Here is a 68,481-nt window from a genome sequence, read left to right as displayed (position 1 = left end):
GGGCATCTGTGCCGTGCGCTGAAGGCTGTGCTAGGACTCCTGGGTTCTGCGCCAGCACCCGATACTCCTGGCGCGGGCGTTAATGCCATGTTATGCCTCTGTTTTGTGCCTGTCACCTGGAGCCAATCCTGCCAGAGGCCTAGGGTGGTGCCCTGTTGCCCCAAAGCGGTAACAGCTCTGCCCAGGGCTAGACCCAAGGCTGCTCAATGCCCTGGTCCATGTGCTGGAAGCAATGGGAAGCCACAGCAGGCACCACCCATGGTGGCACAAGGCAGGGTCAGGCCTGGGGGCCAGGACTGGGCCCACAGGGACTCAGATGTGGGGCTGGCGCTCCAGCAAGGAGGCGCAGATTGTTAACAGGGAGGAATCAGATCTGGGATTGTGGGGATTTGGGCTTCTCCTGATGTCTCCAGGCAAGCCTGGGCCCTGCCTGGAGATCACCCTGTAACCTGCACAGGCCAGGGCTAGGGCTAGGACTAGGGCTGGGGCACAGCCAACAAAGTTTCCTGCCCGGGTTGTGGAGCAGGACAGACGCTGTGATTCATGGTGGGTCCTTCCCTGACACTCTCCTAACCCCGGCTCCATGACTCAGGATTGGAGCTTAGGCCCAGGAAGCCCGCTGTCCTGGCTTGCTCATGGCAGCCCCCTGCTCCCAGCAAGGGGAGAGAGCAGGAGATCCTGGCCTGTTGGAAAGGAGCCTGATGAACTTTTGGCAAAGGAATTTTTGGATCAAAAACCCAGCCAGAGCAAAGGTCCTGAAGTGCCTGGGAGCTCTGGGGCTGCAGCCTGGGGTCAGAGTGCCTCTGCTCCAGGGCCGGCGGGGGCAAGCCACTATGCCCACCCACCTTGCTGCAGCAAAACCACTCACTGCCTTGGTCAGGCGCAGACCTGCAGAGAGAGCCCGGTGCATGGGAGTGACACCCTGGTCTCCAACCTTAGAGCATGGTTACCAGCCCTCCCGCACCCCCACGTTCCCGGGGTGAAGCAATTACCCCACATTCCCAGAGAATCCCTTGCCCATTCTCAGACAGGCTGTCAGCCCCAGGCCCTGCCCTCAGCCCTGCCCAGAGCTGGCTCCCTTCCCCTGCTCTCCAGCCCACAACAGAGTCCTGCTGGGCCCTGCACTGTGGCTTCTGCAGCCCTGGAGCTCCCTGCACCAGGTACCATGCACTGCAGCCGCAGCCCAGCCCCTGCCTCGGACACAGCAGCCACCTCCACCACTTGGCCCCAGCCCTGCCTGAGTCATGGAGTTGACAGGGACAAGACTCTGCAACATGGAAGGGACAGCAGCATCGGGTGCTGAGAACCGCTGCACTCAGCGCCAGATCTGCCGGAAACTCCAGCAGCCAGGGATTGCAGAAGCTGTTGAGTCAGTTGGGACAGCACAACAGGCAATGGGTTGTTGCAAGACTTCTGGCCGAAATGTGCCCATGTTACAATAATGTTACATGCCTCCATTTCCTTGGGTAGCTTGGACATGGGGAAAGAAGGGGTTAATTTTTTTTGGAACCAGGGCTTGGAGAATGGGCTAGCGCTCACCTAGGGGGTATAGAGCCATCAGGTCACCAAGAGCTGCTCAGTGCACACGGCTGCAAATACCTCAGAGCCTGGGGCCCAAAGATGGGACAGCGGGGGAGGTTGTGAGAAGGGAGGTGCTGGAGACAAAAGGGGGCACATATTCAGGCAGATGCAGCCCAGGAGCAGCCCAAGGGGAATGTGTTCATTACCCAGCAGGTCCAGGGCCCCCTGGGTAGGGCCAGCATTGTTGACCACAGCAAGGAGGAGCAGCTGGAGACCCAGAGGAGCACCCTCCAAGAGTCCAGGCAGGTCCTGCTGCCCTGGCCAAAATGCAGCCACCTCTGACAGCTGCTGCCTCCCAGGCCCACCTGCAGCACAATGCTGTGAAGGAGGTGGGGAGCAAGGCCACGTCCAGTGGAAACTGCAAAGCCAGGCAGGGGTGGCACCATGGTCAGCATGGCAGGGTCACATCAGGGAGGGGTCGCCAGCACTGAGTGGGTTCCTACAGCATTGCCCGTCCAAGCCCTGAGCGTCTGCTGGGCTGGACAGCAGGGTCAGGGAGACCTTTCCAAAGGGGATCAAGGGGGGCACAGGAGCTCTGTCCAGCTGAAGGGGCCTGAGCTGGAAGGGGGTGTCCCAGGGGCCCCTTGGCAAAATGAGGCAGGTGCCAGATGCTGCTGGGAAGTGCAGCCGTGTCTGGGATCTCACGAGCATGCCTGGGACACAGGAGGGCGAGTCAGCACTGGGTCATTGAGCTGGGACCCTGGGAAGATGTGTGTCAACACGGGATGAGTGGTCATGTATGTCCCGGCTCAGTCAGCCTTTCCCCACACCAGGACAGGGAAGGGAACTCCGCTCTGAAATCTTCCGAGAACTCCATGTGTTCTCCAGGTGTGACGTCAGCGCCTCTCGGGCCGCCTGGACTGGCCCGTGCCCAGGGCTCTGCAGCCAGAGGATGTGGGAAAAGCGGAGATATCCGTCGTAAATTAGGAAAGCAGCTGCTCCCTGGGAGAACACGCAATCCAGGAGGGGTCAGCTCTGTGCACCTCCAGCTGGGGAGAGCAGCTCACCAGGACTGTGTGCTCTGGGTCACCCGCAGCCCCCAGACCTCCAGCCCAGAGCAGGAAGGAGCAGCTTATCCATCCCTCCTCCCCCCCGGCTCCCTATCCCACAAGGAAGGGCAGCGTGCGCAGTGATGGGCCAAGGACGGGCAGGGGCTGCCTGGGTCGGGGCCGCTGGGGAGATGGCTCATGCTTCGCGCTGCTGCAGAGGAGGTGCAAGCCTAAACCTGCAGTGCTGCACCCTCTGGACCAAGCTCTGCCAGGCGTGAGCCCTTCACACCATGTCCTCAGCCCCTGCTCAGGCAGGACAGCACCAGGGCAGGACAGTTGGGCAGTGCCTGTGCTATCCTGGCCCTGTTGCCTGCCAGGCAGGAGTTAGCAAGGTGTGGGGCAGGGGCCCAAACTGAACAAGGGCTCCCAAAATCCCCCTCCCCAGGTCAGGGCTTCGACACTGTGGGATCAGCCTGAGAGGGGAGCACTAACAGCATGGCACTGACTGCCCAGCCTGGCCCTGCCAGGTCCCCTGGGAACAGGACAGCTGGAAGCTTCCAGGCAATTGCCATGGCAGGGACATGGGGATAGAGGGCAGGAAGGAGCCTCCTGGGGCAGCAAGTCCAGCCCCCACCCCACAGAAACCCCTCAGTCACCACTTCACACACACACACACACACACACACAAGACACAGGGTCTGGGACCCCAGGAAGACCCCATCCCACGTCCTAGGTGACAGCAGGGGAACAAGGGCCCTGCTAGTGCCTGTCCCAGGGATGACTGGGAGGGCTAGTTCAGAGATGCCCAGGACATCCCAGGACAAGCCCTGCCCAGGCTGCAGAGGAAGATGAAGCCCCACAGCTGGTGCCTCTCTGACCTGGGGGGAGGACTCCTTCCTGACCCCACACTGGGCGATCGGTCTGACCCTGAACAGAAGAGCAGGCACCTCCGATCAGGAGCCTCTGCGTGTCCTGTACCAGTAAGAGCATCAGGGAGCCCCAGCCAGAGTGTCCTAGAGTCTCAGAGGCAGCTACACTTCCCCCAGTAGCATGAGAAAAAAATCCTTCCCTGCCCCAGCTGGCAACCAGCGGGAACCTTGAGCATGGGATGCCCCGGTGCCTCCCACGCCACACGAGTTCCCTCTGTACCTACTCACAACTCCCAGGTCCTCACGCATCCCAGTGCCAGGACATGCCAGCATGGTGAGAGGGGTGGGGGTATCCCAAGAGTCACCCACACCACACGTGGAAGCCCAGCTCTGCAGTGAGGGCACTGCGGGCAGGCTGGGGAGGTGCCCAGGCAGCACTGGGAGCAGAGCTCCCATCTGAACCACTTATGGGCCCTCCCCTCCCCTCCCCAGTGCTGTGGGCTGCGTTCAGCCATATACGGGGTGCCCTGGCACTGCAGCATGGGAGCTCCCTGAGAGCAGCTGCTGGGCCTAGGTCACTGATGCAGGCACACAGAGTAAGGACCGGACATGCAGGCAGAGCTCCCACATTGCAGCCTGAAGTCAGTGCTAGGATGGAGCTGAGCTGTTAGGTGCGGGGAAAGCTGGTTTGCGTGGAATACGTGGCTTCCCCTGGCACAGCTGATGGGTGAGGAAACACGGCACCAACCCTGGAGTAACTTTCTCCAGAGAAAAGCAGTGCCCTCCTCCCACAATGGACAGCACCTCTGGGAGTAAGCGCCCTGCACTACTGTCCACTCCCCTTCTCTTTCCCCAAGTGAGTGATGGGCCAGCCTCTGCCTGCCTGGCGGGTCCATTCAGATCAGTGCCAGGCGGTTGCAAACTGGCAGAGATGTCTCCTGAGCAGCCCTCGTGACATGTGGAGGGGCAGAGACGCTGCAAGCTGAATCCTGTCTCTGCCACAGGCCCTGCCAATGGACTCAGCTCTCCTGGGTGCGGAGGCTGCAGAGCCAGAGTCCGGCTGAGACCGGCTGAGGCTGCCAGGAGTGGGGCTGGACTCGCCCTATACTAGACAGCCTATACAGAGCAGAGCAGAGCTGGGAGCTGGCCCAGACCCATTTCTCCAATGCCACTGCCAAATGCATTTAGGGTCCCTGAAGCCAGTCTGGGTTGGAGTCCGAGCAGAAAGTCTGAGTCAGTACTTTCCTCCTCCACACTGCCCCTGCCTCCGCCACGCTGCTCTCACAGGCGCTGCACAGAAGCCGTGTCAGCATCATGTCAGGGATCTCATCCCAGCCCCTGGCCAGATGGGAATTTCCAAAACAAGCCCCAGACTCAGCCACAGGCCTGGCACCAGGCTTTGTTCCCTGTCTGAAAGGCACAGCTGTCTCTGCACCCCTGGCAGTGCAAGGCCCTGCTGCAAAGAGAAGTCCCAGCTTGCATCAGTGGTGGGGAAAGTGTTAAGAGTCTGGAGCCAAGCAGTCAGATCTCTTGCTGCTGCAGGCCAGGCCTGGCCAGGCGGGAAGCACCAAGTCCAAGCTGCCGGCCTCTGAAGCACAGGGCCCCAGCACACGCCAGCTTTCCTCCGCGTTACACCCTTGGGTGTCTGGTAGGGGATGAGAGTGGCTCTGTGGCAGGCAGTGAGTCAGCACCGTGGCTGTCATGAGCTGGCGCTGCGGGCACTGCTGCATCAGCCTGGGGTAATTCAGTCCCGCCTTGCACCAGGATGTGGGGGAGAGTCAGCACCCTCCCCAGCCCTGTGGCATTCCCTGGGTCCCCTGGGGTTGAAGGCCAGAGGGAAACCGGCCGATCAAACCTGAGCACCGGGGATGGGGCAGACTCTCTGCAGGGAGGCACCTCTCTCCCAGTGCTGAGCACTGGTGCACCCAGCCAGGCCAGTCCCCCCTGGGCCACGCTCAAAGGAAGCAGAGTAACCCTCACCGGTTGCTGCGTGCTGGGAGGCACTTCAGGCCAGCGCCAAGCCAGTCAGGCAGTTTTCTTCCTCCTGCCCACTTTTTCCCAATGCAAAAGCAAGACATATGCCCCCTTGCCAGTGTCACCACCCCCTGGGCAAGCTGCCCGTGGCTCTGTCCCACTCCCTGCAGCTGCACGTTCCTGCCCTGGCCCAAGCCCCCAGCCCCCATGCACTGCCCCAGCTGGGCAGTGCCCCCAGCCCCAGCTGCCAACCATGCCCCACTCTCTTTACTGTGGAGACCTCAATCTACGCCCTCCTGTCCCTCCCCATCATAGGCTTACCTGCAGGCAGCTGGGGGAGCTGCTCTCCGCTGTGGCCTGGGGCTGTATTCCTGGCCGTGTGCATGTTTGTGCACGCATACCCATGCACATGGTGCCCCCTGTGTCCTTCTTCCCCCAACCCCAAACAGCCCCTTGCAGGCTGGACCTCTGCCAGCCTGCAAAGGGAAATCCGTGGTTGCCTGCAGCTTTCTGTGGCAAACGGAAAACCTAGATCCCTGCACATGATACTGGAAAGATAGTTGCTATGGTTTCACTGTGTCGAGGGGAATCGGGGACAAATGCTGTCCCAGAGTCATTCAGCCTGGGACTGGGACTTGATGTTCACATTTTGGGACTGTCCCACCCAATTAGGGACAGGTGCTCACCCTAGCCCTGGGCACGGCCAGCCCCAGGAGCTCCAGTGGGGGACACGGGCTGGTGTCAGGGTAACAAGGGAGGGAGTTCTGGTGTCATATCACATGCATCCCCAGGGGCCACGGCTGCACCCTGCAAAGGGGAACTCGCCTGCCCCAAGCCGCCCTCCACCCAGCACTGCCAGGGCAGAGGCTGGGAGCAGGGCAGCTGCTGGCCCACCCGGAGCAGGTGGGAGCCCTCTTGCCGGGCTGAGCACAAACTGCTGGGGGTCCGGCCCAAAGGAGCCCTGGTGCTGCCCTGCCCTCCCTGCCCCATTTTGTTCTTCTCTTCTTCCTTTCCTCCCTCCGCCGCTGCCTCTTGGTTGTGCTCCACGTTCCCAGCCTCGGGCCTGGACAGCAGCCACGGCCGGCGGGTTGACGCGGGCTCTGTGTACGCTGCTCCTTCCAGCGTTCAGCTTGTTCTTTCGGCCACGGCAACATGCCTCATGCTCTTACTCAGCACGGGCCGTGTGCGTCAGCGTGGCGAAACCCACGCAAGCATGGCACGGTGCCCGCTGGCTGCCACTCGGAGACAGTGGGGCCACGTGCCTCGCTCTGTGTCCCATGGACGATCCCCAGCCTGTCGGACTCCCACCCCCACACCCTTGGGCCAAAATACTGCGGCGGGAGCAGGACCTGCGCCGCATCAAGCTCACGCTGCGTCAGGCTCAGCCGCTCCAGCTGGAGGCGCATCCAGAAGCTCATGGCTCTGAGGGTTACAAACCTTCTAATTTCCAGCCTAAATTTACCCCTGGGCAACTCGTGCCCACTTGTTCCCGAGCCAGCGCTGCCTCCTCACATCACAAGGCCTTTCTCTTTGCTGGCATTTGCCCAGCTGGTGTATGTATGGAGAGCTATTACATCCTCACCCAGCCCGCGCTCTGCCAGAGACAGGCTCTGCCCCCCACCCCTAACTGTCCCACTGCCTAGCCCCTGTGCTGCTCCAGCCAGGGTTCATCTGTGAACCCAGGTGACTAATGATAGATCCCCTTGCCTCCTGCACTGAAGCCAGGATGCTGTGCATCTCCAGGCTGGGCTGGGGACCCGGGACCCCTCTGTGACTGGGTTCATTGAGTGCTGGAGCTCTGGACCCCCACAAGACAGAGGGAGACCCCAGCCCCAAACCCCACAGACACCAGGTGCCCAAGGAGACTCTGCAGTCCAGCACCCCAGGGCTTCCTCTCCTTTCTCTTCCTGGCTAGATGGCTCCACTCATGCTGTGTGCCAAAGCCGTGACCTCCTCTGCCCTGGACAGCTCTTGTGAGAGGTGGGGGGTGAAGCGACGGCAATGGCTCTGCTCAGCTTGGGTCACTGCTGCTTGTCTGGAGATTCCTCCCTGGCCCCAGGCAGCTGCTGCACTCAGTGGGCATCACTGCCCTGGTGCCGGCTCGCCCTTCTCTCTTTCAGCAGCTCCACAGGGGCCAGTGGACTCTTGGCTCTGTTGTGGAGCCTATGTTGAACTTTCAGCTCCTTGGCGCACACCTACTTTGTATAAGTGTGCAAGACCAGGCTACCACTGCTCTCCTTCCTCCCTCTCTCGCAGCACGCTCTGGCCAAGGCTGAGATTGCCTCCAGGGCACCCCTGAGAGTCTTCCTGGGGATCCCTGCAGGTGGTGCTGCCTCTTGCTCTGCAGGCCAGACCCTTCAGCAGCTAGCATTTGCCCACCAGCCTCAGGACAGTTTTGTGGTGCGTCACTCTTCCTGCAGTCTTGCACTGCGGCAGTGCTGGGGTTGCATCGCAGCCTCCCTGCGGCCCAGCTGGGACCCTGCCAGGCGCTGCTCTGATGTCAGGGCTCCAAGTACATGGGCAAAGTGGCCAGCAGCCGCCTTCTGCAGTTAAATACGTGGAGATGCTCTGCCAGCCCTGCCCTGGGACTGGGGTGCCCCAGCCTGTGTGAGCACTAACCCTGTCTGTAGTTGGGGTGTGAGTGCCCGTGTCTTGGGTGTGGGGCATCTGTGGGGGTGGGTGTGTCAGTGCCTGTCTCTGGAGGGGCGCAGGGGAGTAGGTGCATTTATTGTAATGGGAACGCGGGCTTCTGAATGTGGTTTACGATGTGTGATGGAAAGTTTGTGATAGAGGATGTATATATATAATTCTCTCTCTATATATAGAAATATATTTTGTTTTAAAAAAAAGCACCCATGGTTTATCACCCTTGCATACTTTCTCTTCCTCTCTTTCTTGTTACAAAAGCTCTGGGAGGTGGTGACGGACCCCTCTCCCCCCTGCCCTCCCCCACCAGCAGCCTCCCGTTCACAGAGCAACCCCACAGAGAACTGGGCCAGCCCCACAAGGAGCAGGGCACCATATGCCCTGGGTTCATGGGGCACGGGGCCAGGCTCCCAGACCACAAAACGTCAGCATTTACTGCAATTCCATTTTGCAAGCTGGGATTCTCCCCTCCTTTCACATACGGAAACCGAAAGGAGCCAGGATCCAACAGTGGGAATGGGCGTTGTGGAAATGCCAAGCATGCAGCAGCACAGCTCCCACAGTGCCGGTCCAGCCATGCTGGGCAGATTGGCAAAGATGCCATGTGTTGCCCACACAAGCCTGGAGCCCTGCCATGGACCCGGCTCAATCACGGAGCCAGGGAACTTGGGATCACCCCTCAGCCTCTCCTTCACACAGCATGTCCCAGGCATGGCTGGTGCCAGCAGCCTCTGGGATCTAGGTGGCAGGGGTCCCAGCTGCTGTCATCGAGCAGATGGGACTGGGCTCCACCAGCTGCCGGGCAGGCCACATCAATCCCGGCCAGACCCAGCAGTGCGTGCACTGTGTGGGGCTGGCGTCATTGGCTTTCCCGCTCCCACAGCCGATGGGGATTCCTCATTGCACTGGGTCCCTTACGTGGGAAGAGAGGAAAGCCCTAACTTGCAGAACTCAGGTGCAGTAAACTCTGATCCAGTGTCTCCCCCCTCAACCCCCCAGGACCCAGCCCAGCCCCCAAAACGGAAGCTGGGGTCCTTGTGCCAGGTACCAGATATCTCCCCAGGCTGGAGATATCTTGTGCCTTGATCCCATGTGAGTGTCAGACAGTATCTGTGCACATGGGGCTGCCTTTTGCCTTGGACCAGATTCCCCAGGGGCAGGATGAAGTGGACAGGGAAAGGCTGGATGATGGTGTGAAGGGGAGAGGCAGGCACAGAGTGGGAGGGGGACAACCAAACCCAGCTAGGAGGTGCCTGGGCCAGGCTGAGGGGGGCCCACAGCACTGCTTTGCGAGGGTCTTACCTGAGGGATAGAGGGAAAGACAAAGAAGCATGGGCAGTGGGAGCCCAGGGCAGCAGAGCCTGCCAGGGTAGGGCTGGGCACCATGGGCACCTCCTGGCAGGAGGCTGCTGCATTCTGGTCTTCTTCATCATTTCTCCAGTCCAACCTTTCTATGTGGTTTGCTCCCAATATTTTGCACAGGCCACTGCTTCTGGTGTTTGTGTTGCCAAATCTCATGGGGTGCACTGTGGTGCTACAGGGCATCTCAGGAGATGATCCATGGTTTGCTTCTCCTGATAAACACATTGGTCAGTTGTGTAGAGGCCCCATCATTTCATAAGAAAGTTGCATCTGCTAAGACTAACTCTCGGTCTGTTCAGGCTCCACCACGTGTGCCATTTGCAGTTGGAGCCAGATGCTAACTCCTCACTGGGGGTAATTCCTCACCAGCTCCATTCAACAGCTTTGCTGCCTAGTTTCTCCTATTTTGTGCATCCTGACATCACCCAGCAGCGCTGGCTGAGGGCTGTGCGCTGAAAGCACGCGTCTGCAGCAAGACCCAGCGGAGTCAGCTCTGGCCCTGCCCACTGCAGCTGAGTCATGTCTGTGGACTTGGCTCACTGCAGCCTTGCTGGCATCATGTAGGGTGCAAGTTTCCAAACACTTCACACCTCTGCTTTGGCACTTGCATATGCTCTTGCTGAGCACTGTGTACCAGTATGGGTCCGGAGCATGCACACCAGTGCTAGTGGATTCCAGCCTTAACAGCATCACAAGGACCATTACTGGATGCCTTATGCCAACCCCAATTGACTGCTTACCAGTCTTCTCAGGCATTCTCTGCCCTTGCATCCAGAGACAAAGCTGCTACCCTGGCCCTAGGCCTCAAAGCCCAAGATCCAGACCATTCTTTGCGCTCCAGCCTAGCAGCCGCAAACCAGAAAACCGACAACTTCAGTCTCAGGACCCGTCCTCTACTCAGACCAATAAGCTCATCATATCTGCAGATGGCATGTCACCTATAGCATGGGCCTCCCGCCAGCGGAGCAGGAAATATGCTGGATAAGAAGTGCAGCTGAAGAATTCCCTCCCCAATACCAGCTTCCGTCTCTCAGGATGGCAGCTGCCTTTGACGGCCTGGACTGCTCTTAACCACCTCAAAACAGGTGTTGGATGGTGTAAGGCAAGCATGCACTCTTGGGCCTCTCTAATGACACTGGCTGCAGCTGTGGTGCTCAAGCTCAGCTGGCCGACCACATCCTCTACCAATGTCCTCCTTCCGGCACCCCAGGTCTTATTGACATTGATCTTTCTACCTATTGCTGGCTTTCTGGCCTATCTGCTTCCAACATATGAGTGTGGCAACACTCACTTCATCATCATCACAGCAGCCTGCACCATGCACCCTGCTCCCCAGCTGTGGGGCAACAAGATTGCACCACACGGCAGTGACAGCAGTCGTGTGGCAACTCGGCATCTGCGGGCAGGCTAGCAGAAAACAACATGTCACAACCCACACCCGTCTGCAGACGTTCAGGAAACCCCGGATGAGGAGCAGGAAGCTGAGGACAGTGCTGCCTGCCTTGGGGCCTGGGAGGGTCTGGGATGGTGATCTGAGCTGGATGGTCTGAGCGCCTGGTCTGGCCTTGCACCCAATCTACAGTCCCATGCCTGAAGTTTTTCAACCAAACTCTTCTCCTTGGAAAATATGCCTCCTTCAGCCAGCCCCATGAGCCAGCACCCTGGTCCCAGCCTGCATCTGGGCTTGTGCACATGGCCACCAGAGCCGCATCTGCTGTGTCTAGCTCTGCTCACAGCCACAGCAGACCAGCCTGTCTTGTAGAAATGAGTCCCTACATGCATACATGCAGTGCTCCCTCCTTCCTGCCCAGCACATGTGACTTGCAGGGACCCAGCACAGCCCCCAGCAAAGAAGGTCAGAGGAGTTTCTGTAAAGTGCTGCAAAGCACAGCCTGCAATGTATGACCATATATTCACAACAAGCTGTACTGGCTCCTGCAGCAAGTCTCAGTGTTTTGGGGGGAGCTGCCCCAGGGAGACTCTAGGCAGAGGGTACAAAGTGCTGAGGACCTGTTGTCTGGAGGGGAAGCTCCCACCCTCTCTCTTGGTTTGAACAGAGCCTGGGCAGGAGCTCTGGTGACATCTGCTCGGAGCTGGTGCAGTCCCAGAAGAACAGGGATCAGGGTCCCTTTCTGCTGACACTGAACAAGGAGCTTGGCTGCAATCAAGGGAAGGAGGGCCACCCGTGGGCTCGAGCAGTTGGCCACCATCATTTGGGTGGTCCCTCCCTGCAGTCCGGATCAGCGAGTCCTGTCCGCCTGGACACGGGAGACACAAGCAGAAGCAAGCAGGGTCCTCGCTTGCAGAGACCAAGTCAGGGCCAAGGCCCTCTGAGCCAGGGCTCTGCTCCCTTTCAGGTCCAGACCCTGGGCTGCTCCTCTCCAGCTTCTTGTTCTCACATAGCCAGCCTGCCCTTTGTTCTCAGGCATCAGCCATTGCCTTGAGCAGTGACTCCTGGGCTTCCAGCTCTCCTGTTCAGCAAAGACTCCTTTCAGTGAGCCGGAAAGCAGGAATGGCAACCAGCCCAACCCAACGTGCCCCATGGCAGCAGCCCCTGGCTCCCTTCATGGGAAAGTTCCCCTATATCTGCCCTCCTGGCAGCACCTTCCCTTTCTGGTAAGACCAGTCAGGAGAGCCAGCTCCTTCCCGGGTGAAGCTTCCCCGAAAATCCCCTTTCAAAACTGTTGTTTTGCACAGGGTCTTTCCACACTTTCATTTGGACTCATCTCATAGGGCCAAATGAAACATAGAATCATAGACAGCGAGGGCTGGAAGGGAACTCAGGAAGTCACATCTACTCCAACCCCCCGCTCCAAGCAGGACCAGCCCCAACTAGATCATCTCAGCCAAGGCTTTGTCTAGCCAGGTCTTAAAAACCTCCAAGGATGGAGACTCCACCACCTGTTCCAGTGCTTCACCACCCTCCCCATGAGAAGGTTTTTCTAAGATCTAACCTCAACTTCCCTTCCTGTGACTGGAGCCCATTGCTCCTTGTTCTCTCATCTGCCCCCACTGAGAACAGTCCAGCTCCACCCTGTTTGCAGCCACCCTTCAGGGAGTTGAAGGATGCTATTAAATCTCCTCTCAGCCTTCTTTTTTCTAAACTAAATAAGCCCAGTGCCCTCAGCCTCTCCTCAGAGGTCATGTGCCCCATCACTCAAACTATCTTCATTGCCCTCCACTGGACTCTTTCCACCTTGTCCACATCCTTTCTGTAGTGGGGGGCCAAAACTGGACACAGGACTCCGGATGTGGCCTCACCAGTGCTGAATAGAGGGGAAGAATCACTTCCCTTGATCTGTGGGCAACACTTCTGCCAATGCAGCCCAGGATGCCATTGGCCTTCTTGGCAACACGGGCACACTGCTAGCTCATATTCATCTTCTTATCCACTGTACCTCCCAGGTCCTTTTCTGCAGAGCTGCTGCCCAGCCCGTCAGCCCCCAGCCTGCACCGGTGCATGGGATAGTTCTGTCCTAAGTGCAGGACTTTGCACTTGTCCTTGTTGAACCTCATAAGATTCCTTTTGGCCCAATCCTCCAAATTGTTGGGGTCTCTCTGCATCCTAGCCCTACCCACCAGCGTATCTACTACTCCCCCCAGCTTGGTGTCATCTGCAAACTTGCTGAGGGTGCGCTCTGTGCCATCTTCCAGGTCATTGATGGAGATATTAAGCAAAACTAGCCCCAAGACAAACCCCTGGAGCACTCCACTTGATACTGGCTGCCAACTAGACACCAACCTATGGGCTACTACCCTCTGAGTCCAATGATCCGGACAGTTTTCTGTCCACTTTACAATCCATTCATCCAGCCTGTACTTCCTTATCTTGCTTGTGAGAATTTTGTGGGTGACCTTATCAAAAGTCTTGCTATAGTCAAGCTATATCATGTCCACTGTTCTTCCTGCACCACAGAGCCAGGCATCTTATCATAGGAGGCAATCAGACTAGTCAGGCATGATTTGCCCATGGTGAATCCATGCCAACTGTTCCTAATCACCTTCTTCTTCTCCAAGGTCTAAGAAATGGATTTCTTGAGGATCTGCCCCATAATTTTTCCAGCAACTGAGGTGAGGCTGCCTGGTCTGTAGTTCCCTGGATCCTCCTTTTTCCCTTTCTTAAAGATAGGATACTATCTATAGGGCACTATATTTGCCTTTTTCCAAACATCCAGGACCTCTCCCAAACACCACGAGTTTTTAAAGATTGTGGCTCTGCAATCACATCAGCCAACTTCCTTGGCACCCTTGGGTGCCTCCCATCTGGACCCATGGACTTGTACATGTCCAGCTTTTCTAAATAGTCCCTAACCGAGAATCCAGCTGGAAAATACTAAGGACAGGGGGAAACAGCAGAGCAGCCCTACCCCTCCCCAGCCCCTCCTCTGCCACACGATCAACTCCGTTCTTCAGGGAGAAGTGGTTGAGGCTAAACTCAATGGCCTAACACTGACAAGGGAACTGTGAAGCCTGTTTCAAAAGCCAGAGGTGGGAGGATGCTCCGGGCAGAGTGAGCATCTCCCTTTGGCACTGAAATGTATTCTAAATTCTCCGGGCAGAGTCAAGGGCCTTGGGCACCTGCTGGGAGTGGGGACCCGGCCAGGCTGTGCGAGGCTTCCCAAGCACCCACCACCCCCAGGCAGGGGTGGGAAACAGGACTGGGCCCCTGGTGCTGTGAACAGTGGGACAGCCATATACTGCAACCAGCCCTTGTGCCTGCCTGTCTTCTGGCAGCTCAGCCCAGCATCAGCAGCCAGAGACTGGCCTGATGGGAGCAATTTGCTGATGGAGCTGTCTGGGAGCTGTCTGAATGGGAAGGACTCTGAGAGGAGAGTCTGGGCCAGGTCCTGCACCAGCCAGGTGCTGAGGCCAGACAGGACAGAGCCAAGCAGTGGTGTGGAGGAGAGGAACCAACACCTCCTCACCTCACCCCTGGCGGAGGTGCTGGAGAGGAAAGTCGAGGCACGAGGGACAACAGGGCGCCTGCCACAGGTCACCCTCGACCTCAGCTGGCTCCTTCCACGCCCTCCACGTTCCTACATGCCCTGTCCTGACCCTCCTGCAGCCAGGCCTGACCCCCACTTTGCACAGAGTAAGGGACACAAAGGCACTGAGGGATGGAGGCTGGACCCTGGCACCACTCAGACATGCCACAGGGCACAGCAGCTTCTCTGCAAAGGGATGCAGGGCCAGGAAATGCATGGGGAGCAGGATGCAGTTTGGGGGGGATGGGGCATGGGGCAGTGCAGAGGTGACAAGCTGGGGGCATTGGGTGCAACCACCAGAAGGTCTTGGCCTATTGCTGGAGCTCAGTGAATTGGCCCAGGCTGTGGGCCCCTCTCAGCTGGGGTTTGGGGCTGGTTGGCCTGAACTGGGGCTCTGGGAAGGAGGGAACATGGGTGCTCCTTGCAGCCCCCAGCCCCTGAGCTGTGCTGCGAGCTGCATGTGAGTGCAGGGCCCACGGTGCCAGGGCACTGGGGCCCTTTGTGACGCGGGCAACGCGGTGGCTCACTGAGCCCTTTGTTGAGGGTGCACATCACCCCCTTTTGTTCTCATCCTGTGACTCGGGAGCTTGTTTTTCATTTCCCAGGGAGGGAGACGTCTCCCCCAGACACGGCCTCCAGGCCCTTCCCACGCCTGCTGCTGCCACCGCACCCCAGGCTCCTCGGCGCTGCCTGCCCAAGACACCCAGCCAGCGCAACCCTGCCAGCCCCTAGCCCCCAATCAGGCCAGTGTGAGCCCCTTGCTGCTGGGTGGCCACTGGCAGGGCAGGCCTCTCACTACAGGGATCCCCACCAGAAACACTGCCAGAGCCCCCTGCATGTCCCGGCAGGGAGAGGGGAGCCCAGAGGGATGGGGAGCTGGGAGGAGGCAGCAGGGGAATCTGGTGTTAACTCTAGCAGTGACCAGACCCTCCTCCCGAGGCCAACAGGACCCAGCCCTGCAGCCGCCACGGCTGCCCAGGATGGGGGCTGCGCCTGGGAGAGTCGGCCCACGTGTCCCTTGCTTGTAGTTGCAAAGCGCATCCCTGAGCTGGTGCTGGGCAGGTGCAGAGCACACAGGGAGCAGGGGCTGGGCCCTGAAACAGGCACTCCTCGGACCGCCAGCCCGCCCCTGTCCGGCTGTTACCGAAAGGGAAGAAGCAGAATTCCTCGGGCGGATATCCCCAGCCTGGGTTTCCTCCTGTCAATGCCGGGCAGCCGTGGATTCTCCGGCCAGTGGGGACAAGGGCAGGAAGGGAGCAGCAGGGCAGAGCCCCAGGGCAGGGCTGGGAGAGGATACGCCAGGACAGGGTGGCAGCAGCGATTGGCCTGATACACCGGACATGACACAGTGTGCCAGAAACGGTGGTGTATGGATGTGGGCCAGTGTGGGGAGGGGCAGGAATGGCCTGTCATGTCCTGGAGGCAGCTCCTCTCACCCATGCAGTAAGTGTGTATGGACTCAGCCCAGTTCTGGCTGGCTGCTTGGGCAGGCTGAGCCCAGCACGCAGCCATGCAGGTCGGGTCACAGCAAAGGTGTCTGGTGGAGCCATCCGGGGAGGTGCAGGGGGCTGAGGAGCATCTGCTGGGCTGTGCAGGGACCTGAGCTCAGCCACGGGTCCACCCAGATGTGGCCCTGGGCTCTGAAGGGGGTGGCTCCTGCCCTCTGACCTGCTCCGGGTGTGAGTCCGGTTGCTCTTTATGATAATTCTGCTGCTGCTGGTCACGGCGATGGTGATGGCAGTGATTGCCATGGCAGTGCCATGGGGTCCTCGTGGAGGGTGCGACCCTGTCATGGCAGGCACAGGTCACACACAGGACACGGAGGTCATTGTCCATGAAGGACAGGACACGACAGCTGGATCCAGGCAGTGGAAAGCAGGGAGCACGGAAGCAGGGAGGCAGTCTGAGTCAGCTCTCCGGCCGGAGGTTGCAGCTGTCAGCTGCCCGGCTACCGTCATGCTTCTGTTTGGCCTCGTGTCAGAGGGGAGCTTAGGGGAGTTGGAGGGGATGGTGTGGTTATGGGGAGCACCCCTGAGAGCGGGGAAGCACACAGGGATCTGGAAATCTTGGGGGCAGTGATAGAGGCTGGTCCTCCCAGGCAGGAGTTGCCATGCTGGATGTGGCAGGACAAGATGGGGAAAGGAGGTGGTGACAGTGACAGGGCAAGGAAGGAACCCAGCCTGGGGCAGTGACCTGAGGGGATGTGAGAGGTGGACATGGCAGCGAGGGGCCGGGAGCCTGCCTGGGAGCATTGGCTGCATGAGAGGCCACGGGCATGGGTGGTGCCTGACCCAGTGCCTGGCACAAGAGCCAATTCCTTTTGATTTCATCAGAGCCAGATTTCAGGACTCATACTCAGGGCCACTCATGGAGCTATCCATCGTCCTGGCACTGTGCAGCCCACTGTGCAGACTCAGCAGCCACGTGGGCACTTGGGCATCCACCTTGCACGAGCAGCAGTGTCACCCACTGCATGCAAGTACCAAGAACGGCAGCACTGCAGCTGGGGACCACCAGCCAGGTGCAGGACATGGGCGAGGGCCCTGCTGGCATCTCCGGAGAACACATGCAGCAACGGGCTTGGCAGGTCATGTACCTGGGAGGAGCTCTGGCTCATGCTGTGCAGGGTTCTTGTCCGCCAGGCTAACAACCCGGCTGCAAGAGCAGGAGAGAGCAGCAGCACTGGTAGAGCACAGGTCTCACGGCACCCAGCATTCAAACTCTGCCTTTCTGCTGCATAGCTCACTGCTCACCAGCCCCCAGAGTTGGAAACCCCCCGCCCAGGCCCTGCTGGTGACCATCTGAGACCCTGGCCACAGGCAGGGCAGGGTGGAGCAGGGCTGCGGACAGGGGGGCACTGGAATCCAGGCTGCACCAGCACTGCATTGTATCCTGAGAGCCTGCCAACGCCTCCCCAACCCCTACGAGGAACAGCTCCTACACTGGGCACTGCCCTGGGCCCTGCAGGCAGGGCCCTGGCGAGCTGCACATCGCATAGATGCCAGCAGAGGCAAGGGTAGCACCCCATCTCCTTGATCCCAGGCCAGTGCCCTCCCCACCGTGCCCCAAGCAGCTGCTTGTACCCAGGAGGGAGCTGCAGGGCCCATACACGATGGCAGGTCCCAGCCAGCTGTGCAGCGGGGCAGCTGCAACACTTGGCCTGGTGAGGCCAAGGGTACTTCTCCTCTCTGGCCAGCAGCTTCCTGCCTGTCACCAGGGTCCACCAGCACTGAGAGCTGTTTCCTGCGGATCAATCGCTTGATGCTTCCCGGTGTGCTGCTGCGCGCCTTCCCATGCCGGCCTTGGAAGATGTGGCTGAGCCACCCAGGCCTCCTGGAGTGGAGGGGGCTCTTCTCTAGGAGGCAGGAGGGGCTGAGCCTGGGTGGGAGGCAGCTGCTGCCTGGCCTGCGGGGGGGAGATGCCCCTGTGCAGCTCCCCAGCACCCTGGGCCATGCCATCCCTGCTGCTGTCCTTGCCACTGGCCCTATGTGTGGACACTCCCAGCATGTGCAGGGGGCACCAGCTTCACTGTGTGAACAACAGCCCCCCACAGCAGCCCCACAGCTTTTACCATCCGTGAATCACCCAGCCCTGCCCCACGGCGGCAGGAATCCTCACCCACTGACAGGAGGGAAAACTGAGCCACGGGCAGGTAAATGACCAGCAGGGCTCTGACTCCCAGCCCTTATGGGGAAGCCAGGAGCTGAGCAAGGCGAGTCTCCTGCCTCAGTCCAGGACGGTGGGCTCAGCCCCGCAGCCTCCTCCCCCCGGCATACCCTGGCTCTAGCCACCCCCAGCATCCCCCACAGCAGGACCCCCACACCACAGCCTGCAAGACTTATGTTTCCACTGGTCCCAGGACCATACACCCAGGACCCAGACAACACCCATCTCCTGCTGCCTCCCCCCCTCCAGGGGCTAAGCAGGTTGGGACAGCCTGCCCTGCACTTCCAGGGGTCGTTGCATGCCCCACTGCCCCCCTCATGTCTCAGCTGCAGCCTGGCTCCGCTCACAGGCTCTGTTGTTCTTGGCCTGAGCGGGACATTACTGGAGGTAATTAAAAAAGCATGCAGCAGCTGGATGGAGAGGCGCTGTGCACATGGCCTCCCCTAGCACGTGAGGTGTCTCTGCCATCGTGTATGGGCCCTGCAGCTCCCTCCATGGGCAGAGGCAGGACAGAGGTCTGCAGTGCCAGCACCCTCTGCCCTTGGCACCACAGGCCACGAGTACAGCTGAGCACAGTGAGGAAGGGGAACCTGCAGCCAACACCCCCAGCCCTGCCTGGGTGGCTGAATCTGCAGGAGCATCCAGAGCCCAGAGCAGGAGCCTGAGAGCTGAACGGAGGCCGGGCAGCAGGGGCCTGTGTCCCCTTCCACCACCCTGGCTGCGCACAGCCCCCAACAGGAGCCAGGCACCAGGACACAGATGGTCAGCCCAGACCTTAGCAGCCTCAGCACACACGTGCATTGCACACACACCACAATAGACTCATGCTCACATTGTGCATGCATACTACAGAAACACACAGCGATGGCCAGCACAGCCCACACAGCCTCTGCATGCACATACACTGCACACACTGTATGCATGCGCTATAGGCAGATACTGTCCATGTACACGGATGTCCGGCCCAATCTTTGGTGCTGCTTGCATGTATATACAGTGCACGCATGCACATCTTGGTATGCAAGCACTATAACACAAGTGACGTACATGGCACATACACCAGCTACTCACTCTACATTGTTCACACACACAGCATGCATGCACATGCTCACACAGAGATACAAAAACCCATTTACCTATGGCTGCAGGCACACGTCCAGGCTACATGTGTGCTCTTACCAGCACACACTGACTTGTATCATACACAAATGCAAGCAGGCACACACACATGCACATGTGCACACACGTCAGACCAGAGGCAGGGGTATTTGCAAAGCTCTGGCCTTCATTGCAAACCTTCACCTTGACTCGAGGCCTCGCACTCCGTCACTGCTGCTCAGTGCAGAGCACGTCACGGTGGGGTGCCCTGTCACTGCCAGTCCCAGGATCACACCACCCCTCTGCATACACCAACCTCTGTCTGGCCAGCTGTCCCCACACCCAGTGCTCCAATGAGCTGGGAACATGTCTTAAGGCAGAGGGATAGGCCAAAGGAACAGCTACAGGGCGGGTGTCGTGGGACTGGTTCAGCCTCCTGATGGTCCCTTGTTCCACAGGGACCCACCTGGCCTGATGGCAGCAGGGCTTGGCAGGACCAGGCCTACACTCAGAGGCTGGAATGGGCCATGAAGAGGGTCCCAGCAAAGCACAGCACAGCGCAGGCCAGCCCACCCGCTCACCTGCCCGCCCACCTACATAAGAGTTGCAGCCCCTTTTCTTCAAGTGAGCTGGAGCCAGGGACAGAGCTGACAGGCATCTGGAAGGGCCCAGGAAGAGCTGAGGCCAAAGCACCATCCTCATGGGAGCAGCTGGGGTAGCCCAGGGCAATGGGAACAGTCAGGAGTGGGGCAGGGAGGGGATGGGAGAGGGCAGCGGGTAACCCCCCGGGAGTGCTCACTCTGCCTGGCAGCCTGTTCAGGCCAAGGTCTCCGGGTGCCTGTGCCCCTGCAGCTTGCCCCAGATCCCAGGTGTGAGTCCTCTGTCAGGGAAACGGTTCTTGGCTGTGGCTTTACATTTTGTGCTTGCTTTAGTGCCAGGATGGACCCCCTGGAAGTGCAGGCTGCAGAGGGGCAGGGATGAGGAGGAGGCAGCCCAGGCCTGAGCCACAGCCTGCCTGCAGTCTGGCCCTCCCTGCTCTGCCAGAGCCTCTGACTGATAACAAATTGCTGCCCTGCCTCTTCTTACAAGCCCAAATTCCAGCGTGTCTCCCAGGCCATGGACATGGGCCGAGCTGCCAGAGCTGCGTGTAGATCCCCAGCTCCACCCACATCTCCATCGTGCACATGGACAGCCATGTGGAGGGGTGGGAGCAGGGGCGCAGGATGCCTGACAAGGGGAAGACTGCTTGGAGCCCCCCAGGCCAGGCCCAGAGGCCCTCAGAGGTCTCCATGTCAACACAGAGATGTCCAGAGAAGCCCCTGGGCAAGACCAGCACTTGCTGGGGTTTCTCCTTGGGTTGCAGGGTCACATCAGGCCCAGGCAGGTCACAGCACCCTCAGGGGGCATTTCTGCAAGCCATGGCTGTGACCCAGTCTCTGGGATAGTAAAACCAGGCTGGACTAATCACTGGGCAGGAGAGACTGGGCCCACCAGCCCCAGCACCTCAGACTCCAGGGTACATCTACCCTGCTCCCATGGCACTCTGGAGAGCACAGCCAGGATGCCAGCCTGCCCTCCCACTCCTGCTCACACACACCTGCTGCCAGGACCAGGCAGCAAAGCTGCTCCGGTGACAGGGCTGTCTGGCTTGGATGCGCCGAGTGCCAGTGGCTGGGGTGTCTGACTTTGGGAGTGCTCCTGAGCACCGCCAAAGTGGCATGGACGTCCCGCAGTGCACATATGTGGGGCAATGAGCTTGGCAGTGCGGCCCAGTGGGGCCCCATGCCCTGCAGTCGGTGCAGAAATCACACCTCTGCCACCACCCCCACTGCTGCCGGGCCCTGGCTCCAGCTGGGTTGCAGCCCCATGCCCCATCATTGGCACAGAAATCTGGGGGGCGTGTACCACCCCCCATGCCACTCTGACACATCGCCAGTGGAAGGGGGCATCTGAAAACATGGATCGCAGAGCAGACCACACTGCAGTGCTCCAAGCCGGCTGCAGCCAGAAGCAGGGATGAGCAGACAGACAGACAGGCCCGGTTCCTCCAAGAGCACAAGGGGCTTAGGCACAGAGCCAGGTCTGGTCTGTAGCAAGGCAGTCCCATGCACCAAGCACACGGCCAGCCTCCCAGTCATTGACAGCTCTCATGGGAAGCAAGTCCCCTCTGCCTGTGAAGGGCCAGCTCGGGCCCAGGGCTCTCCAACTCTGCTGCTGACTCTGAGAGTGAGCCTAGTGGTTACAGCAAGGGTGCATAAGTCAGAGTTCCCAGGTCCTAACAGGGCCAGCCCCTCCATGCCTATGAAACCTGTGGTCAAGGGGCCCTGTGCAGACAGCATCCTCCCCAGCAGGGAAGTGAAAGCCGCAGTTTAAACTCAGGTATCCAGGATGAATATCAGGTACCCATTTTCAGCATCAAGTTTAAAACCGAGGCTTTCACATTGTGATATCACGTGTGATATCATTTATTAGACTAACTAAATAGTTCGAAACATTTTTCTTAGCAAGCTTTTGGGCTTAAAAGCCCTTGGGCAGGCTGGGGAAGCATCTGCAGTTGGTGTGTGTGTGTGTGTGCTCTTCCTGGATGGATTGGAGAGTAAAGAAGCCAGAGGCTGGGCTGCAGCAAGAAGGGCAGTCAGTGGAGATGTAAATTGAGGAGCCAGTGGGTGAGAGGCAGGCTGGGAGGGGCGGGGAAGGGGCAGGAAAGGGGATGAATGTATCAGGGAAAAGTGGAGAGGTACCTGGGGAGTCAGATGTCAGGCAGCTTATAGTGTGTCATAAATCCAAGGTCTATGTTTAGTCCAGGGGTGTACTTAGTAGCTGTGTCTTTGAGAGTTGTGCTGAGCTGCTCTTTGATATGTAGACTAAGTAAAATTCCTTCCCTGGAGGTGTCAGATGGCAGACGGGGAGGTAAAAAATCTTCCTTGTTGTTCTGAAATGAAGTTTAAAATCCAGAATCAGCCAAAATTCAGCATCTTCCGTGTTTCAGGGATGTACTTGGTAGCTGTGTTGGTCCGAGATGAGAAAAAACACAAAAATGTAGAACTCTTGGTTCCAAAATGATACCTTTTATTAGACCAACTGGGAAATCACAAGAAAAAAACTGGACCCAGAGGGACAGCTTTCCATCTCCAGCTCACTCTGTGCAAAAATGAAGTTTATTTCCTACTTATGGGGACTTTTTACCATCTATACTTTTCTCAGAGCCTGATGAAGGGCCTTTAAGCCCGAAAGCTTGCAGAAAAGGACAAATTTCTTATGATTCATAGATTCATAGATTCATAGATGTTAGGGTCGGAAGGGACCTCAATAGCTCATCGAGTCCAACACACTGCATAGGCAGGAAAGAGTGCTGGGTCTAGATGACCCCAGCTAGATGCTTATCCAACCTCCTCTTGATTTCCCAGTTGGTCTAATAAAAGGTATCATTTTGGAACCAAGAGTTCTACATTTTTGTATTTCTTCTGTTTAGTCCATGATTTGTTGTATCCAGGAAGTTGATGAAATGAAGTTTGTAGGCTTGTCTGTGAAAAGTGTTTTGTGAATTCCCTTTGAGGATTAATACTGAGAGACTGGATGGAGGGGTGATGATTGCTGAATTTCTGATGGAACTCAATCAGAGATTGCAGCCAAAAGATGAAGATGTCATCAATATATCTTAAGTATAGCAAGGGTTTGATGGTGCAGTCTTTGAGGAATCTTTTTCCAGGTGGCTCATAAAAAGGTTGGCATACTGTGGGTCCATTTTGTGCCTATAGCTATGCCCATGGTCTGGAGAAAGTGGTGGTTATAAAAGTGAAAATGTTGTGAGGATGAAGCATATAATTTCAGTAATATCTTTGGGTCTGTAGTCAGAGTTGTCATCTTGCTCTTGGATGCCGTCCTGGTGTGGGATGTTGGTATATAAACCGGTAACATCCATGGTGGCTAGGAGGGTGATGCCAGGAAGGTGGTCTTTGTTTTTAAGTTTTCATTGAAAATCTGTTGTGTCTTGGACAAAACTCGCTCTTTGTGTAACAAGTGGTTTAAAGATTGATTCCACGAAACCCACCAACTCTCACCCACTGATTCTTTCACCCGCTGACTCCTCAATTTACATTTTCACTGACTGGCTTGCATGCAACCCAGCCTCTGGCTTCTTTACTATTTGTTCCATCCAGGAAGAGCACACACCAACTGCAGATACTTCCTCAGCCTGACCAAGCATTTTTAAACTCGAAAGCTTGCTAGAAAAAGGTTTCCAACTATTTAGTTGGTCTAATAAAAGACATCAGATTTACCCAAAGAACCTTGTCTGCCATGGTTGTGTGTACATGTGGCTGTAGCAGGGGCAGGGAGAAGAGACGGGCATGTGCCCCCCAGCCTGTCAGGGTCCACCCAGCCTCCACTGCCAGCACTAGGAGGGGAATGCCCCCCTTCCAAAGCCCAGCTCCCATGTGGGGAGGCTTCCAATTTGGTCCTTGCCCAGGGCCCCAGTGCACCTTAATCTGCCTCTGCGCTCACCACTCCCCCGCTGCCGATGCCTTCTTCGCATCAGGGGACCCTAAAGCTATGCCTTGCAGGGGTCCCCAAAAGTTGTGGGCTGGCCCTGGTCCCTGAGATGGCACAGCCTTGCCCTGTAATACAGGACATGTCATTTTCTCCACAGCTGACGGGGCCAGTGACACTGACCCGCTTTCCCAAGCCAGGGCCATGTTACTCAGCACTACGCTGGCCCAGGTGGATGGGCTGGGCCCTTCCGCGGGGCTCATTGCACTTTCCCGTACAGCCTTTTATGGAGCAAGAGGTAAGAGCAGGGGAGGGGCCGGACGTGGTGCAGGGGCTGCAGACGGGAGCGTTTCCTCTCTGACTGCGGAAGCCATCAGCGATGAGTGCATGAGGAAATGAGCCTTCCTGCCCAACACAGGGAGGGAGAGGGGAGGGGAGGGTGACCACCAGCCCTGAATTGAAAGGGACAGTCCCAGCATGGAAACATCCAGTCCCGGTCCCAGACTGCATGACTGTGGGACAGCATTTGTCTCAGATCCGCAGGGTTGTGCAGGATCCAGGTTTTCCGTTCCCCATGGAAAACTGTGGAAATGGCAGGTTTCCCCTTGCAGACTGGCAGCGGTCCAGCCTGCTAGGGGCTGCTTGGGGCTGGGGGGAGTGCACCCTGCAAGTCAGTCTGGAGGGGGGGGGGGGGGGCGTGTGCAGGTGGATTGAGGTCCCCCAGGTGAGGGAGGGAGTGGGGCAGGGTTGGCAGCTGGGGCTGAGGGTGCTGCTCAGTCCAGACCGTGGACCTGGGGTGGGAATGCATGGCCGCCTGGCCCAGCTGGGGAGCAGGATGGAGTCACGTGCAGCTCATGCAAGCAGTAGTGGTCTGGGGCTGGCTTCCGGGGGAGGGAGAGGAGAGGGGGATGTGGGGCATGTGCACGCCCCAGACTTGTGCATGGAGCAGAGGAGGATACAGGCTGCCTGCTGCGGGCTCAGGGCCCTCCACCCTGCTGCCCTCTCCCTGGGGCCTCCACAGCCCAGCGGGTGAGCCCCAGCATGGGAAAGTGGAGAAGCTTGGTGCCGCTGCCACAGGGAGCCCCGAGCTGGCTGCGCCACCATGGCAAGGTGTCCCCTGCTGATGCGGCAGCAACCAGGACGCTGGTGCAGATTTGTGCTCCCCGCTGCAGCTGGGCAGGTAGGGGGCCCTTTGCCATGGCGGTGCCAGGAGAGCAGCAACGGGCAGCCCATGTGCACCCCTGTCCCCCATGGGCTTAGCTCAGCTCTGCTCTGCTTCAGCTGTGCTGCAAGAGGTGGGGGGAGAAGCAGGCATGTGCCCCACCTTTCCATTTTTAAAAGTGGACACCCAAGAGGAGGGCCCCAGCCTGGTATGGGGCAGGCAACTGGGCATCAGGGACACCCTGCCTGGGGCTGGGGGAAGCAGCAGCTGCCCCTGAGCTGCCCCTCGCCTGATGGGACTTCGGGGGCCCAGCTTAGGCAGAGCATCCCTGAACTGCCCTGGGAGGGGATCACCAAGACACCAACCCCACACCACAGACCTCTCCAGACCCAGGACTGCACACAAACTGCAACACCAGAGCTCCTCCCACGCCTGCCACATACACAACCCATCACAGCTGTCCCGACACAACACATGCAAACCCCACCACACTACACCACCCTGCACACCACATCTTCCCCCACACCATATGGTCCCCCCATCACACACATAACCCCACACATCACCCCCACACCACAGACAGCCCCACAAACACGCCACACAGAAACCCCCACGCACCCCAAAACACTTTTCCAACGCACACGCACAACTTCAGACCCATACCACAGATGCACCCCTTTGTATCCATCCACATCATTCCCAACAACCTCTTGTACATGTAACCCAACCCATGAATAACGTTTGGGGGGGGTACGGCAGCAGGGAGCTCCTGCAGATGCCGCCAGCGGTGTCGGTGGCAGGGGGGTGGCAAATGGTGACCGCCCGCAGGCGTCACCTTTTTGTAGGAGGTGCACTGCCACGCTCAGGACGTACACATGCACCCACGTGCACCCCCTACACATCGCCAGTGACCCAACCCCATATGGGTCACATCCTCCCACACCAGACGCCTGCACCAGGGCCTGCCCTGCCCAGGGCCTGCTGCTGAGCTGATGCAGTTCCCCTGTTCCCTGCTGGGAAGAGCCAGTGAGCCACGGGTGCCAAGCGAGGGGGGGCCAGCAGGTGAGCTCAGCCCCTCCAAAAGCAGCAGCCCCCACCTGCTCTGTGGCATGTGTGGACCCATGCCTGGAGCAGCTGTGATATCAGGGGCCACCTGGAGACACACAGCAGGGCACAGGGTTCCTCATCAGTTAATGGTGCCATGCACGCCCCACCTTGCACCCAGCATACCCCATAGCTCACACACCCACACCACAACCACACAGGCCTGGCATACATACCCTACTTTACATCCCATACTCTTGCAACAGCCCTCTCTGTTCAGGCAGCCCAGCCCCACCACACAGCCCTCTCCTCCCCCAATGCCCCCATGAGCTTCTGGGGAGTGGGCTCTGCCCCAGCTCCCTGCAGCTGCCCCTGTACCGTGAGCCTCTGCCCTGCCCTGCCCTGTGCCTTGGCTCACTGTTTGCCCTGGGAGAGTGCCCCCTGTTGGCACCACTGCCCCGGGGTGGGGGGGGGGGGTGTAGGTGGTGTCAGCAGGTGTAGGGTCCAGGGGAGGTGGCCCCTGAGGGGCTCCTTGGTTGGGGGATGGCAGGGAAACACTGCAGTCCTCCAGCTGGGCCTTTCTACCCCACCACCCCCACCCCCATCCCCTGTCCTGGGCTCCCCTCCAGCTGGGGGGGGGGGGGTGTCTTAGCAGCCTGATCTCTTCCAGCTGTACAAGCAGAATCAAAAAATGTGAAACAAAAAGCCAGCATTCACAAAACCATGGCCGTCCCAGCCAGCATCTGGACCCGACCCAGAGTGCTGGGCCTGCACGGAGCACAGAGCCCAGTGCTGCAGCCTGCATGGAGCACAACACTGCAGCCTGTGCAGTGCACAGAGTCCAACATTGCACCCTGCGTAGTGCAATGCATGGAGCCCAACATTGCAGCCTTCATGAAGTACAGAGCCCAGCACTACAGCCTGTGCAGTGTACAGAGCCCAGCACTATAGCCTGCGCAGTGTACAGAGCCCAACACTGAAGCCTGTGCAGTGTACAGAGCCCAGCACTGAAGTCTACGCAGTGTACAGAGCCCAGAACTACAGCCTGCGCAGTGGACAGAGCCCAACTTTCCAGCCAGTGCAGTGTACAGATCCCAACATTGCAGCCTGCTTGGTGCACAGAGTCCAGCACTGTTGCCTGCACAGTGCACAGAGCCCAGCACTACAGCCTGAGCGGTGCACAGAGCCCAGCACTACGGCCTGAGCAGTGCACAGAGCCAAGGACTGCAGCCTGCACCAAGCACAGAGCCCAGCACTGCACCCTGCTTGGTGCACAGACTCCTCAGTGCCAAGGCCTGTAAGATCACAGACCTCTGAGCACTGAGGCTGGAGGCAACACCCTGTACAACACTCTGGGCCTAGTTCTGCTCACAGGCAGAGAGGCCAGTCAGCCCTTGGCATCCCTGCTAGAAGCACCAAGTACAGGGAGGTGGCAATGGAGATACCTGTCCCATTGGGAACAGACCCGGCCTCCCCCGGCTGTCAGTTCCCACAGCAGCGCCGCCATGGTCAGCAAACTTCTGCCCCTGGCCAGAACGGAGCCCTGTTGCGCTTTGTGCTGCATAGACCCCAACTGAATCAGCCCCTCCATGCGCTGGCGTTGTACAGATACCCAGTGGGGCTGGCCCCTGTCCTGAAGATCTCCGAGAGATCGGCATTAGGGTGGGAAGGAATGGAACCGGTGGTGGGAAAGGCCTGGCCAGGCTCTGAGCCAGGTTACTGTTACTCTAGCCTGCCCCTGCCGTCTGGGGCTGCGCCTGGGGACCTGGCCTGCGCATTTGCCTCAGCGTGAAATGAGGTGAGGTCTCAGCTACAGCTGGTTGGGGAGCACCCAGTGTTATCCACACGGACCATGCAGCCTGGGGCTGAGAGGCAGTAGATGGGTGTGCAACTATATGTGTGTGTCTACATGCATGTGTGTGTGGGGAGTACAGAGACTGCATATGTGGAGCGCAATGTACAGATGAGCTTGCAGAGGTAGATGACTTGCTAGCATGTACATGTGCGTACATGCATATGTGAATACACATGCATATGGGTGTATATACATATGTATACATGTGTACTCGTGCGTGTGTATATATGTGCATGTATACCTATGTATGTGTGTATACATACGCACACGTGTGTATATGTCTGTGCATGTATTTGTGAATACGAGTGCATGCATGTGTCTATACATGTGCATGTGGGTGTCTATACATGTGCACGCGTGTGTGCATACATGCGTATGTGGATGTGTGTGATACTGCCTGGACTAGACCTGGTCTTGAACAGGCAGGACCCTTCATCCAGCCCTCTCCCGCCACTCTCAGCCAGCGAAGGGGCAAGGGAGGCCGTGCTGAGAGCCAGCTCCAGGGTGCGTGGGCATGGGCCAGGCTAATGGGTTTGCCAGAGCGGCTGGGAGCGCCAGCGCGGGGCGGCGGGGACGCGGGCGGGCTTGCTGCAAGCAGGGCTGTATTTCATCTTCTGGGCTGAGCGTGTTCCACAGGGGACAAGGGAGAGGAAAGCTGGAAAAGAAAGGAAAAGATGACAATCCAACCACAGCGCGCTGCGGAAAAGCAGATGTGGAGGCGCGCTGGGGCCGCTCGCAGCCCAGTATCGGGGCTGCAGAGGCAGATCAAAGAGAAATGGAAACCAGAGTCGGGGCGGGGAGGAAGGGAAGGAGGGAGAAGTATGTGCTGGGGGGAGGGGGCAAAAATACAGGATGGAAAAGACTAAACATGAAGCGAGTGGCTGGGCCTGCCTCGCACCCCGGGGCTCGCCCGGGCCGGGTAGGCAGCGCAGCCGCCTGGGCTATGGCTGCAGGGACAGCAGGGCGCCAGAGGGGAGGGGAGGGCAGGAGAGCAAGCCAGCAAGCCCGAGCCCCCACGAGCGCGGTGCCACTGTTGGGCTGTAATTGCAGGCCCGGCTGCCAAGGCCTGAGTAGGAGGCTGGAGCAGGAGTCTCCTTTCACAGAGGCAGGGGCGCCTCCCAGCCTGGAGCCTCCGAGTGGGCTGCATTCAGCGCATCCTGCCCCGCAGCTCAGCTCGGCCTGGCACGGCTCCTGCTGCTCCGGCTCCTGGGAGCCACGTCCTGCCCAACAGCCCAGGCTCTGAGCGTGGGGCTTGCGCTGCCCCCAGGGTCCAAAACGTTGCAGGAAAAGTGCAGGAGCTGCCAGCCAGGGACTTGGATTTGGACTCGGATCCGGGCATGGGGGCAGGCTGCAGCTCCTGGCTCAGGGGGGACCTGTTACCTCACTGTGAAGCTGGGCTACTGACGGCCTTGCCCACACTGTCCATCATTGCTTCACCGGGCGAGGGAAGTCCCAGCCTGGGCATGCGTCACTGAACTGAGGAGCAGACGAGTCTGGGGACACCCAGCTATGCTAAAGGGTTGGGATCCAGCCCCGTGATGGGCTTGACACTGGGCATGGGGCGCTGCTCTCTGCCTCACTGCTGGGGTGCAGCAGCCTCTGGATGCGCCAGCCTGTCTGTACGTGGGGCTGTCTCCTGCCCCTGGAGCCTCAGGCCCTGCCTGGGTCTTCCCTTCAAATGCCCCCTGGATGTTTAGGGCTCCCAGGGGTTCAGGGGCTCACGGGGCCATGCAACCACCATGGGTCAGGGTCAGGGTCTGGGTCGGGCACTGTTGTTCCCATTTCACACAAGGACTTCAAAAGGTCCCAGGTCATGCAGGGAGTCAGAGCTGAACCTGGCTCAGCTGGAGCCCCTTGCACACCCTCCAGGGCAGTGTTACCCGCACGAGTCCAGGGTACCAGGAAAGCAGAAACATCACCTCCCCGGTGTGTCTGTGAGATTTCCCCAAAGCCCCAGCTTCCAAAGTCCCAGAGGCAGGGAGCTCCCTGCTCCCATGAAGCACTCAAGTCCATGTCCACCCCGTCTGCTGATGGCAGAGAAGAGCCAAAAGTGCCACCCATGTGCGGACAAAGGTGTCAGTGCCTGAAGCTGAGAGCCAGGGGCTTGGTCAGTCCCCTGGGTGTTGTAGCTGGCTGGATGCTGGACTCTGTCCCATAGCCCTGCCAGCCCTGTGCCGCCGTGCCCAGGAAGGTGCCCATCATAGCACTGTCAAGCCTGCCTTGCCCTGGGGAAGGGGGGCAGGCCACAGAGAGGACGGGATCTCCGTTCTTACCAAGAAAAAATGCTGTCAGACCTGAGACACTTGAGACGGTGCCAGAAGGGCAGCATGCCAGGGCAGCTTCCCGCGCGGGCTGGGGAGTTCTCACACAGCCCTCACCCTCACCCCCGCCCCATTTCCTATGAAAAAAATTGCCCTCTGATCCAAGACCCTGAGCTGTCAGCCTGCCCAACTGCGTCCAGCATGCATCATAAGGGACATTGCAAGAACGAACAAGTTAACAAAGCCCTGCCCAGCCAGCCAATGGGAGTTAGCGCAGAAAACTATTAAAACCGGTCCTCTCCAAGAAGCCGCTACAGAAACTCAGGGAAGGAGCCAGAGGCAGAGATTTCAGCAGAGCCCTGCTCCCAACTCCCGGGACTGACTGCAGAGAAGGGCAGGCAGGCAGCCTGGAGCACCCTCACCCCAGCTGCTTCTCCCACATCCCAGCACAGAGAAGGAAACAGTGCTGAAGCCAAGCCTTGGAAACTTGAAGCCAGCCGTGCCGAGTCCTGCAGGATCCTCAGCCCAGCTGCCTCTGCCCCTGGGATCTCCTGTGCAGGGCTGCGACTTGGAACAAAAGAATTGGGAAGAGGCGGCACCACCGGCAAGCAGCCGGCTCCCTGTCATCTGGCTACAGGCGCACTCAGCCGTGCCCAGCTGGCAGAGACTGCTCCTCCTGGTAGGGGAGACGCTGTGGGCACCCAGGTGCTGCACCCCAGGGCCCAGAGGATGGTAGCTGGAGCAGGTCTCCTGTAGCTGAGTCCCGAGGGGAGTTGATTCCTTTCAGCTGCCGTCCAACCTTGCTACGTCCAGTGCTCCAGGGCTTGGCCCCTTGGGGATAAAACCACTGCATCTGTTTTATTATCCACTAACACCACCTGTGCCCTTTGTCCTGCCATGATGAACCCGGCCCCCGCATTGTGGCTCCTAACTATGGCCACCTGCTGCCTCCTTGTCCTGGCATCCTGGGAGTACGCCCGGGCCGGCGTCTACAAGGAGGAGGTCGTGTTTCTGGAGAGGCTAAACAGCAGCGCCAGCCCCACTGGTATGGATGAGGTGGACATGGCTGGGAACGGGCTGGGCAGCGGCAGCCCCAACCAGCAGCTCCTCTACCGCCTCCGGGTCTTCGGAGAGGAGCTGGTGCTGGCACTGGAGCGGGACCCCAGCTTCCTGTCCAAGGACCTGACCGTGCAGTACCTGGGCCAAGGCGGGCAGGCGACCGACAGCGCTGTGGAGCCTGGGAACTACTTCACCGGGACGGCGAACTCCGATCCCGAGTCTATCGCAGCCGTGCACTTCGACGGGACGTCGCTGCTGGGCGTGCTGAAGTACCATGGCGCCGAGTACCACGTGCAGCCCCTGGACGGCGGCGTGCCCAACGCAGCGGGAGGGGCCAGTGCCCACGTGGTGAAGAAGAAGATGCCAGAAAAAGCCAGCGGCCCCATGTGCAGCGTGGGAGTCCAGGCCCCAGGCACCCCTCTGACCCACGAGCGCCAGCCCCTGGAGCGTCCAGCATCCGCGAGGAGGGCAAAGGTAGAGGCATGCCCATGCAGGCGTTGAGCAGGGGGAGGGCATCACTGCGTGGCCCAGTGGCCCCGCCTCTCCTGGCAGCAGGTCCCTGACGTGGCGGCCAGGCCCCGCTGCTTAGCCTACTGACCCAGTTCCCCATCCCTACGGCTTCAGGAGATCTGCACGGGGCAATCCCAGCCCCACCCCAGCTGCCCCTGCCCCACTGGGGAGGAGCTCTGAAGTGGGCCAGGCTGTGGGGACAACCCCTGCCCTGCCACCCCTGCCCAGGTCTCCTGAGGTCACCAGCTGGTTTGTTTCATGGCCGCTTCCCACCCAGCCCAGCCCTGTCCAGCTGGGAGGAGGGCTCCTGGAGCTGCCTTGCGGGGAGGATGGTGGTGCAGATTTGCCCTGGCTCTGGGCTGCTCCCCAGCACTTACTGTTGGAGGTGATGCACGGGCTTTTTCTGCCCCATCAGTGCCCCCTCACAGGGCTCCAACCCCATGGAAATGCTAGGCATCTGGGACTAGTGGTTAGAGCAGAGCCTGGCGTCAGGACACCGGGGTGCTCCTGCTGCTTTTGGTGGGAGTGTGGGAGAGGGGGTGCAGGCAATCAGGACACCTGGGCTCTTGTCCCAGCTCCGCCAGCAATTTGATGGCCCAGGGCCAGTCTGCTGCTGGAACCACCCTGTTCAGAGCAGGGCACTGGGCTGTGCCGCGAGCTTCCCCCCACCCCAGTGCCCTTGCATCATGCCCAGCACAACTCAGTGCCCGGCACAAGAGCTCCAGCTCATCCCCAGCCCCTGCCCACAGTCAGGACTCACTACCCCCAGCACAGGGGTGCTCTGGCTCTGCCGGAAGGGCTCTTCCAGGATGCCTCAGCATCACCAGGGTCAGGCCACGTAGATGATGAGCAGGAGGGTGAGGTCTGGACTTCTGGGTTCTCTGCCTTGCGGGCATGGGAGTCCTGCACAGAGCACTGCAAGGCTGGGAGTGGCTTCCCTTGAGTCACCCAGCTGGGGGCCCCTGATGGGCTGCAGCTGGGCATGAGGGACACTAGAGGCATGGGGGAGTGCAGGGCACGAGGGCAGTGGAGCACCTGGCAGTGCCTCACCCATGCCTGACACTGTCTCTCTCACCCACAGCGCTTCGCCTCGGTCATGCGCTACGTGGAAATGCTGGTGGTGGCGGATGAGAAGATGGCGCAGTTTCACGGCGCGGGGCTGGAGCGGTACCTCCTCACTGTCATGGCAGCTGCCGCCAAGTTCTTCCGGCACCCGAGTCTGAGCAACCCAGTCAACCTGGTGGTGACACGGCTAGTGGTGCTGGGCCAAGCCGAGGACGGGCCCTCCATCACCAGCAACGCTGCCCAAACCCTGCGCAATTTCTGCAAGTGGCAGCAGGGACTCAACAAGGCAGACGATGCCGACCCTGAGCACTTTGACACAGCCGTGCTCTTCACCCGCCAGGTACTGCACCTGCACCCTGGGCATCCAGCAGGTCGGGGGGAGGCCCATAAGGATGTGGGGAGTACTGGATGCATGATTTGTCTGGTCAGGGCCATGCCCCCAGCTCCCCACTGGGTTTGTGTGTGGCTCACAGCAGGGGTAGGGGTGGCGTGAGTCCAGGCTGGGTCCCACCCCCTCCCCATATGCACCCAGCAGCCATAGCATGTGATCGTCTCCCACAGGACCTGTGTGGCATCTCCACCTGCGACACACTGGGCATGGCAGACGTGGGAACCGTGTGCGACCCAGCCCGCAGCTGCTCCATCGTGGAGGATGATGGCTTGCAGTCAGCCTTCACCGCGGCCCACGAACTCGGTAAGTGCTGCTGGGACTGTGGGAAATGAGGGCAACCGGCCCACTCTACGGGTGCCCAGCACCCTGCCCGGCATGGGGACCTTGGGCTGAGAGTGCTGCTGGGATGGCAACCCCACTGCACAGCATCATCCCCGAGCTCCCCCACTGCTCCAGCCCTTCCTTATGTGGCTCCTGGCTGCAATGGGCCCATGCCCCTCCCTTGCTGCTCCAGCCCCTGCCAGACCCATGCCTGGGGCAGGGGCCCATGCGCTGACCCTGGTCTCTCCCTCCCCTCCCTGGTGCAGGCCATGTGTTCAACATGCTTCATGACAACTCCAAGCCCTGTGAGGAGCTGAACGGCCGTAGTAGCAGCTCCCGTCACATGATGGCACCTGTGATGTCCTACGTGGACCCAGAAGAGATGTGGTCGCCGTGCAGCGCCCGCTTCATCACTGACTTCCTCGACAATGGCCATGGTGAGGACACCTGCAGAGCCAGTGACACCACAGGCCAGTGACTAGGGGCAGCCAGGGCTCCCCTGGACAGGTCTACAGCCAGGGCCATTCCAGACCAGCCCTGCCCCAGGGTCTGCATCCAGCTGGAGCTGGACCAGGCCCCTCATGTGCCAACCTGTTCCCTTCTCTTAGGCCACTGCCTCCTGGACAGGCCACGTGAGCCCCTGCACCTGCCACCTGCCCTCCCAGGCAACGACTACAATGCTGACCGACAATGCCAACTGACTTTCGGGTCAGACTCACGCCACTGCCCCAAACTGCACCCACCCTGCTCCTCCCTGTGGTGCACGGGCCGCATCAATGGGCACTTCATGTGCCAGACCAAGCATTTCCCCTGGGCTGACGGCACCCCCTGTGCTGAGGGCAAGACCTGCATGAATGGTCGCTGCATCAGCAAGATTGAGATGAGGGCCTTCAAGGTGAGTGCTGGCCAGAGCCCAGTGAGGGTGGGGTGCACAGGGCAAAGGCCATGGGCTCCCCTTCCTCCTGCTGCAGGGGGTGGCTGGAGTAGGGAGGGGCAGGCAGGAGCCAGGGATGGGGGCAGGGAGTGTGGCGGGGTGGGGAGCTTGGAGAGCCACAGGGTGTGGGAGTGGAGGGTGTGAACTGGTGCTGGGAATGAAGGAGACATACTTCTTTCCCATCTCCTTTTCCCCACTGCATCTCCCTCTCTCTGCCAGCTGCACTAGGGTGCTCCCTGGCTGCAGCATGGCACGTGGCGGCTGGCCTGGGGTGCCCCCGGCTGCACATGGAAGCTGGCCTAGCTTCCTGTCCCGCTCTCACCTGCTCCATAATCTCTTCTGCAGACTCCTGTCAATGGTCGCTGGGGGCCCTGGGGCCTGTGGGGCAAGTGCTCACGGACCTGCGGCGGGGGTGTGCAGTACTCCATCCGTGAGTGCAACAAGCCCGTCCCCCGCAATGGCGGCAAGTACTGCGAGGGCGAGCGCACCAAGTACCGCTCCTGCAACGTGCAGGGCTGCCCAGGGGGCACTGGTGAGTGAGGCTGGGGCTGGGAGCAGGGCTCGGACAGCCGGGGGGTCGGGGGAAGCAGCCAGGGGGAGACTGGGGAGGCAGCAATGCCCACTCCCCACCAACCCCAAAGGCCTCTCAGATCAGAGCCATGAACTCCAGAGCCTGTCCCCCACCCGGGGACCCTCCTCAGCTATGGGCTCCGGCCGGCAGGCACCAGCCCCAGGAGCCCCGGGACAGGCCCTTGCACACTGGCTAAGTCCCTTGTTGACCCATAGCTGCAGATGCTCCCACTACTATGAGGGGGCTCCCTCCTGCTTGGAGCTGCCTTGAGCTGAGCTCCCCCAGCTGGGTGAGGGGCTGGGGTGGGCTGAAGGAGTCCACATGGAGGGGGCCAGGTGGCACTGCCATGGGGGGAGCCTGCTGCCTGAGCCGAGGCTGACCCCATGTCTCTCCTGCAGCCCTCTCCTACCGAGAGCAGCAATGTGCCATCTACAACAACCGCCCAGATATGTTCAAGAGCCTCCCTGCCCCCATGGACTGGGTGCCCCGCTACAGCGGTGTGGCTGAGAAGGACCAGTGCAAGCTAACCTGCCAGTCCCAGGCACTGGGCTACTACTACGTGCTGGAGCCACGGGTAAGTCTGCTCCCTCATCTCATGTGCTGTGCTGCCAGTGTATGCCTATGGCATGTGGCATGGGCAGCCAGTGGGTGGGGCGGGGGTGCGGGCATGTTCCAGGCTCACCATGCATGTGTGTGTGTGTGTGTGCACAGGTGGCTGACGGCACGCCCTGCTCGCCTGACAGCACCTCGGTGTGCGTGCAAGGCCGCTGCATCAACACTGGCTGTGACCGCATCATCGGCTCCAAGAAGAAGTTTGACAAGTGCATGGTGTGCGGGGGCGATGACAGCAGCTGCACCAAGACCTATGGCAAATTCATCAAGCCCCGGTGAGTGTCCCCTCCCATACAACCCATGGGAGAAACCAGGGAGGGGGTGGCCCCTCATGCAGCAGCAATGCAGGGACTGGGGACCAGCCAGGCCCTGGCTTCTCTGGGGTCGAAGGAAGGAGGGCTCAGCCTTGGGGACAGATGCAACAGGGCTAGGCATGGTCCAGCATGGGCAGGAGCCACCAGTTATCCCAGCCCTGCCCCCCAGCTCTGCTGATGCCCTTCAGCTGGAACTCAGGCTGGGACCCCCAGTCCTCCCCCTCCTTGTGCAGAAGCAGCATCCTCCTAGTGCAGAAACTCCACCAGGCTGCTGGAGGCCTAACAAGATTGAGCTGTGCCCCACTCAGTCTCCTGAGACAGTGCCCTTGCCCTCATCCTATGCCAGGCAGCCCCCCTCACCTCCCCTGACCCAGCTGGTTTCCTGATGCCTCTGCCCCTCTGTCTTCCAGCTATGGGTACAACAATGTTGTCACCATCCCGGCCGGAGCCACGCATATCAGGATCAACCAGACCAGTGGCTCAGGCACAGCCAGTGATGGCATCTACTTGGCGCTGCGGAGGCAGGACGGCAGCTATGCCCTGAATGGGAACTACGTGCTGGTGCCCTCTGAGATGGACATACGCCTGCCAGGTGGCATAAGCCTGCGTTACAGCGGTGCCACCAAGAACATGGAGACCATCATGGGAAATGGGCCACTCCAGGAGCCCCTCATGCTGCAGGCCCTGGTGGTGAGCGACCAGCGGGCTCCGCGCCTCAGGTACACCTTTTTTGAGCCCAAGCAGCGGAGATTGTCATCCAAGGAGTGGCTCAGACAGAAGGATCAGATCCTGGAGGTCCTGAGGAGCAGGCGTCGCTACCAGTAGCTTCCAGTGCCCCCAGCCTTGGACCCCCCCATTGCAGGGAGCAGCCACTTGTGCCCCCCGTGCACCTGGGTTGGTGGGACTCAGAGGAAGCCACCTGGCCTGGGAGCCCCACTCACTGTTACGGACAAGCTGGGGCCCTGAAGCCCTGGACAGCTGCAATGCAGCTCTGCTCTCCCAGACCCAGTGACTGCACAGCAGAGACCAAGGGGGGATGCAGGCCCAGCACACTGCTGGGGACTGTCAGCTCCATCCAGCCCTACAGACTGGGACCAGCCATCCAAGGACAGCTCAATGGGTGAGGCAGGAGCCTCTACCCACAGCCGGCCTGGAGCCCCTCTGCGCATGGCCAAAAGGAACTGTGCACCAGTCTCTATTTATTTGGTTATTTATTGCTGGCCAGAAGCAGGACTGGGTGCCGCCCTGGGTCCAACACTGCTGCTTCTCCCTGTGGCCCAGTGAGACTAGGACCTGCTCTGGGCACTGCCAGGCCTCGGCCAGCACCGGCTGCGAAGCACGTGTGAAACAACGTCTACCTCAGCCGCAGCACCTCCAGCCTGCCAGCCCCCCATGATCAGGGCCCTGGCTCCTGGCAGCTCCTAGTAGCCCCCCCACTCCCCCACTGGAGCTGGGTCTCATGGGGTTTTCCAATGTCGGTCCCGACTGGCAAGGGGCAAATGCCCCCCTCGGGGCAGCGAGGGCTGCATAGGCAGGGCACATGGAGCTGCCTGCAGCCTCATGGGGCTCCCTTCACTCCCGCTGCACCCTGGCCTGGCCCTGGTGTCCCTGGCACCAGGAGCAGCGAAGTCCTGGTGCTGCAGGTCCTGGACCCCACCAAACCCTGCCACTCTCAGGCCAGGGCAGGACGGGGGCTGGGGCCACAGGGAGGGTTGCAGTCTGGAAAACTGGGATGAGGTCCAGCAAGGGCAGGAGAAGAGCTCCGGAGACCGTGCGGTCTAGGGGGTGCAGCCAGGTGCTGCTCCAGCTCTGGGGGGAAGCGATGCCCAATGGTGGGAGCTGCTGGTGGCCGCTGGTGCTGGCACCGCCCTCCAGGAGTGGGCAGGTGTGCAGTGCGGGGGGAAGTAACCACTATGTCAAATGCTTCTCAGTCTGGTGGATGGGGGGGAGTGGGGAGGGGGGAAGGGAGGGGGGCGACTCTGTGCCCTGGGCCGGTCTCAGGGCTGGGCTCTGGCCATGGGAGTGGGCAAAGGGGGATGCAATGAGCCACCCCTGCCCTGTGGGCTGTCATTGTTTCCGGGGGGAGGGGGGAGCATTGCCTCCTGCCCCCACTCCCTCTTCCCCCACCGCAGCGCAGCAAGTCTGGGGTGCATAATTTAAGAGGTTTATTTAACACAACCCTGCGGCCGCGCTGGCCGCGCCCCTGCCACCGCGTGGCGATGGTTTTCTTCTTTTTGTAATAAAGCCCTGCCGGGTTATTTAAGGCTATTTATACAACACACTCGAGTGCTGCCTCTTCGTGGGCTCGGGGCTGCTCCCCAATGAAAGCTGTGTGGGGAGGGTGGAGCTGGGAGCCCCAGCCCCAACCCCGCTGGGCTGTGACTCCTGCCCTGCTCCAGACATACCTGGAAGCCGTGTGTGCAGGGAGGCTGCTTGCCGCCTGGATGCTGGGCCTGGGGGAAGCTGGGGGGAGTGGGCAAGTGGGGAGGGATGACTGGCCACCGCCAGCAGTTGGTCCCAGATGGACCCTAGTCCCCCAAGCCCTGTGGGGGTCGGTGCAACTTGCTACCCTGAGACTGGCAGCACCACTACCCAGGGCCATGTGCCACAGCCAAGTAAGGTGTCCCGCAGCAGCCCGGGCAGGCAGCCACAGCCAGGGAGGGGATGCCACGTTCCCCAGACACTCAGTGGGGAGCTAGCACAGAGCCCATGCTCCATGTGGGGGCTGAGCAAACTGGGACCTGGCTCTGCGGGCTGCTGCAAGCCAGGAAATGGAGACAGAGGCAGGATCACAGAGCAGTGGGGCTGGAAGGGACCTCCAGGTCACGTCACCTCTGATCCTCCACCTGGGGCAGGATCAGCCTTGCCCGAACCAGCCCAGATAACGTCATCTAAACTCTACATACGACTACTGCCAGCCCTGACGACGCAGACCTAGCACCGACCCTGCCACAGGTGCAGCAGGGAAACCAGGACAGCCAGCGTCCTGCTTCTATGAAATGCTGTCAATAAACGCTCGAGAGACACCAGGCAGGGGCTGTGCCCCTGCTACAGGGGAAGGCAACCCCCCCCCCCCCCCCCCAGTCCATACCAATATGAACAGATGAACAGGAGGGGAAATTCCTTCCTGACCCCAAATATGGCCCCAGTCTGAGCCTGAGCAGAAGGGCAAGTCCCTTTAAGCCAACACCTTCTGGCTTTGGGCCCAGCTGGAGCCTTGGCACAGCACAGTCCCCATCCCCAGCCTGGGCTGCAGTCAACACTCAGTCCTCTTAAAAATACCCCAACACGTGTTACAGCAAAGTGTGGGGCAGGACACGGACAACCAGCAAAGCCTGGGATATCCCCATGCTAGCACACAGGCATCACTACACCTAGATCATCCCTGACCAGTGGCTGTACCACCTCTTCAATCCCTGGCCTCTGGCCCCGCATTGCCCTGGCTGGGGGTGAGGGGGCAGCCTCAGGTCACCGGGTGCAGCAAACTCATCGTGCGCAGACGCAGAGCACAGGGTCCCGGAGCAGAGCCACAGGTGGGCGCAGCCTGGCACGTTACAGCAGCGGGCCCAGGGCAGGGGGCCAGGGCAGCAGCCACAGGCATCGACTTGGGCAGGAGGAGGGAGGGAGCAAAAGGTTATCAGCTGCTGCCACAGGCGCACAATCCCGCTGGCAGCCAAACAGCAGCCAGCCAGCATGGCTGCCCTGGGGCTTGGTAGGCACTGGCACGAAGCAAACACTCTCCGGGATTGAGGAGGGGAGGCGGCAGCACCTGTGAGACATCCTGGTTTTGTCACTGGACCAGACCTGGGGTCAAAGGGGCCCATGCCAGCGCTGCAGTGGGACGGGCAGTGCCTGCTGCCCACAGCCCTGCCCAGCAGTGAGCAGCACAGCCCTGGGCCAGGCTTCCTGGCAGCCGCACGCCCAGGACCCCTACTGCACTTGATGGCACTGGAAGCAGCACCAGCAGCCCCCGCCCAAGGGGCCCACACAGACCTGGGGCCCAGCCCCGCAGCCAGGGGAGCCTGGAGCATGGAGGTACGTACGGCTGTCAGGCCCCGAAATGGCTTCTCCCAGCACCAGACCCTGTGGGTGCACACAACCTGCCCCCAGCACGGACCCCTAGCTCTTCCCAGCCCAGCTGGCAGCCCGGCTAGGGCAGCAGGAAGGATGCTCTTACCTTTTGCCATACAGATTTACAGGGGATAGGATGACCCAGGGACTGCTCCCCACCTGCTCATTCCCTGAGAGCCACTCATGCCCTGTTCCCCAGGGGCACCAAACACACTGCAGCAGGGACCTCACATGGGAGGGGCTGGGGGCATGGGGCTGGCTACAGTGTTGGGGCCAGGCCCTCCCTAGCATGAACTGGGATGCTGGGTGTCTGATCCCCCCCATGGCAGCGTGACAGAGAGATGAAGCCAAGTGGCCCCAGGGCTACACAGGCCTGGGTACACAGGGACCACCAACCTGAGCTGCCTGATAGCATGCATGGGCCCCTGTCCAGCTCCCCTGCCTGGCAGAGGGGAGCTCACACCAGGTCACCGCACACATCACCCACCGAGGAAGAGACTTTATTAATACAGCTCTCCTCCGTGGTGACTTGTAACACACAGGGGAGGCAGGACTCCAGCCAACCCCAGTATGGGGTCCCAGCAGCCTCAAGAAGTTGCAGTTTCCTTCCCTGGAGGCTTCCGAGGAAGCTGGTCCAGCTGGGACCAGAATGGTGGGTCCGGGGTCCAGCCACTCTCTCCAGGTCTCCCAGTGATGCTCATGGGCCAGGGGCTACTTGAACAGGGCCCTGGGGGAGGCGCCAGTCAGAGGGGAGGGCATTGCCAGGGATGCAGGTGCTTGCAGGGAGCAGGGGCCAGGCTGTGCTACCAGCCACCCTGGAGAGTGGAGACAGCCAGCTGCCCTGCATGCTCCCACAGGGGAAGGAGCAGCTGGGCTGGGGCACCAGCCCCAGGTCACCTCAAATAAGGGAGCACGGAGGTCAACCCAGAACCAAGCCAGCACAAACTCGCAGAATCCAGCAGGCTCTACCACAGTGGCACAGCTCAGTCCTGCACTCGCAGGTGGTGGGGGAGGCCCTGCCATCAGGAAACCCCAGGCCACTGTACCTGGACAGCTACTCCAGGCAGGCTTGACCACTCTGACACCTGACAGTACCCAGACCCCATGCCCCGCTTCCCAGCCGAGCGAGGAGCATGCCAGAGGGGCCAGCTGCAATAGTGCAGGGCAAGGGAAGAGTTCCTGCTTTTTGCCTGAGCTGTCCTGGCACCCACTGCCCTCAGCACCTGGGCCACCAGCCTGTTCACCAGCCTCGCTGCCTGTGGGAGAGGTGGGCACTGCCTGTGCCTGGCAGGAGTAGGATCCCTGCAGGCAGCCTCAGCATAGCAGCATGCCCACCCCGCTCCAGTGGGAGGGTTTAACCTGTGGTGCCTGGGGCCGGTGTCCAACCAGACTGCCCAGGGTGGTCTGGGTGGGAAGTTGGGGCAGTGACAGCCTAGGTCACAAGCAGTGCTGCGCAAGGGCTGCACCTGCTCTGGAGGCCACACAGCAGATTAACAGGGACCAGGGATACTGCCCTACCTCATGCCATTGTGCTCCAAGGGCTGGGCCCCTGCCACCTGGGCAGTCAGCATGACACCCTTCCCTGGCAAATGGGAGGGCTAGTTCCCGGGGACAAGCCACATCATCCTCTCCAGCCCCCCTTACCTGGGGGAGCTTCTTTGCCTTCTACCTTCACATCACAATTAGCCACAGTGCCTGTCTGCCATGCTCTGTGCTCCCACCAGTGTCTCCCATGGGCTTGTGGGGCTCCTTGTTCTGTTTGTGTAGTACTTGGCACCAGCACCTCGAGTACGTGATGGAGGCTCCCAGGCAACAATTAACACTGATCGGACTGCAAAGAGCACAGCAGGGGAGCGGATGAGCATGTCCTCATGGCAGTGTGGAACGGGCCACCACTGCAGAAGAGGCACTCCAGAGCCAACAGAGACTGTCGGCAGCCCTGATGCTATGGGGAGTCCAGCACAGAGGCTGGAGAGTGCACCAGCTCTCAGTTGAGGCTTCCCAAGGAAGGCAGGTGCCCAGCCAGCACCCCCGCTGATATGCCTGGCTTCGGTGCACCTGCCTAGTGCAAGGCCACTCTCGGGCCAGCTCTGCAAAGCCAACAGAAACAGATGAATGTCATCTGTCTCCCTGGGGCCACAGGCGAGAGGCAGCAGCTGCCCAGGTGATGGCAGGGCAAAGGGCCTGCTGCAGCCAGGAGGTCATACATCATAGTTGGGTAGGTAGCTGTAGGACGGGCCCCCACCTGAGGGTGGGCTGCAGTTACAGGGGAAAAACCAGCAGATCACAAAGCCTGAAAGAAAAGAGGGTAAGGGGTCAGGGGGCACGGAGCTGGGATACTGCCCTGTGCACAACAAGGACATGCTCTGATCCACGCTCAGGCCTTGCCTGCCAAGTTTGAGGTGGGGCAACGCAGGGAAAGGAGCTGGTACCACCCCAGAGGCCCATCACCATGGGGGCAACAGGACAGGCTCCCTACCCTGGGCCAAGCCTGACTCACAGCCTGGCTGTCATGGGCAGCGCTTCCCCTGATATTGTGCCCATGTTTCCTCCCATAGGAACCACCCCCAGTTCTCACAGCCCGTGTGCTCCAGGGAGCCTGGCCTGGCCCCGGCCCCGGCCCACCTCGCCCGAACACCTCCCGCAACAGGGCAATCTTGGGCTTCCGTGTGTGTGCCACCTCCCGGTTTGCCTCCTTCAGTAGCCGGTTCCTCAGCTGCTCAATAGGGGTTTCATCTGTGATGATGGAGACAACCTGGGGAACAAAGAAATGAGAGCTGCAGTTGCTGCCGTCTGGACCCACAACTACTGTCCCAGCCAGGGGCACAGCAGGGCAGAAGTGCTGGCTGGGGAAGGGCTCTCATCAGGTCCAGGCCCTGGCCATGGTCCTGGCAGCAGGAGGTGCTGCACTACACAGCAGCCTGGGCAGTCAGCTGCAGGGCCCCTTGCAGACTAACCTGGTCGTAGAATATGACTGTGACGAAGAGGCCAAAGAGGACGGACTCCACCAGTAGGATGATGCAGTGGGCCCTGGAAGGGAGGGGAGCAGGTAAGCTGTTGGCAGCATTTGGCCCAGCCAGAGGCTCTCAGGGGAGGGCCCAGGGTGAGACACCCAGGACTCTGGACCAGAATTGCCCAGCTGCATGGCCCAGCCCTGCACCATGGATGCTGGGTGGCCTCTGTCAAGGGTGGCCAAGACAGCCCGAGCCCCTTGCTGCTACCGGCTGCTCTCCCACCCACAGGGCAGCAGGCCAATGACTTGGGAGCCTTGCCCTGGCCTCAGCCCCCTCCCATCCTGGCTGGTGTCCGTCACCAAGCAGCAGCAGCTGGGGTCGGAGGCTATGTCACAGCCACCTGCACTCACATGTGGACGTGGCTGTTTGAGGCGCCTCCATCTGCTTCTGCCACATTCTCTGACAATCCCTTGTCTGCTGGCCACAGCCAGGTGGTCAGCACCAGCCCCATGGCATAGAGGCTGGCCAGCCCTGGGACAGAGTGAGGAGTTAGCACAAGCCAGACTGCACGTGCAGCAGAGCCCCCCCACTCCCAGCCACGCCAGATCCAGGGTAAAGCTCCTTCCTCACCCCACATCTGGTGACTGGTCTGACTCTGAGCGGAGGAGCAAGATCCTGCAGCCAGGGACCTCTGTATGTCCTGTGCCAGCAACCGCATCAGTGCACCCCAGTGACTGCCCCCAGCTGGAGCTGTGGCTAATGGTCTGGGGCTTCAGAAGAAGAAAACCTGCCCCTCCTACCCCCTTCCCAAGCTAGCAGCAGTCACAGGAGGGGCAAAACACCTCATTTCTGGTCTCAACAGGCCAGTCCAAGCTTCCCTAGATCTCCCTGTGTAATACTTTTGGTCCTCTTCCATGCCCTCAAAGCAGCAGCACCCACAAAGGTAACAAGGACACTTCTACCACTAGCATCAAGGTCGCTTACGAAACTATTAAACAGGAAAGTATCCCTGATGACACCACTGGAAACAAGCCCCAGGTGCCCTTCAAGCCCACCTCAAGATCATGGCATTGATCCCTATCGTCTCCAGCCTAGCCAAACATTTCCCCATGACACCTGGCATCCAAAACCTGATTGGACCTGGATAAAGGACCCATGCTCCTTATTCATGTGGGCGCAAATAACAAGGCCTGGAGCAATCCCAGGCGGGTCATGAATGACTTCAGGACTCTAGCGACGGGGCTCAAAGGGTTGGGGGTGTGGCAGAAATGCCACCGTCGGTGCCCCTCTCCAGAGACCTGTCTCTGCCAGCCTGAGAGGCTGGTGTTGAATCCCTCAGGGCGGGGATCTCCCTCCCTGCCTACATGACAAAAGCCTGGTGCCTGGGAGGCGATGCTCTGGTACCTGGGGAGGGGGAGGGAAAAGCTCCACTCACCGGCCCAGGTGACCCATGATGCTTTTTAAATTGGTTGACTAGTGGCCAGCACTGGCAGCTTCGATTGGACCGGGCTGCTGAGGTCAGGAAGGTTATTTAAAGGCCCGGTCCAGGAAGAAGGCGGCCATTAGCCATGCGGTCATCCAGGTGAATCTGAACCTGGCTCTCTCCTCATCACCACATGCTCCAAGAGTGTCCTGCCTCCAGAGGAAACTCCAACCACCTCTGGACGATGCGTGTGAGTAAGTTACTCGAGATCAGACTAGATATTTAGCTTACAGTAACTCAGATGCGTGTTTAAACGGCTACCTCAGCCATTCTAGTTTGCTCTATGGGATTCCTCTGATATTCCTCTGATATTGCTCTACCTTTTACCCTGTTTCCGCCCGACCCCCTGAATCAATAAAGTTCTCCTTGTGACCGGTGTGGGAGACTTATTGAGGGGGGGTCTATATTATGCCGAGGAGGCTCCTTAGGTCTGTGGACTAAGGGAGGCTTCCCTAATAAGCCCCTGACTTGGGGAAGTGCCCCAAGTGCCTGTATTGGGTCTAGGACCCATTGGACGATCAGGCCTGTGTTCTCCAAGGTGCGCAGAGCCAGAAGTGAGTCCAGAGCCTTGGATGGTGGCAGCGGGAACCCCAGGCTAGCGGGTGTGCTCCAGGGAAGGGGTTGGCCGAATGTGAGGCACCCCAGGGAGGCACTCGGAGCCTGGAAGGTGGGCGGGCGCAGGGAGGTGGGCGGCTCAATGCAGGAGCGCCCCCTACTGGCCCGCCACAGGGGGTGCAGGTGGTTTTCTCCTCGATCCTTCCCGCTACGGATCACAGGCATAGGAGGGTGAGAAGAATTCAGGAAGTAAACAGAAGACTGCAGCGCTGGTGCCATCATGAAAGCTTCAGCTTCTACAACCACAGCTTGTGGCAGAAAGCCACCTTTGCTTCTCCCCCAAAAACTCTGCTCTGTGACAATTGTGATTAGGATGGGCCCAGCAGAGGATACATACCTTTACCTATTCTCGTTGGGTAACCTGAGCTGGATACATTCCTGAGGGAGGGGGGAAACCTGCTCCCTCTGCCTATGTGACTGGCATCACATACCTGGGTGAGGGGCTTCCTTCCTGGAGGGCTAGAGTCTGCCCAGCAACTAGTGATGTATTTCAAATTGGTTGGCTGACAGCCAGCAGGCACTGGCCTCCATTGGACCAAGTAAATGAGGTCACAAGGGCTATAAAAGTTAAGGACTGCCCAGGAGGAGCAGGGCAGCAGCCATGAGGGATACTCAGGAACAAAGAAGAGCTGTATCATCTGAAACTTGCTCTCTCTCTCAAAACTCATGATCAAGGAACCGCCTGCCTCCAGAGGGAATCTCCACCTGCCTCTGGATGATACTTGTAGGTAAGCTAACTGAGATCCAACTAGATATATAGCTTGCAGTAACTCAGATGCGAGATCAAAGGCTACCCCAGCCACAGGAGTTTGCTCTATGGGATTTCTCTGATATTGCTCTACCCTGTACCCTAGTCTAACCCTACCCCCTGTAACCAATAAAGTTCTCCTTTGTGACTGGTGTAGGAGACTTATTGAGGGGTGGGTTTAATTATGCCTAGGAGGTCCCTTGGGTCTGCGGACTAAGGGAGACTATCCTTTTTGGCCCCCGACTTGGGGAAGTGCCCCAAGTTCTTGTATTGGGTTGAGTACCCATAGGACTATTAGGCCTGTGTTTCCCCAAGGACACAGGACCCAGACAGTCCCTTCTCGGGGTGGTGACAGTACACATTACCCCCGGACTCTGCAGTGGGGCTCGAAAGGGGGTCTGCCAGGGCTTAGGCGCCCCTGGAGGGACACGTGGAGTCCGGAAAGTGGACAGGCGTAGTGAGGTGGGAGGCTCAACGCAGGAGCTCCCCCTACTGGCCCGCCACACAGCCCATGCTTCAAAGAGCGAGTCAGCGAGTTATTGGGAAGGAATGGCCTCCACCTCACTCACACAGGGAAGAAGCTCTTCTCAGCCAGAATGGGCTTTAAACTAAGTTTGCTGGGGGAAGGGCAGATAACCACTGGTGCAAGTCTACCAAGCATCAGCCACCAAACCATTAGGTCAAGCTGTACAAGGAAACAAACTCCTACCCCACTCCAGGGATGGGTCTCTTGAAGGAGTCCTAGGGCCTCCGATGGCAAACTCACTTGTCTTTACACAAATGCCAGGAGCTTGGGCAACAAACAGGAGAAGCCAACCCTACTCCTAAACAGTAATGATTATGATCTCATAGGGATACTGGAGACCTGGTGGGACTCCACCTATGACTGGACCACAGGTATAGATGGCTATACCTTGTACAGGAGAGATGGGGATGCAAGAAAGGGGGGAAAGGTGTAGCTCTCTACATGAAAGACCAATACGCTTCCCTACAGGAGGAAATTGACAACCGAGGAGGGCAACTTGAGACCCTCCGGGTACGAATAAGGGGGGAAATGTGGTGAAGGGGATATAATGGTAGGAGTCTACTACTGACCTCCTAATCAAGAGCAAGTACTTGACCATGAGTTCACCAGGGAACTGGCTGAGGCTGCATGCTTTCAGTACATGGTGGTCATGAGCGATTTTAACTACCTGGACATCTCATGGGAAGAGCACTCAGCCAAATCCGATCGGTCGCAATGCTTCCTCACAAGCATTGACGAGCTTTATCTGTCTCAAGAAGTCTACAGACTGACAAGGGGCAAGACGCTACTGGACCTGGTACTGGCCAAAAAGGATGATCTAGTCAGTGACCTGAGAATCGAAGGGAAGCTGGGAGACAGTGACCACGAGTTGAGCACTTTCTCTATTCACCGCAAAGCTAGCAAGTTAGTCAGCAACACGAAAGTCCTCGACTTTAGGAAGGCCAACTTCCACAAGCTTAGGAGGCTAGTTGTTCAGACCATGAGAAACCACAATCTGGCAGGCAAGGAATGCCCATGATGAATGGTCGCTCCTCAGGGATGCAATCCTTGAAGCACGAGGGAAGTCCATTCCAACCCACAGAAAAAGTAGCAAAAGGGCTGGATTCTGCCCCCCCCCCCCCCCTTTAGCTCATTAGGAAACTGAAGGACCTCCTGCACCTAAAAAAAGAAGCTTATAAAGGATGGAAAATGGGAAACATCACTAAGGAGGAGTACTCAACACTAGCCTGCACCTGTAGGGAGCAAACAAGGGAAGCCAAGGCTGAAACAGAGCTCGAACTGGCCACTCAAATTAAGGACAATAAAAGTCCTTCTTCAAATATGTGGTAGTCAGAAAAAGAACATGGGTAACATTGGACCCTTACTAAACCAAGTGGGGCAGCTGATAACCGACACTCAGGAAAAAGCCAATCTCCGTAATGACTACTTCGCGTCGGTCTTCCATCAGCCCAGTGGGATCACCCTGCCTGACAAGAGGCAGGATCACCAGGGGAAGGGAGAACCTGCACCCATCATTACCACTGATCTTGTGAGGCAACATCTTAAGAGGCTGGACATCCACAAATCAGCTGGCCCAAATGGACTGCACCCAAGAGAGCTAAAGGAACTAGTTGACACTATATAGCACAGCTTATGGCGAGGGTATTTGAGAACTCACAGCGCTCAAGTGAGGTGCCTGACAATTGGAAGAGGGCCAATGTGGTGCCTATCTTCAAGAAATGGAGAAGGGAAGATCCAAGGAACTATAGGCCAATTAGCTTGATCTCAATCCCTGGAAAGATCCTGGAAAAAATCATCAAGGAAACCATTACCAACATCCTAACAGAAGGTAATATTCTGAGAGAAAGCCAACATGGCTGCATGGTGGGTAGATCTTGTCTGACCAACCTGATTTCCTTCTATGATATGACCAGATGACGCATCACCTAGACAAGGAGAAGAGATGGATATCATATTCTTGGACCTGGTATCTCATGATGTCCTCATGGAAAAATTGGGGAACTGCGGCCTAGACAACTTCACAGTGTGATGGCTGGGGAACTGGCTCCGTGGACAGACCCAGAGAGTGATAGTTGATGGAACCAAATCAACTCGGTGCATCGTAACTAGTAGTGTCCCCCAGGGCTCTGTTCTTGGACCTGTACTCTCCAATGTGTTTATAAATGATCTGGACTTGGGTGTTATAAGCAGACTGGCTAAGTTTGCTGATGACACCAATGTGACCATCCTAGAGGATAGGCTGGAAATCCAGGCCGACCTCGACAGACTTACAAGGTGGCCAAATCTAAACCTGATGGCAGTCAATGCCGAGAAATGCAAGGTGCTCCACCTTAGGAGAAAGAACCCACACCACACTTATAGGTTCGGCAGTGCTATGCTATCTAGCACCGTGTCTGAAAGAGACTTGGAAGTCATGATTGACCACCAGATGAACATGAGCCACCAATGCGATGCTGCAGCCAGCAAAGCAAACAAAACTCTGGCTTGCATTTTCCGATGCATCTCGAACAAGACCCGGGAAGTCAGCCTCCCACTTTACTCGGCCTTGGTGAGATAACAGCTGGAGTACTGCGTCCAGTTCTGGGCTCTGCAATTCAGAAAGGACATGGAAAAGCTCAAGAGAGTCCAGAGGAGAGCTATGCAAATGATTAGAGGACAAAAGAGCAGGCTTTATGAGGAGAGGCTGAGAGACACAGGACTCTTCAGCCTGGAAAAGCATAGGCTCAGGGGTGACTTGGTGGCAGCCTATAAATATATAAGGGGTGTGCATCAGGAACTGGGAGAACGTTTGTTCCCCAGGGCACCCCATGGGAAGACTAGGTCCAATGGTCACAAACTCCTGGAAGACTCTTTTAGGTTCGACATAAGGAAAAGCTTCTTTACTGTCCGAGTCCCCAGGGCCTGGAATAGGCTCCCCATAGAAGTGATGCAGGCACCTACTCTGGATTCCTTTAAAAAACACTTGGATGTCTGCGTTGCTGGGATCATTTGACCCCTGCTGACTGCCTGCCCTTTGGGCAGGGGGCTGGACCCAATGATCTTGCAAGGTCCCTTCCAGCCCCTAATGTCTATGAAATCAGGTCCACAGCATTGGCCTTGCCCAAGAAGCCCATTATGGTATCACAAAACGGTGGTTATCCACCTTTCTGTACTCCAGGCCCTATCAGGACATGCCAACTCATAACTTTCATTCATTTCTTGACTCTGGAAAAATTCTAGAGCAATTCTTCTGCTGCAAAGCCCTCAGCAAGCCCATGGCAGGGCAGGGTGGTTTTGACACTGGATTCCTACTGGAAAGATCTGGGTTCACCTTGTGAATCAAGTGTAGGTATTTGCACCCCTAACAGCGCTCATATTGTGCAACAGCAGCAGCCTTAAAAGGACCTCAAAGCACCCCAAGTTTAGAGTCACCATCACAGAGTGATACTCGCTCAGTCTGATATGATCAGCCTTTTCAGAAATCCAGCTTGCACCTTGTCCTGTTTTCCTTTTCTTTCCATGGTTTAAAATGTCTTTCCCTTCAGTGCCTGCTCTAAGATCTTACGCACAGCTGAAGCCAAGCCAACTAACCTGTAAGTGCCTGGATTGCATGCTCCCTTTTCTGGAAGCAGGCACTCTCTTTGCTATTTTCCTCTCACAACATGCTAGCCCCCAGTTCCAGAAAAGATCTGTGCTAAAAGAGTTGCTGTTTCACATGCCAATGCCTTCAGGGGGCCTGGATAGAGAGGACGCAACCCTCATATTTGGTTTCAGCGCAGGCTACGTTTTGTTTCTCTCTCTCATGCGGTATTTTCTGCATTCCGGTATCCTCAGCTGCCTCTTCACCCTGACTAAAGGCAAAGCACTTGCTCAGTACCAAACCGCATTAGGGCTGCCTGTGATCTCTGCCTCTGCTTCAGTGGCCCCACTTCTTCTCTCCTGGTTCTCTCTGTATTCAAAAGCTCATCCAACTATATCCCAACCGTACAGTTAGTCCAGTAAAAGATATAACCCTAAGAAATCCTTGCCTCTCACGTAATTTCTGGATGCTCACAGTTACCTCACTCACAAACTGCTGTTTATATGACCAAAGACACCTTTGCTGCTAATTTGAATCTTCCTCACAAGATCAAGCCCAACCAGGCCTTTGGCCATTCATGCTGTTCCTGCACTCCTTGACCAGACAGGCTGTCTCCCTCCTCCCTACCCAGCCCCACCTCCCATGTCTCAGCCCCAACACAAGGCTGCCATTCACCCCAGGCATACTGTGGCCCTTCCCTATCAATCTTTCCTTTTGCTTCGGATGTTTGTACTTTTGCCATGAAATACTGTAGCTCCACGCTGCTTCCACACCCGAATCTCTCCACTCTCAAATGCAGTCGACCACCTTAAATAATTGCCTGTTTCTCAGTTTGTCCTCCTGAAGGCCAAGCCCTTGCTAGAGGCCTGTTTTGTCCTGCCTGCAAGTAAGATTAAATTGGATCAGCTTGTGTCCACTTGATCCTTGAGCATCTTCCACAGCCCATGGTTCTTCTACAGCAGGGGCATCAAACACCATGGACCAAATGAGGGCACCGAGCCTGTCTGCAGGACCGACCCCATGGCGTGTGCAGCACCCACAGTGTCAGGTCCAGTCCATGGCACCACAGGCAATGTGGATTGGCTTCGCTCCGGGGGACTCTCTGTATGCACCATGGGGGCTGGACTTGGGACTGCACACAGCAGAGAGGGGAGGTCCAGGGCGTGGACTGCATGCAGCGTCCTGTTGGACATGCCTGAACGCTGGCTGTGGGGGTGATCCAGATAGGCGACAGGATGCCTGTACACGCTGGAGCCAGCACACAGGGCTGTTCTGGCAGGGGCACCTCATGCAACCCATATTCTGGACTGACCCCTCAGGCACCATGAAGCATGTGTGGGGTTGGTCTGGAGACCCACAGGATGCATCATACAGCTCCATGGGCCAAATCCAGCCCACAGGCTGTATATCAGACAACCCTGTTCCATAACAATGGTCCTCAGCCTTTTCAGACTCAAGGCACATGTTGGGATAGGCCAGTTCTTAGTTTTCAATCATTTTTTGACAGTGGGGGGAAAAAAAAAACGAACAGAAGAATTTTTCTGTTGCAAAGAGCTGAGAGAGACCACAGCAGGACAGAATGTTTTTAATACCCTGGTTTCCTGTTTGAAGTCTCAGGGCTTATCTTGTGAATCATGCTTGCAAACCTACCCATGCCAGTGGTGTGTGGCATCCGCAGCACGCTGGGAAGGATCTCAGGGCACTTCGGGGTGCTGCAAACCCCTAGTCAAGAATGGCTGTTCTACAGGGTCCTTGATAAGAGCCAAAATTTCACCTAAGGTAGCTTGCCTCTCATTAGGACAGCAGCCACCCGACAGAGAAACCTGCCAACTAAGTAATTTGGAGATTAATGCATCTCACAGCAGGCGGGGAGCGAACCAGGACACTGAAGCCTCTCCCAGGATTACACATTGCTGCTCCTAAAATCCCCCAAGACTGAGATCCCCACATAAGATCCCCACATAAGATCCTCACTGAGATTCCCACATAAGATCCTGCAGGTCCATCACAGACCCCGACAGTCTCGCCAAGCACAGTTGCTTGTTCCTCCCTCATATGCCTCTCATCCACACAGACTGTTTCATCTGTGCTGCTGCAGCTACTACCATCCAGCCTTTGCCCATTATGGGGGCCCCGGGGAAGGGCTTTACTGTTGACCATTCAGCCAAGGCATCCCATTCCCTTGCTCAGCCTTAGAAGGGGACAGCCTGGTTCCCTGCCCCCTCGCACAGAGTGATCCAACCACCTAGCTCCACAGGCTGGATCTGCCCCACAGACTGGACTCCACACTGAACACCCCTGTTGTACAGCGATGTCAGACTCAAGGACAAGTCAGGAAATGCCAGCGCTCCCTTGCAAACTCTTCACATGTGTGTAAACATAGCAGAGTTGTGGGGGAGGCAGGTGAAGCAGAGAGCAGGGACAGGGCCGAGCACAGAGATGGCCCCGGCAGGCCAGGAGTCAAAGCACTAAAGTCACTGTGGCCAGCTCCAGGCAGTGCTGCAAATCATGCTACCTCCATCACCGCGCACCCCCCACATGCACTCTGCCAACAGTGGGAGCAAGGAGCTGCGTGGCAGAGCCCAGGAAGTAGGGCTCCCAGCTTTGCCACAGAGAAGATCTTCCCCTGAGCTGGCTTCACACACAGTCCAGGTCACAGCAGCTGTCCTTGTGTGGGGCTGGAGCTCCCTCTAGCATGGGAAGAGGGAGCTGCAGAGCTGGCAAAGGAAGGGGCCTCCCCGGCTGGGCCTGCCCAGGAGCCGCAGTCACCCACCCAGGTAGCAGTGGATCCAGTGGGTGCAACAGTGCTTTGATTCCTGCTCCACCCAAAATGGAAAACCCTCTTCCCCAGAGGAGAAGTGGAGTAATCAGGCAGGGCTACAGGAATCAATTGACTTTATGGCTCATTAGCATCTCTTCCATTCCTGCAAATCTCTCTTCCTTCCACAGGTGTCAATGACCCTCTCTCCTTTTTAATGGTCTTGATGTTTTACTAATCAAGCTATCCCTTCTCTGGCAATTTTGTTGTGTTAGTCATTCCTGGCAGTCTCTTCTGGTTTACAGGTCTGCAGACTGATTTTAGCTTTAGCTAGAAACCTTCATTCAGATGTAGATATGACTGACAGCAAAGTGTTGGATACATGGTCAAGATGCTCAAGGCGGCAAGATTTTGTTTAATGAATTTGAATAAGAGATGGACATTTAACTATAACAACTACAAGACTAACAATACAATACGTTTGGACTATTTTTGCCCAGTTTGTTGTTTTAAAAACTTAATATATAATCTAGCAATTACATGCATGTTCCAATAAAAAGCATAGACTAAATATAGACACTGGATTTATGACACATTATAACCTGCCTGACATCAGACTCTCCAGGTACCTCTCCACTATTTACCACCTACATTCATCCCCCTTCACTCCCCCCACACCCAGCCTGTCTCTCACCCACCGACTCCTCAGTTTACATCTTTCCTGACTGCCTGTCTTGCAAGCACACCAGCCCAGCCTCTGACTTCTTTACTTCTCATTCAATCCAGGAAGAGCACACACCAACTGCGGAGGCTTCCTCAGTCTGACAAAGGGTTTTTAAACCCAAAAGCTTGCTAAGAATTTTTTTTTCCAACTATTTAAGTTGGTCTAATAAAAGATATGAGATTCACCCAAAGAACCTTGTCTCCCTATGTTCCAATAAAGGTATATTTATTTTTACTTTAGTCTTAAACTGAATAATATAGCGCTGGGCCCCTAGCATGTTACTTAGACTTCTAGTTACTCCTTAACCAGAGAAAAATGTGTTGTGTTATATGTGATGATGCATCAAATCATTTGCACCCTCCTTTTCAAAATCCTAGATCCTTGTCTGCCTAGATCCACCCATGCACCCTGGCTTCCCCACACACCCATCAAGCCACCCCTGCAGCCCCACGTACCCGTGTAGAAGAGGAACTGGATGAAGTATTTCTGGTTTAATTCGCCCACGCAGTTGTTTATCCTACAGAGAAAGAGCGCGCGTGACGGGGCTGCATGACCCTCCCACCCCAGAGGTGCAGTGAAGCATGGTCTCTGCCTACCATTCAAACAGCGCTGCTCTGGGGAGAGGTCAGCTCATTACGCCCCCTGTGAGGGAGCAATAGGGAAGGCCCTGCAGTCCAGGGATCCTGCTGGTGACTGCCCAGGATGCATGGGCCAAGGGCTAATGAGCAGGCTGCTCCGAAGCGCGCACATACAGCTGGGCTGCAGGTTCCAGCCACTCTGGGAGAAGGCAGAGAGCAGCACTGGGAATAAGATCATTGCTGCCTGGAAGACGCCTACCCCCTCCAGGGCCCAACACTGCTGCCTGCAACCACAGGGTGCCCCCCCACCAACCCAGTTGGCATGCTCTCAAGGGGCAGGGCTCAGCAGGGGCAAGGCTCTGGGAGCTGGGATGAGGGGTCATAAGTGCCCTGCTGCCCTCCTGGTTTGCCCTTCCAAGAACTGGAAGTCACTGCTGCACTGTCAGAGCTTGGCAAGGGTCTGTGTGTGCTCAGACCCATACCATACCCCGCCAGTCAGGGGCAATGGCAGCACAGAGCAGGGCAGGGAGATCAATTCCAAACCCCCAATGCAAGGGAGCAGACAAGGCAGCTGCAGGCAAGGGTAGATTCCACCGTGCTGCCAATGCAGGGCTCTGCTGTGAGGCCAGATACATACACACGTGCATGTACCAACATATGATTCAGCCCTGAGAGCTTGCTCTGCAGCCAGTGAGCCTGGTGATAGAGGCAGGACCCATCCCAGGCAGTGCTCATATGAGCAAGTGACCTTGGCTCCCCCGTGTGAGCAGAGCAGGGTGGGGCCTCACCAGGGGCAGTGGTGATCCATGCGGCGCACGCAGCGGTGGCAGATGCGGCAGTGGTGCGCTCGGGGTGGCCGGTACGTCTCACAGCGATTGCACACTGTCCAGTCCTCATTCCCCTGGGGAGCGCGAGAAAGAAAGAAATCAGCTGGCAGCTCCTCACAGCCAGCCTAGATAGCAAGACCTGGACCCTGGGGACCAGCAGCACAGGGCTGGGCAGCAGAAAAGACAGAGTGGGAGTGTCGTTGCTGAGGAAGCCAAGAACTGAACAAACTGAACCTTGGCAAGCAGAATGCAGGGCACAATCCCAGCTTGGCTGCCACAACCCAGCCCACTAGTTGGTCTGCCCCAACTCACAGGGCTGCAAGCCCTGTCCTGAGGAAGCCAAGCCAGCACTGCAGAGCTGCAAGCACAGCCTGCCCTGGCCCTCCTCCGCTGTGAGCTCCCTGCTGTTTTGCTGGGGACTCTCAAGTCTCTTTCACTCCATGCCACACTGCTCTGCAGGCACTTCAGCCTCCCCCCTCTTCCCTGTACAACACGCCAGAGACCAGGCCCCAGTTGCAATTCTGATGGAGCCTCGCCATCAGCAGCACCAGGGGCACATGCTCATTTCAAACCCATCTCCATTTACTGTAAGACCAAAAGAGCCTCATGGCCCTGGTGGGGGCTGGAGAGGGGAAGGCCAGCCACAGTCTGCACCACCACAAGGGAAAGCCACACTCTGCTGGAGTTTGAGGTAGGTACTTGCCCTGGCTAATCCAGGAGGCAGCAGCCCCTGTGGCACTGCTGCAAGGCTGGATTCTGGTTCTTCATAGCTTGTACTACGACACTGGAGGCAGCTGCCAGCTCAGCAGCTCTCATCCCATGGCAGGCTAGCTATGGTGCATGGTCTCCACCTCCACCTCCCAATGGCACAGGGTGCTCTGGTGCAGGTGGAACGTGCAGGGCAGCAGTCCCTGCACCCATGGGCCACACTGCTCCCAGCATCAGAAGGACCTAACATTACATGGAGCAGAAGCTGCCACTACAGCTGGACCAGTGCCAGGGCAATCCAGTAGTACTAGCCCTGCAGTCCCCCCAGGGGAGTCTCTCCCTAACTCCCCTCCACCTCCCAGCTGATGTCAAGGTGCAGGGGCCTGAACCCCAGCTGCACAACTAGAGGGGCTGCTCTAACACCCATGGCCACAGACCCCAGAGGCTTACTGAGATCCTGATCCATATCCCTCAGGGCAGTGACAGCTGTTGCCCCAGGTCTCCCACAACCATGTGCAGCGCAGAGTGCTGAAGGGAGCTCACCCGGTCATTCTTGTGGGGCGTGCCACTGCGCAGATCAGAGAAGTCGATAGCGGTGTCAGGGAGAGGGACCATGCCTGGAAACCACAACAGGAGGCAGTGAGAGCAGCCAGCTGGGTGTCGCTGCTTGCTGTCAGCAGCACCTGCCCTGACTCAGCAGGCACAGTACTAGTCAGGGCAGATCCACCTTAGCTGCAGCCTGTGCCCATCTCCTTGCACACACAGCCCAACCCCAGCCCTCTACACCACCAGTTCCACCTCAACATGCTGTCTCCCAGTCCTCCAAAGGACAAGGAGCACAGTGGGGGAGCAATCGGGGTCAGGGTTCAGAGAGGCTGCATCACAGCTGGAAGAAGAACCCAGAAATCCTGGCCCCTGATCCGTAAAACCCTGCAGCCATCCTCTGACACCCCCATAGTGACCCTGGGAGGTTCACAAAAGGTGGTGGAGACACCCCCTGCCATACTATCCCCTCCCCGCTACTGACCCAGGCATCTGGGAGGCAAAAGAAGCTGAAAAATCAACCCCCTCTCTCCAGAGAGCTCTAACGGGGAGAGAACAGCTTTTACACTGGCTGCTGAGTAGCTGGCTGATCAGGCCAGATGGCCCTGGCAATCCCCTGCCCTGCTGCCTGGCCAGCCTATGCCTCCAGAACAGACAAGCGCTTGGTTCACCACAGAGAAAGCCTCCTCACTAGCTACCTTCTGTTTGCCACATCCTGAAGTCAAGCCTCCTGCCATCCCAGTCAGACCAGCCTAGCTGGGCAGGGCCACGCCCCAGAGACAGCAGGAAGATCCAGGATCACAAACACACAGGCTAGTTTGGTGGAAGAAAGCAGGATACATTTGCACCTTGTAGACCAACTTAATCAAAGATGCATAAGCTTTCATAAGCAGCAGCTTGCTTCATCAGCTGCTTCGGAGGGGCTGCCATCCCTGCCAGCATAGCCTCGACTAAGTGAGCTGCGGCTTATGAAAGTTTACACATTTTTTATTTGGTTGGTCTAGAAAGTGCAAATCTACCAGGCCTTCCTCCTGACTAATGCAGCTCACTCCCTCTCTCTGTTAATGGGAAAAGTCAATGATGTCCCTCCAGAAAGGAACAGGATCTTCTCACAAGTGCACGGCCTCTTCTCTAATGTTTCAGCCAGAGATCCTGGCGTCCTTCCAACAGCAGGGTGGGGAAGGAACTCTGGCAAAAGTCACCCAACAGAGAGAGCTCAAATCTTCCTGCAACCCTGTGCTAACACTACAGCTGTCACTGCCCCCACCCAGCTTGAGCAGAGGAACAAACCACAGGCAGGAACGTACCTGGATCAGCAAACACAGCTCGTGTGTGACAGGCCAGCAGCATGAAGACGATGAGGTTAAATGCCACCGCATGGAATGGGCACCAGAGGCTGGGAGAACGGAACCAAAAGAGCAACACCTGTCAGATGTGCAGCCCAGCACCAGATCGCCTGTCCCTGGGCTCCCCTGGGGCTGGAGAGAGCGAGCAGCTGGGGTCATGGAGGCAGGGAGCCACACCAGGTTCTCGGCATCCTGGGCTGCATTGGTGGGAGCGCTGCCAGCAGATCGAGGGCAGTGATCCTTCCCCTCTACTCAGCACTGGGGAGGCCACTTCTCGAGTCCTGTGTCCAGTTTTGCCCGCCCCCCCCCAGAAAGGATGTGAACAAATTGAACAAAGTCCAGTGGAGGGCAACAAAAATGGTTCAGGGGCCAGGAGACGTGACTTGTGAGGAGAGGCTGAAGGAACCGAGTGTATTTAGTCTGCAGAAGAGAAGACTGAGGGGGGGTTTAATAGCAGCCTTCAACTCCCTGCAGGGGGGACTGCACAGAGGATGGAGGTGGGCTGTTCTCAGTGGGGGCAGGTGACAGGACAAGGAGCAATCAGCTCCAGTTGCAGCAAGGGAAGTTTAGGTTAGATATTAAAAACTTCTTCCGTGAGAAGGGTAGCAAGTCACTGGAACACAGTCCCCAGAGAGGTGACGTGGTGCAGTCTCCATCCTGAAAGGTTAAGACCTGGCTAGACAAAGCCTTGGCTGGGATGATGTAATCGGAGCTGGCCCTGCTTGCAGCGGCGGGCTGGACTAGATGTGACCTCCTGAGGTCCCCTCCGACCCTCCTTTCTAGGACTATGACCAGCAGGGCCCTGCGCAGCACGACACTGAACGCGCTGCGGAGTCGTTTAACCTGGCCAATAAAGCACGGACATTAATATCAAGAGGAACTGCACCATCCTCCCCTGCGTGCACCCAGGGGCGACCGGAAGAGCTGAATGCGGAGCCTGGCGGGGGCCCGGCCCGGCCCAGCCAGGCTGGGCCCGGGCGAGGGCACCATGCTGGCGGTGCCACTGCCCATGACACGGGCCAGCGGTGCGGCAGCCCCTCGCCACACTGGGCCACACAGGCCTACAGGGGAAGCCCCTTGGCTGCCACCACGTGCCCCAACGCCCGGCCCCGCCCACACGCGCCCCGCCCCCTCCGATAGGCCCCGCCCCTACCTGCCCCGGAAGCCGGGCTGCAGTAGTACGTGCGTGAGGATGACGTAGTCCGCGTAGCCCACACTGACGTAGGTGAGCAGCAAGCAGAGTGTCCCACACGGGTCTCGCCTGCAGCGGCCTGACCCCGCCGCCGCCATGGCCGCCGCCGCCACCACTTCCGGCCTAGAGCAGCCAGGCCCCGCCCTCGCCCGCCGTTCTGACCAATCGCGGCCCGCGTTAGCGGAGAAGGGGCGGGGCCAGCGGGCAGAACGCGGAAGCTCCGCGGCTTCCCGGCGCTGTTGCTGTGGCAACGGGAACCTCGCCCCTCCCCCCCGGGGCCTTCAAGCTGCCCCCCCCCCCCACGCCCCTTCCCCCCAGACTGACCTGCGGGGGGGCAAATCATGTGTAGTCCGTCCCCCGACGCCTGGGGGCTCCGCTGGGAGTGGGGGGGAGAACATTCTGTACCTGAAATGATGGTGAAACAATGAGGGCGCAGGAACGAGCCGTGCCCGTGGGCACGAAGATGAGCCAAGGTGGCAGGTGACCAGCTTGGCTTAGCAGAGGACTCACTCCTCCCTGAGCTAAAACACGTGGAAGAAGCTTAAAAGTGGGAGCTGTGTCAGTCTCCTCGGGGGGAGCGTTGCCGGGGCACGTGGGGACGGCGCGGCGCCGTCGGGGTGCAGCGGGCGCGGGGCGACGCGAAGGGTTCCCACGAGGGTGTCAGTGACTGGGCGAGTTGCTCGTTGACGTGCGGATCAGGTAGGAGTCCTTCCCGGGCCGCAGGAGGGCCAGGGAGGCATCAAAATCTTTACTGTGGTTGAACAACGAAGTTTAAATGCCAAACCGGCTAAAATCCAGCGTGTTTCGGGGATGTATTTGGTCGCCGTGTTGGTCTGAGATGGAAAGAAATGCAAAGCTCGAGAGCGGTTGGTTTAAGGATGATTAGACCCGCTAAGAAACCTAAAAAAAATAGATGTTTTTTTATTTGTGATTTCTTAGCGGGTCTAATACAAGGTGTTGTCTCTGAACCGAGAGCTGTGGAGTTTTTGCATTTCTCCTCTGTTGAGTCAAGCTCTCCTGATGCAGCTCAAAGCCGGAGCTGGACCATGCCGGCCCCGTGGACCTGGCTGCGTCCCCTCCCTCTGCCATGCTCAGCAGGGTTGGGTCGAAGGCTCCGCAACTCCGTGCTGGGAGCCGTGTGGAGGAGTCGCGTGGCCCTGGCATGGGAGCTGAGGCACAGCTTGGTCCCCTGTCCTGGGCCAAAGGCTGTCCTTGGAGAGTCCCGGCCAGCTGCTGCATGTTGTCTGCTCCGGATGTCTGTGGTGAGTGTTGTGGGGACCCACGGGGCTGGTTGGTGGCAAGGAGCGAGGAACATGCAGGTTTCTATCTTGACTTAGACTCTGACTCCTTATGGCCTGGGAGGAGTCGCTTGGACCGAGTCAAAAGTAGACACTGGTCCTGGTGCCCAGCCTGTGTTTTCAGATGGTTGAGCTGCTGCTGCCTCTCACAGCTGTGATGGGAAGCGCAGGTGCTCAGAGTGTCTGAAGATACAGCTAGGTTGTCTCAGAGGACGAGGCGCTACCTGAATTGGGGACTGGTCCTCAAACGTCCCACTTGCCCTGTTTGCCTTCCACTTGCCCCTCACTAAAACAGAAGTGCTGAATCCCTTGGTGAAGTGCTTTCCTGTCCTTCGAGGAAAGGCTGTCTAATTGTAGAAGAGCAGCTGTGAGCATCGCAAGCAGCACAAAGCCGGGTGGCTGACCTGCCTCAGAGCTGTCATGAAATATTCTAGTCCCCAGGTGCTGCTCCGAGCTTGTTGCATAAGGGAAATCCTTTCCTCTTCAGAATTCAGAGGGATCCAAGGATGCACCCGAGAGGACAAAAGCTGGAGAGTGAACTGGTCGCTGTCCTCCAGTCACTGCCTAGCTGAACATCTGTTAACAAACTTTGCGTTGCTTGGGGAGAACAGACTGACTGCCTCAGTTTGCCAAGCCACTGTGAGGGAGGTTGGGAATCTCCAGGCAGAAGGTTAGCGATTGCAGCTCACTGACGATAGCAGAGAAACAGTTCTGATCTCTTGGTTATTGTGGATCTTATGAGCGATGCTGGGCCATAGCAAGCTGCTTTTGAATCTGCTAAAAAAGTGGTTTTCAACCAGGGTGCAATGAAATCTTTCCAGGGGCGCCTGGGGTGTTGTAGAATATTAATATTGATCGATGCAACTCGGGAAGGTGACAACAGGGCAGAGCAGTTTGACAATGTGGATTCCTATTGGAAATCTCTGGGTTTAGCTTCTGAATCATTTCAGGTGTTCACCCATCTGACAATGCTAACACTTGCAGCATGCCACAGCACGCTTAAAAAGGATCCTGTGGCACCCTGGCACCAATGCACTGCCCAGTTCTGGTTCCCAGACCTCAGCTAGGATATAGAAGAACTAGAGAAGGCCCAGAAAAGGAGAACACGGGTGATTCGTGGCACAGAGGGGCTTCCATATGAGGAGAGACTAAAGAGGCCAGGCTAGTTCAGTGTAGAAAAGAGACACTTGAGAATAAACATGATAAGGGTTTACAAAATACTAAACAGTGAAGAGAAAGTCGATAGGGATTTATCATTTACTCTCTTACACAATATAAGATCTAAAGGTCACAACGTGAAACGGGTAGGTAGAGAGTTTAAAACTCGCACAAGGAAGTTCTTTTTCACACAAGTGGAACAGTGTGGGACTCGTTGCCACCAGATGTGGTGGAAGGTGACAATCTAGCCAGATTCTAAAATGGATTGGACATGCTCTTGAGGGAAAGGGGCATCAGTAGCTACTGAGCAAGGCACTGAGGAGCACGGCCTCTGAATGAGACTTCCTGGGTCTTAAATGCTGGAGGTTGCAAATGGGAAAGAAACGGTGGGGAAAAAATCCTGGTCAGACCCAGTTCACACTCCCTGTTAGCATCTACTCTTTGCCCCTGTGGGACACATGAGACTAGGCAAAATGGACCCAGGGTCTGACCCAGTAAATGGCAGTTCTTATGGTTGAGAATGGCTGCCATAGCTCCCTGCATACCATCTGTTCCACCTCAGGGAAGACTTCTGGGCAAGGGAATTGGAGACATTAAGTCTCTGTTTCCAAAGGGAGGACAGTTGCCAGGCGGCACCCCTCTGAAACTGCCCGGGGAGGTTATACACAAAACACCAGTGCAGCCCCAACCAACAGCTCATACAAATAGCTGGCCCTTGGTCTTTCCACATGAGACAGGTGAATGTTTGTAGAGGAGCAAGGGAGCACTAGTTACAGCTAGGGAACTACCCAGCTTCATTGCCTTTTGTCCATTTTTCAGACCCAGTTCTCCCAGGCTGGGTGGTTGAAGGACTATGCCCTGCCCAATGCTAGCTGGAGCCAGGACATGCTGAACCTGTATAACAAGTTTGTGGAGAAGAGCAAGGACGGGACGTGGAAAAGGATCCCATCCTATCGGCACATCATAGCCCTAACAAGCAAGTCTCTTCCTTCTCCCTCCTGTAACTCTGAACAGGTCTCTCCCTCACCTCCCCTAAGTTGCCTTCTCTGCTATTGAAGCCATTATGTACAGTGATTCATGGGTATCACATCAAGACTGGTTAGCCTGGTGTCAGTGGCCTTGTCATATCCCAAGATGCTGTGCTTCGCAGCAGTGATTGCTCAGACCAATAAACCATTCTGCCTCTGTACAACCCAGCTCAGCCCAATCCCTTCTCTGCTGCAGGTACCTGAAACAATGGTCATTTCATCCCCACCTAAAGCTGGGGATGTCTGGTTTGATGCTCTCAAGCTTTTGCCAAGATCCCTTCTAGTGGCTGTACCCCTGGGGAAAAAAGAGCATTTTCCTATTGATGCTCTCCTTGAGTCCTCCTCCTTGTTTCCAGAACACCTCAGAGCAATGGCTTCTGGGCAGCAGATATGTGCATGCCAAGTTCATGGGACTCTCCTTAAATCAGTATCAGAACAGAGGGGCACTTCTGGTTAGGATGCAAACAGACTCCTGCCTTCATGTCAACCCAGGGTACAGCGCCTCTGCTCAGTTTCTGCTGCAACCACCTCTCTCTTCCCCTTCCCACCCCCCTTCCCTCTCCTCTTCCCCCCACCGCCCTGTCCTCCCCCTGAAAAATCATTGTCCCTCTTCAAGTCCATCTGCCTTTGCAGTGCCAATAAGAAGTGAGTTTGTAGCCCTGCACTGAAAACAATGCCCCCCACCCCAGCACCACCCCAACCCCCAAGGCTCTTTTCCTGGTCTCCCCTTGCCTGGGTCTTTCACAGCATCCTATGGGCCCTGGGTTCAGGCTCTGGCTGAATTAATGTTACAGCTGTTACTAAACAGTGACTCCTCCATGCATCACGTCTGTGCTGGGGGTTGGCAGCCAGAAAGCCGGACAGGCTGCCTCATCCCAGCCCAGTGCAACACAGAAAGCATCTGTAGTGGCAAAATCACCTTGGATCTATAACATTCTGGGCAGGGGCCATTAACAGCCTGAGGCAGTGACTTGCTCCTCAGATTGATGCTGTCCTGTTAGCCCTGGCCTATTATTTCCTTCCCTCCACCCAGACTCGATAAAGCTGGAAGCTGAGAAGCCTCGGCAGGACACCCGCATCTTCCTCCGGAACCTGGATGGGGAAGGGCTGGGCTTCGAGTATGTGATGTTCTTCAACCCCGCTGAGAAGAGGGTGGTGACCGTGTACCAGCCAGGCCCCTACCTGGAGGGGTATGATGGGTAAGGAGCACTTGCTGCCTGCATCTCAGCCGAGAGGGCATGTATGAACCCCAGGGAGGGGGGAGCAGCCCCCTTTCTGCCTGTAGGGCCAGTTGTCCACCCTCCTCTCACATTGCCAGCTCCCTTTCAGGTTCACCCATGGAGGCTCCACGGCCACCATGATAGACACTACCTGTGGGATCTGTTCCATCTTTCTTGCTGGGAAGTCGATGACAGCCAGCCTCAGCATCAACTTCAAGATGTGAGTGACTGGTGGCTCCCTCCGGGCATCTTGAGGCAGAGGAGGGTGATAGGAAAGCTGGGGGCCATTTGGGGCTGGTCTTTCTCTTTGCAGCTTGAGCAGAAGTTAGTGCCCTGGGGTCCTGCCCCAGGTCTACGTCAATCACAGTCTGAAAGAGCCCGCATCTCACCCTGCTCTGTTGGGAGCCTGGCCCTGTGATGCAGTTCCTCTCCGATCTTCCCTTTCAGCCAGCCTGAGATATCCAGGGGTCATAAAAAAACCCTGTACTGCTCCCTTACAGTGCAGAGGACAACTAAACAGGCAGTATGTGGCACTGCAGATATGGCCTGCTTGTGCTTGTATATGAAACTTGCTTCAGAATGGGGCTCAAAGAGGTTTATACCAGGGATGCTCAGCCCACAGACCAGATCCAATCCATGAAGCCATGTTGTCTCTCCTGCTGTTACCAGACTTAATATTAGACGTCAGATAGTGGCACTGAAATCATAAAATACTTAGACAAGAACAGTCCATTCTCTGAAGAGAGGATTTATGGAGTACAGCAATTCAAAACGTCAAGCACATGACAAAGGACAGAAGAAAAATTTTGTCTAGGCTCAGACCCAGCCCAGTGAGACACAGCTGAGCCTAACTGAAAATGTACCATAATAAAACAAAAAGACACCAGAAAGCCTTGCATAGGTTTTGCATGATCCTAAGGGCAGAGTGTCTCCTAATGCAGCCCTGCTTGCTGCCAGGTATTCAGGAAGTCCTTCTGGGGGATCCACAGGTCTTCTGGGCAGGTGAGGAGGAGATCCCACAGGCCTCATCTGTGCCTGGGTTTTTATAGGCCATCTGCATCCCAACACTGGGAGGGAGTGGTGGGGCAGCCATAAGTGGGATGGTGCATGCACAAGCTGGGCCCTGGGCAGTGCCCGGAGTGGCACACATGCGGTGCCCAGTGCAGCAGCCCCACCTTACAACTAAATGAAGCTGATGCTTCCTCATGCTGCAGCCTGGCCCCACTTCAAGAGAAGTGCCTGCCGGCAGCTTCTGCCAGCATCCACTCAGTAACCATCATGAACCCCTGATGCCCAGGAGCTGGAGAGGAGTCCAGGAGAGCTGGTTGTACTTTAAAGAAACCTTACTGAGGTCACAGGAACAAACCACCCCCATGGGCAGGAAGACTAGCAAGTAAGACAGAAGTCCAGTTTGGCTTCACATAAAACTCATCAGTAAGCTAAATCACAAATTTGGATCTTATAAAAAATGGAAACTTGAACAAATAACTTGGGAGGAGTATAAGAGTATCGCTTGAGATGCAGGGATGAAATCAAGAAGGCCAAGTACAGTTGGAGTCACAGCTAGCAAGGGATGTGAAGGAAACAAGAAGGGTTTCTACAAGTATGTCAGCAATAAGAAGGTGGTCAGGGAAAGTGTGGGTCCTTTACTGAATGGGAGAAGCAACCTAGAGACAGATGATGTGCAAGAGGCTGAAGTGCTTAATGCCTTTTTTACCTCAGTCTTCACAGGCAAGGTCAGCTCCCAGACTAATGCACCAGGCAGCACAGTTTGGGGAGAAGGGGAGCAGCCCTCAGTGATGAAAGAACAGGTTAGGGACTATTTAGAAAAGCTGGATGTGTAGAAGTCCATGGGGCCAGATGGGATACACCCAAGGGTGCTGAGGGGGTTGGCTGATGTGATTGCAGAGCCGCTGGCCATTATCTTTGAAAACTCATGGTGTTTGGGAGAGGTCCCGGATGATTGGAAAAGGTGAATATAGTGGCCATCTTTAAGAAAGAGAAGAGGATTTAGGAACCTACTATAGCCTCACCTCAGTCCTTCGAAAAATCATGGAGCTGATCCTCAAGGAATCCATTTCTAAGCACCTGGAGAAGAAGAAAGTGATCATGAACAGTCAGCATGGATTCACCAGGGGCAAGTCATGCCTGACCAACCTGACTACTGCTCTGCCATGCAGATGAGGGCAGTAATGAGCCTGACTCCCTAGACACTCAACTGAGCTGGGGAGAGCATGTTGCAGGAGAACAGCTCCAGGGTGGGAGCTTTGGCTTAGACGTTCCCTGCTCTTGGAGTCTTAGAATTTAAACTGAGACTCTGTTTTCAAGTTGAAGCCCAACTTAATCAGATCTCCTCTGGGAAGCCTTGATTCGGGTCAGCAGCCTGTGATGTGCAGCCACTTCTGGGGTGGAACACAGCTGGTGCTGGGCAGTTTGCATGAGGCAGGGAGTGGTGTCCTGCTGAGGTCTGACTGTTCTCTCCCTGCAGCCCCATTCTGCTGGGCTCGGTGGTCTTGGTGGACAGCAGGTTGGACAGAATGGAGGGGAGGAAAGCATTCCTGTCCTGCCAGGTCTTGAGCTGTGATGGCCAGACCCTCCATGCCGAGGCCACGGGTAAGGATAGCACGTGGGCAGGGGGAACAGATGAAAGTGGAGCCAGAGGATGTTTGGTGCCTGGTAGTGCCCTGGAGGAGATGTCCCAAGCCGATGCCTGGAGGTGGCTGCAGGCTCTGGCCAGTTACTCAGAGCCCTGGTTCTTTCCCCATCGTTCCCTGTCAAGAGCAGGCTTCCCCCAAGATCCTGCTGTTGGCTCTGACTGTTTGAGGTCAGAAGCTCAGACATGTTGAGCTCCCTGATTCCCACTGATCTGCACCTGATTTGCACGAACAGCTCTTTGATATCAGATCCACTCTGAGCTGGCTGCCATAGCAGATTTGAAGGTCTAGGGCCAGTCAGCAGAGAGCACCAAAGCCCTGCTCTGGCCATGAGGCCTGCTGGCCTTGTGTTCCTCCTGCCCACTGCTGCAGGTCCTGCTGGGGTTGGGGCTGGGCACAAGCAGTCCTCCCCTTCCCATTGCTTCCCTGGGTGAGGCACAAGCTGGCAACAGCCAAGGGCAAGTCCCAGAACTTGTCCTTGCTGCTCCCTGGGCAATGACATGCCCCACACCCCTCTCCTGGGATGATGGCTTTGTTCCAAGCAGAGGCATCCACTCTTTTTCCCCTCCCTTTTCCAGCCCTCTTTATCCAGGTGGCTTCTCCCAGCCAGAGGTGAACTCCCAGCAAGCCTGTTGGATGAAGCTGCTCGTGGCTGCTCCATTCTCCAGCCCACCACTCTCCTGCTCCCTGTACCCAGCTCCTCAGTTCTCCCTGGATGTGTGTGACACAGCGTTGGGCCCCCTGCTTTGTGGGGCTGCTCTGGGAAGAAGCCTGTTCTCCCCCATGGCCTTGTGGCTGCTGCATCACAGCATCTCCTCCCAGCTGGCCTGCCAGGACCCTATTCCTATGCAGACAGGAAGGTCCCACAGCCTGTGGTCCTGTGCACCATGTTACACCCAAGATGCCTCAGTGTCTTGGAAGACAAGTCAAAGCAAGTTCCTCTGAACCATCCATCAGTGTAGCAGTATAGCATTCAAGTGCCCAGTCTGGCACATGGTGTGAGAGTCAGCAGACACCCCACCCCTGGCTCCCTGACCCCTTGCCCAGGAGGTGGGGCCCAGTCTCCAGGGCTTGTCCACCCCCAGCTTTGAGCCAGGGAGCCAGGTGATAATGACGGTGGCATTGCTGGATTCTAGTGAGAAAGGGGCGATTGGCTGATTTTCTGCCTTGCAGGCCAAGCCAGGCCCTTCTGAAAAGCAAAGACCAGCCTCAAGGTGACTTTTCGTTAAGAAAATAATTGTTCTTCTCACTGAAACTGAAAACACCTGGCCAGATTCCATGTTGGGGTCAAAAAGCTGCTTGATACGGTTCAGTGTGCGTGGTGGGTTAACCCTTTGTAGACCCTGTTGAACGCAGTGCCTGCCATTTCAAAATGCAAAGGCTTTTTCCAGATGAAAGCCAGTGGGGATTTTCTTTTGAAAGCACTGAAACATTTTGATTTTGTCCCAGAAGTCCCAAATGTTTCATCGGCATGAGCACCTTGCTGAAGGGGCCAGAATTCAACCCCCAGCAGAGGTGGCTCGAGGGCTGGAGAGCACGTGCTTAGAAGTGGTTCACACGTAGTAGCTCTGCAAGTGGCAGCCCTGCTCCCAAGACCTGCTGCCTTCCCCAGTGGGTGCGGGGACGGGAGCAGGAGAGGGGTGTGGATTTGGCACACGTCTCATGTCCATTCCCTCTCTAAGCCAGGAGTCATCTTCACTTCCTGTCTCAAACCACTGCGAATCACAGAGGGCTGTTCTCTGTTTTGCTGCCATGTGTTGCCATGATCTAATAAACAGCTGCCACATTCCACCCCAGAGATGGTTGCATTTTAGCACATAGGCAACATGTGTATGCTGGCTGGAATCCCTCCTAGGAAGGGCTGCCTTGGCCCATGTTTTTAGTCATTGGCATGGATTGCTGTACAAAGTCTTAGGTAGGACTTTGCTTGTGCTTCTATATGAAACTTACCTCAGAGTGGAGCTCAAAGAGGTTGATACTAGGGTGCTCAGCCCACAGGCTAGATCCAGCCCATGAAGCCATGTCTCTCCTGCTGTTACCAGACTTAATATTAGACTTCAGATAGTGGCACTGAAGTCATAAAATGCTTAGATAAGAACGGTCTGTTCTCTGAAGAACATATTTATGGAGCACAGCAGTTTACAAGTTTGAGCACATGACAAAGGTCAAGAACATTTTTTTGCCTAGGCTTAGACACAGTGACAGCATACACGACTAAGCCTAAATGAGCCTAAAGGCAACAGAAAGCCTTGCATAGGTCTTACATGATCCTGAGGGCAAAGTGTCTCATTGCAGCCAGGTATTTAGAAAGTCCTTCTGGGGGATCCACCGGTCTTCTGGGCGGGTGAAGAGGAGATCCCATAGGCCTCGTCTGTGCCTGGGTTTTTTTAAGCCGTCTGCATCCCTTTCTCCCCCTTGGGTGCCTTGACCACAGCATGCTTTTCACATCCCTTACATACCACATACCCCTCACATTCACATGCATTCGGTGTCTCTTCTTTGCTATTCCAGTCTCTTGCCCCTTACAGGTACTGCTTTGAAATGTAAGTGTAGGTCCCTGCACGTAGCTTCAGAATCTGTAAAAAGGTCCACACATGCTATGACTGTGCCAGGTCTTTGCCAATGCTGCAAGGCTCCACACAGGGATGAACATGTGGTAGCAAGGGAGTGGTGGTAACATTGATTGCCACTCCCCTGCTGACAAATTTCCAGATTTGTGGGGAGCCCTGTACAC

The 68,481-nt window shown here is 57.5% G+C and overlaps 3 protein-coding genes across 12 annotated transcripts; 2 read left to right on the top strand and 1 right to left on the bottom strand.

Moving 5' to 3' along the window:
* Positions 1 to 30,227: 30,227 nt before the first annotated feature.
* Positions 30,228 to 37,700, top strand: ADAMTS4 (ADAM metallopeptidase with thrombospondin type 1 motif 4). Its single transcript, XM_006274460.4, has 9 exons — positions 30,228 to 31,513; positions 32,631 to 32,954; positions 33,176 to 33,308; positions 33,593 to 33,763; positions 33,935 to 34,221; positions 34,606 to 34,792; positions 35,230 to 35,405; positions 35,543 to 35,718; positions 36,168 to 37,700. Exons 1-9 carry the CDS (start codon positions 30,878 to 30,880, stop codon positions 36,580 to 36,582), a joined length of 2,505 nt encoding a protein of 834 aa, XP_006274522.1. The 5' UTR covers positions 30,228 to 30,877; the 3' UTR covers positions 36,583 to 37,700.
* Positions 37,701 to 37,907: 207 nt separating this feature from the next.
* On the bottom strand, positions 37,908 to 58,518 carry LOC102574936 (palmitoyltransferase ZDHHC3). Its single transcript, XM_059718689.1, has 9 exons — positions 58,351 to 58,518; positions 57,159 to 57,247; positions 55,852 to 55,925; positions 54,562 to 54,674; positions 53,651 to 53,712; positions 43,193 to 43,313; positions 42,786 to 42,858; positions 42,454 to 42,583; positions 37,908 to 42,121 (listed from the first exon to the last, which is right to left on the bottom strand). Exons 1-9 carry the CDS (start codon positions 58,485 to 58,487, stop codon positions 42,030 to 42,032), a joined length of 891 nt encoding a protein of 296 aa, XP_059574672.1. The 5' UTR covers positions 58,488 to 58,518; the 3' UTR covers positions 37,908 to 42,029.
* Positions 58,519 to 58,642: 124 nt separating this feature from the next.
* Positions 58,643 to 67,538, top strand: LOC102559435 (acyl-coenzyme A thioesterase THEM4). 10 transcript variants are annotated; one of them, XM_019492402.2, is made up of 7 exons: positions 58,643 to 58,869; positions 59,416 to 59,651; positions 61,665 to 61,821; positions 62,907 to 63,072; positions 63,203 to 63,313; positions 65,582 to 65,706; positions 66,326 to 67,538. In XM_019492402.2, exons 2-7 carry the CDS (start codon positions 59,436 to 59,438, stop codon positions 66,361 to 66,363), a joined length of 813 nt encoding a protein of 270 aa, XP_019347947.1. In that variant the 5' UTR covers positions 58,643 to 58,869; positions 59,416 to 59,435; the 3' UTR covers positions 66,364 to 67,538. The 10 variants fall into 10 exon arrangements, with proteins under 10 accessions (XP_019347947.1, XP_019347946.1, XP_014453274.1 ...); XM_019492401.2 differs by having other exon boundaries at positions 59,329 to 59,651; XM_014597788.3 differs by having other exon boundaries at positions 58,643 to 59,088.
* Positions 67,539 to 68,481: the final 943 nt, after the last annotated feature.

This window comes from Alligator mississippiensis, chromosome 15, assembly GCF_030867095.1.
Source record: "Alligator mississippiensis isolate rAllMis1 chromosome 15, rAllMis1, whole genome shotgun sequence".
Taxonomy (NCBI): Eukaryota; Metazoa; Chordata; order Crocodylia; family Alligatoridae; genus Alligator; species Alligator mississippiensis.
This window is presented reverse-complemented; position numbering and strand designations above follow the sequence as displayed.

What these genes read in the sequence shown, in the direction of transcription:
- LOC102574936 (XM_059718689.1), bottom strand. Translation starts at nt 58,487, where the DNA reads ATGGCGGCGGCGGGGTCAGGCCGCTGCAGGCGAGACCCGTGTGGGACA. An exon ending in CGCCCCACAAGAATGACCGG is followed by an intron (nt 54,675 to 55,851) that starts GTGAGCTCCCTT and finishes CGCGCTCCCCAG; the next exon opens with GGGAATGAGGACTGGACAGT. An exon ending in TCAAACAGCCACGTCCACAT is followed by an intron (nt 42,859 to 43,192) that starts GTGAGTGCAGGT and finishes CCTCCCTTCCAG; the next exon opens with GGCCCACTGCATCATCCTAC.
- LOC102559435 (XM_019492398.1), top strand. Translation starts at nt 59,238, where the DNA reads ATGCAAAGCTCGAGAGCGGTTGGTTTAAGGATGATTAGACCCGCTAAG. An exon ending in GTCTGCTCCGGATGTCTGTG is followed by an intron (nt 59,652 to 61,664) that starts GTGAGTGTTGTG and finishes TCCATTTTTCAG; the next exon opens with ACCCAGTTCTCCCAGGCTGG. An exon ending in CCTCCATGCCGAGGCCACGG is followed by an intron (nt 65,707 to 66,325) that starts GTAAGGATAGCA and finishes TCCCTTTTCCAG; the next exon opens with CCCTCTTTATCCAGGTGGCT.
- ADAMTS4 (XM_006274460.4), top strand. Translation starts at nt 30,878, where the DNA reads ATGATGAACCCGGCCCCCGCATTGTGGCTCCTAACTATGGCCACCTGC. An exon ending in CCGTGCTCTTCACCCGCCAG is followed by an intron (nt 32,955 to 33,175) that starts GTACTGCACCTG and finishes CGTCTCCCACAG; the next exon opens with GACCTGTGTGGCATCTCCAC. An exon ending in GGCAAATTCATCAAGCCCCG is followed by an intron (nt 35,719 to 36,167) that starts GTGAGTGTCCCC and finishes TCTGTCTTCCAG; the next exon opens with CTATGGGTACAACAATGTTG.